The sequence below is a fragment of the Ranitomeya imitator genome, chromosome 4 (assembly GCF_032444005.1).
Source record: "Ranitomeya imitator isolate aRanImi1 chromosome 4, aRanImi1.pri, whole genome shotgun sequence".
NCBI classification, from domain to species: domain Eukaryota; kingdom Metazoa; phylum Chordata; class Amphibia; order Anura; family Dendrobatidae; genus Ranitomeya; species Ranitomeya imitator.
In genome coordinates this window covers 348,641,347-348,713,435 of record NC_091285.1, presented here as the reverse complement: position 1 = coordinate 348,713,435, position 72,089 = coordinate 348,641,347, and the positions used below count along the sequence as shown (strand labels likewise).

General features: G+C 42.9%; 2 protein-coding genes across 2 annotated transcripts; one reads left to right on the top strand and one right to left on the bottom strand.

Annotated features, from left to right (window-relative positions):
- Window positions 1-16,800: 16,800 nt before the first annotated feature.
- Window positions 16,801-43,689, bottom strand: ALG10 (ALG10 alpha-1,2-glucosyltransferase). The gene is made up of 4 exons (XM_069764993.1): window positions 43,557-43,689; window positions 28,554-28,740; window positions 21,304-21,495; window positions 16,801-19,383 (listed from the first exon to the last, which is right to left on the bottom strand). Exons 2-4 carry the CDS (start codon window positions 28,716-28,718, stop codon window positions 18,337-18,339), a joined length of 1,404 nt encoding a protein of 467 aa, XP_069621094.1. The 5' UTR covers window positions 28,719-28,740; window positions 43,557-43,689; the 3' UTR covers window positions 16,801-18,336.
- Window positions 43,588-63,970, top strand: TPRKB (TP53RK binding protein). Its single transcript, XM_069764994.1, has 5 exons — window positions 43,588-43,716; window positions 43,853-44,002; window positions 55,016-55,138; window positions 62,156-62,332; window positions 62,882-63,970. The coding sequence occupies exons 2-5, from the start codon at window positions 43,859-43,861 to the stop codon at window positions 62,966-62,968; spliced, it is 531 nt and encodes a 176-aa protein (XP_069621095.1). The 5' UTR covers window positions 43,588-43,716; window positions 43,853-43,858; the 3' UTR covers window positions 62,969-63,970.
- The last annotated feature ends 8,119 nt before the right edge of the window (window positions 63,971-72,089 follow it).

Genomic DNA, 72,089 nt, shown 5'->3' with positions numbered 1-72,089 from the left:
TCTGCACAAAGAATCGACATGCTGCGGAAAAAGCACCATTGCGTTTCCACATGTTTTTTTCCACAGCACGTGCACTGTGGATTTTGTTTTCCATATGTTTACATGGTACTGTACACTGCTTGGAAAACAGCTGCAGATCCACAGCAAAATCCGCAACGTGTGCACATAGCCTAAAACATTGAGAGAAGCAGTTAGTCGGAATACGTCACAAGTGTGCAAATCACATATGATCTATCATGTGATGACTGATCAATCCAAGAAACAGAATCCAAATCCTAACAGTTTGCATACTACACACCCTTTAATGAGAATGTAAAATAACACATTGGAGACAGCAGTACAGTGTTGCTTTGTAAATGTATTTATCCAGATACTGCCAAAGGCTATTACAACTGATCAGCAGGGGTGCTTGGTATTAGACCCCACCGATCTAATATCAATGACCTATATGAGGGTTAGATCATCAATGTAATTTGCCCAGAGAAGCCCCATACTGTTTTCACCAAGATATTCCTTTGATAGCTCCTTTTGTGTATGATGCCCTCCAAAATGCCACCCCTTAAATATATTATGATAACCTCACAGTGATTTCACCCCCATAAGCACAGTATGACCCCAGAATGACCACAGCAAAGTTTGATGCCCAGACACAGTATGATGTCCCCTCAGCCTTTCTATACACAATATAAAAAAATACCTAACCTCATCCCCTGGCATGCTTAGGCGGCTGTGGGCTGCTATTCTTTGGGCTGGAGAGGGCCCCTTCCCAGTCTGAGAATACCAGCCACCAGTTGTAGTCTGGCAGGTTGTTTAAAAAAAAACAGCTTGGGGGTTCCCCCATTTTTTTAAAGTGTTTTTTAATTTTTGATAACCAGCCAATATAAAGATGACAGCTGAAGGCTGCATTCAGCAGCTGTCCACTTTAATTGTGCTGGTTATCAAATAGAGGGGAAACCACGCCATTTTTTATTTATTGCACAGGCGCCTGCTGATACACTCAGCAGCCTCGCCTGCTCTCATTGCCATCAGCAAGAGCAGGTGTAGGCTGATGAGAGTAGTACTCTCATCAGCTGTCACCTGACCATCTGTATCCTTTTTAGGCCGGGGTCACACTTGCGTGTGCAATGCGAGTCTCTCGCATTAAGGCCGGCGTCACACACAGCGTAAAACAATACGGTCCGTATATTACGGCTGTAATACGCTGAAAAGTCCCGAAAAAAGTGGTCCGTAGCTCCTCCGTAGGCAGGGTGTGTCAGCGTTTTTTGCGCATGGCATCCTAACATAGTAACATAGTTAGTAAGGCCGAAAAAAGACATTTGTCCATCCAGTTCAGCCTATATTCCATCATAATAAATCCCCAGATCTACGTCCTTCTACAGAACCTAATAATTGTATGATACAATATTGTTCTGCTCCAGGAAGACATCCAGGCCTCTCTTGAACCCCTCGACTGAGTTCGCCATCACCACCTCCTCAGGCAAGCAATTCCAGATTCTCACTGCCCTAACAGTAAAGAATCCTCTTCTATGTTGGTGGAAAAACCTTCTCTCCTCCAGACGCAAAGAATGCCCCCTTGTGCCCGTCACCTTCCTTGGTATAAACAGATCCTCAGCGAGATATTTGTATTGTCCCCTTATATACTTATACATGGTTATTAGATCGCCCCTCAGTCGTCTTTTTTCTAGACTAAATAATCCTAATTTCGCTAATCTATCTGGGTATTGTAGTTCTCCCATCCCCTTTATTAATTTTGTTGCCCTCCTTTGTACTCTCTCTAGTTCCATTATATCCTTCCTGAGCACCGGTGCCCAAAACTGGACACAGTACTCCATGTGCGGTCTAACTAGGGATTTGTACAGAGGCAGTATAATGCTCTCATCATGTGTATCCAGACCTCTTTTAATGCACCCCATGATCCTGTTTGCCTTGGCAGCTGCTGCCTGGCACTGGCTGCTCCAGGTAAGTTTATCATTAACTAGGATCCCCAAGTCCTTCTCCCTGTCAGATTTACCCAGTGGTTTCCCGTTCAGTGTGTAATGGTGATATTGATTCCCTCTTCCCATGTGTATAACCTTACATTTATCATTGTTAAACCTCATCTGCCACCTTTCAGCCCAAGTTTCCAACTTATCCAGATCCATCTGTAGCAGAATACTATCTTCTCTTGTATTAACTGCTTTACATAGTTTTGTATCATCTGCAAATATCGATATTTTACTGTGTAAACCTTCTACCAGATCATTAATGAATATGTTGAAGAGAACAGGTCCCAATACTGACCCCTGCGGTACCCCACTGGTCACAGCGACCCAGTTAGAGACTATACCATTTATAACCACCCTCTGCTTTCTATCACTAAGCCAGTTACTAACCCATTTACACACATTTTCCCCCAGACCAAGCATTCTCATTTTGTGTACCAACCTCTTGTGCGGCACGGTATCAAACGCTTTGGAAAAATCGAGATATACCACGTCCAATGACTCACCGTGGTCCAGTCTATAGCTTACCTCTTCATAAAAACTGATTAGATTGGTTTGACAGGAGCGATTTCTCATAAACCCATGCTGATATGGAGTTAAACAGTTATTCTCATTGAGATAATCCAGAATAACATCCCTCAGAAACCCTTCAAATATTTTACCAACAATAGAGGTTAGACTTACTGGCCTATAATTTCCAGGTTCACTTTTAGAGCCCTTTTTGAATATTGGCACCACATTTGCTATGCGCCAGTCCTGCGGAACAGACCCTGTCGCTATAGAGTCATTAAAAATAAGAAATAATGGTTTATCTATTACATTACTTAGTTCTCTTAGTACTCGTGGGTGTATGCCATCCGGACCCGGAGATTTATCTATTTTAATCTTATTTAGCCGGTTTCGCACCTCTTCTTGGGTTAGATTGGTGACCCTTAATATAGGGTTTTCATTGTTTCTTGGGATTTCACCTAGCATTTCATTTTCCACCGTGAATACCGTGGAGAAGAAGGTGTTTAATATGTTAGCTTTTTCCTCGTCATCTACAACCATTCTTTCCTCACTATTTTTTAAGGGGCCTACATTTTCAGTTTTTATTCTTTTACTATTGATATAGTTGAAGAACAGTTTGGGATTAGTTTTACTCTCCTTAGCAATGTGCTTCTCTGTTTCCTTTTTGGCAGCTTTAATTAGTTTTTTAGATAAAGTATTTTTCTCCCTATAGTTTTTTAGAGCTTCAATGGTGCCATCCTGCTTTAGTAGTGCAAATGCTTTCTTTTTACTGTTAATTGCCTGTCTTACTTCTTTGTTTAGCCACATTGGGTTTTTCCTATTTCTAGTCCTTTTATTCCCACAAGGTATAAACCGCTTACACTGCCTATTTAGGATGTTCTTAAACATTTCCCATTTATTATCTGTATTCTCATTTCTGAGGATATTGTCCCAGTCTACCAGATTAAGGGCATCTCTAAGCTGTTCAAACTTTGCCTTCCTAAAGTTCAATGTTTTTGTGACTCCCTGACAAGTCCCCCTAGTGAAAGACAGGTGAAACTGCACAATATTGTGGTCGCTATTTCCTAAATGCCCAACCACCTGCAGATTTGTTATTCTGTCAGGTCTATTAGATAGTATTAGGTCTAAAAGTGCTGCTCCTCTGGTTGGATTCTGCACCAATTGTGAAAGATAATTTTTCTTGGTTATTAGCAGAAACCTGTTGCCTTTATGGGTTTCACAGGTTTCTGTTTCCCAGTTAATATCCGGGAAGTTAAAGTCCCCCATAACCAGGACCTCATTATGGGTTGCAGCTTCATCTATCTGCTTTAGAAGTAGACTTTCCATGCTTTCTGTTATATTTGGGGGTTTGTAACAGACCCCAATGAGAATTTTGTTACCATTTTTCCCTCCATGAATTTCAACCCATATGGACTCGACATCCTCATTCCCTTCGCTAATATCCTCCCTTAAAGTGGACTTTAGACAAGACTTTACATAGAGACAAACCCCTCCTCCTCTCCGATTTTTACGATCCTTTCTAAACAGACTGTAACCCTGTAAGTTAACTGCCCAGTCATAGCTTTCATCTAACCATGTCTCGGTTATTCCCACTATGTCAAAGTTACCTGTAGATATTTCTGCTTCTAGTTCTTCCATCTTGTTTGTCAGGCTTCTGGCGTTTGCGAGCATGCAGTTTAGAGGATTTTGTTTTGTTCCAATCTCCTCACTGTGGATTGTTTTAGAAATGTTCTTACCTCCCTTCTGAGTATGTTTTCCTGGGTCGTCTTTGTTCGAGTCTAATGTTTTTCTTCCCGTCCCCTCTTCTTCTAGTTTAACGCCCTCCTGATGAGTGTAGCGAGTCTTCTGGCGAATGTGTGTTTCCCAGGTTTGTTGAGGTGTAGTCCGTCTCTGGCGAGGAGTCCATCATACCAGTAATTCACACCGTGGTCCAGGAATCCAAATCCTTGTTGTCTGCACCATCGTCTTAGCCAGTTGTTTGCATCAAGGATCCTGTTCCATCTCCTGGTGCCATGCCCATCTACTGGAAGGATAGAAGAAAAAACTACCTGTGCATCCAGTTCCTTTACTTTCTTCCCCAACTCTTCAAAGTCCTTGCAGATTGTCGGTAGGTCCTTCCTTGCCGTGTCATTGGTGCCAACATGTATCAGAAGAAATGGGTGGACGTCCTTGGAGCTGAAGAGCTTTGGTATCCTATCGGTCACATCCTTGATCATCGCACCTGGAAGGCAGCATACTTCTCTTGCAGTTATGTCCGGTCTGCAGATGGCTGCTTCGGTGCCTCTCAGTAGTGAGTCTCCCACCACCACCACTCTTCGTTGCTTCTTGGCTGTACTTTTTGCTGTCACTTGTTGCTGTGTGCCCTTTTCTTTTTTGCTTGCTGGTATTGCTTCATTCTTAGGTGTGCCATCTTCATCCTCTACAAAGATTTGATATCGGTTCTTCAGTTGTGTGGTTGGTGATTTCTCCATGGTCTTCTTGCTTCTTTTGGTCACATGCTTCCACTCATCTGCTTTTGGAGGTTCTCTGACACTTTTTGCACCTTCTGTGACCAGTAGAGATGCTTCTGTTCTGTCTAGAAAGTCTTCATTCTCTTTGATGAGTTTCAAAGTTGCTATTCTTTCTTCCAGACCCCGCACCTTTTCTTCTAAAAGGGCCACTAGTCTACACTTCTGACAGGTGAAATTGGATTCTTCTTCTGGTCGATCTGTGAACATGTAGCACATGCTGCAGCTCACCATGTAGGTTGTCACATCTGCCATGTTGCTCCTAGATCCTGCTGACTTGCTGTGTGTTTGACTTCTTGTGTAATCTACTCAGCCAAGCTCTCTTGCAATAATGTCCTACAGGCAAAAATTCGCCTCCTGAAGCTTGAATCCCTGGTTTGGTGATGCTTTCGAAGCAGCTGGTCCCGGCTGTACCCAACGATCTTCTAGCTTAGGGAGACTTCGCTTCTCCCAGAAGGCACCTGGAATATGCAAATTAGCCTCCTGAAGCTTGAATCCCTGGTTTGGTGATGCTTTCGAAGCAGCTGGTCCCGGCTGTACCCAACGATCTTCTAGCTTAGGGAGACTTCGCTTCTCCCAGAAGGCACCTGGAATATGCAAATTAGCCTCCTGAAGCTTGAATCCCTGGTTTGGTGATGCTTTCGAAGCAGCTGGTCCCGGCTGTACCCAACGATCTTCTAGCTTAGGGAGACTTCGCTTCTCCCAGAAGGCACCTGGAATATGCAAATTAGCCTCCTGAAGCTTGAATCCCTGGTTTGGTGATGCTTTCGAAGCAGCTGGTCCTGGCTGTACCCAACGATCTTCTACCTTAGGGAGACTTCGGATTACATCCTCCGTATGTAATCCGTATGGCATCCGTACTGCGTGGTTTTCTCGCAGGCTAGCAAAACCAACATACCGCTATAGAAGTGATCCATGTGTCCCAAAAAGAAAAGAAAATATATATATACTGTCTATATATATATATATATATATATATATATATATATATATATGTCAGTAGACACATATATTAGAGAGAAAAGCCGGTAATTCAGTGCGGTGTACAGTAAAATCACACTGACAGCTTAAAGTAGAATAGGTAGAATAAATGTGTACACATAGAATAGGTATATATATATATATATATATATATATATATATATATATATATATATATATATATATATATATATCAGTGAGACACATATGTGTATATATATTAATATTTTTTCCAGCGCTATACAGCTTGAAAGCCGGTAATTCAATTACCGGCTTTTTCTTTCTCCTTCCTAAAACCCGACATGATTTGAGACATGGTTTACATACAGTAAACCATGTCTTCTCTCCATTTTTTTTGCAGATTCCACACTACTAATGTCAGTAGTGTGTATCTGCAAAATTTGGCCGTTCTAGCTCTTAAAATAAAGGGTTAAATGGCGGAAAAAATTGGCGTGGGCTCCCGCGCAATTTTCTCCGCCAGAGTAGTAAAGCCAGTGACTGAGGGCAGATATTAATAGCCTGGAGAGGGTCCACGGTTATTGGCCCCCCCCTGGCTAAAAATATCTGCCCGCAGCCACCCCAGAAAAGGCACATCTGGAAGATGCGCCTATCCTGGCACTTGGCCACTCTCTTCCCATTCCCGTGTAGCGGTGGGATATGGGGTAATGAAGGGTTAATGCCACCTTGCTATTGTAAGGTGACATTAAGCCTAATTAATAATGGAGAGGCGTCAATTATGACACCTATCCATTATTAATCCAATTGTAGTGAAGGGTTAAATAAAACACAAACACATTATTTAAAATTATTTTAATGAAATAAAAACAATGGTTGTTGCAGTATTTTATTCAACGCCCAATCCAGTCACTGAAGACCCTCGTTCTGTGAGTAAAAAAACATAATAAACCAACAATATACTTACCCTCCGCAGATCTGTAACGTCCAACGATGTAAATCCTTCTGAAGGGGTTAAAACATTTTGCAGCAAGGAGCTGTGCTAATGCAGGCTGCTCCTCGCTGCAAAACCCCAGGGAATGAGGCTAAAAATAGATCAATGATCTATATTTAGCTTCATTTGCGGTGAGGCGCCCTCTGCTGGCTGTTCATAGATCGTGGGAAATTACCTAGAAAGCCAGGGAGCTTTCTAGGTAATTTCCCACGATCTATGAAAGCCAGGGAGCTTTCTAGGTAATTTCCCACGATCTATGAACAGCCAGCAGAGGGCGCCTCACCGCAAATGAAGCTAAATATAGATCATTGATCTATTTTTAGCCTCATTCCCTGGGGTTTTGCAGCGAGGAGCAGCCTGCATTAGCACAGCTCCTTGCTGCAAAATGTTTTAACCCCTTCAGAAGGATTTACATCGTTGGACGTTACAGATCTGCGGAGGGTAAGTATATTGTTGGTTTATTATGTTTTTTTACTCACAGAACGAGGGTCTTCAGTGACTGGATTGGGCGTTGAATAAAATACTGCAACAACCATTGTTTTTATTTCATTAAAATAATTTTAAATAATGTGTTTGTGTTTTATTTAACCCTTCACTACAATTGGATTAATAATGGATAGGTGTCATAATTGACGCCTCTCCATTATTAATTAGGCTTAATGTCACCTTACAATAGCAAGGTGGCATTAACCCTTCATTACCCCATATCCCACAGCTACACGGGAATGGGAAGAGAGTGGCCAAGTGCCAGGATAGGCGCATCTTCCAGATGTGCCTTTTCTGGGGTGGCTGGGGGCAGATATTTTTAGCCAGGGGGGGGCCAATAACCGTGGACCCTCTCCAGGCTATTAATATCTGCCCTCAGTCACTGGCTTTACTACTCTGGCGGAGAAAATTGCGCGGGAGCCCACGCCAATTTTTTCCGCCATTTAACCCTTTATTTTAAGAGCTAGAACGGCCAAATTTTGCAGATACACACTACTGACATTAGTAGTGTGGAATCTGCAAAAAAAATGGAGAGAAGACATGGTTTACTGTATGTAAACCATGTCTCAAATCATGTCGGGTTTTAGGAAGGAGAAAGAAAAAGCCGGTAATTGAATTACCGGCTTTCAAGCTGTATAGCGCTGGAATAAATATTAATATATATACATATATGTGTCTCACTGACATATATATATATATATATATATATATATACCTATTCTATGTGTACACATTTATTCTACCTATTGGACTGTAAGCTGTCAGTGTGATTTTACTGTACACCGCACTGAATTGCCGGCTTTTCTCTCTAACAGCGCTGCGTATTTCTCGCAAGTCACACTGCTTGTCCGTGTGTAATCCGTATTTTTCACGCTTCCATAGACTTTCATTGGCGTATTTCTTGCGCAGTACGGTGACAAACGCAGCATGCTGCGATTTTGTACGGCCGTAGAAAGCCGTATAATACTGATCAGTAAAATACGGCAAATAGGAGCAGGGGCATAGAGAATAATTGTGCCGTATTTTTTGCGAGTTTTACGGACGTAGATTCTGCGCTCTTACGTCCGTAAAACTCGCAAGTGTGACGCCGGCCTAATACCCAGCACTGCCGCCAACACATGTATTTCTATGCAGCCGCACTCCGTTCCGAGTGACGGCGGCAGTTCCAGGTATTGAGTCGAGAGACTCGCATGATTTTCTCGCATTGCACACAGAAGTGTGACCCCGGCCTTACCGCCAGTCACAGATGCTGTCTCCACACACTCATCTGACAGAGTGGGAACCACAACGTTCTACTGGCGGTAAGTTTGGTAAGATCAGAGCCACCACTGTTTCTCGCGCTGGTGAATCCAGTGTATTGGAGTGACGTCATTGCAACCCTGGGATCATCATTCAAGTTAGGTGGGTGGCGCCAACCATGACTGAATAAAATGAAGTTCACCCCTATGACTAAATGAGTAGGTATGATCTAACTATATGAAGTGCTTTTTTTGCACATTATTAGAACGTCGTTTTTAATTACCAAAATGTGTTAGTGATGCACATTGTATCACTAACAATGTACTGGGGACAGCTGACATGCTAAAAAGAACAAGACAGGTTCCCTTTAACAAAACATTGATCTGTCACATAGGAGTCCGGTATATGCCGGATCCAGAATAATATAGACAAGTGTGTCACAAGCCATTAGGTAATCTGCTTGAAAAACGGAAAGTAGGCAAAATCTATTAATCTTACCAGTAGTGGATAGTGGTAGTGTGCAGGCATCCAACGCAGTATCCGCCGCTTGTTGGAGTGTCTCCATGTATAGAAGCACATATAAGGCCGGTGGGTGGGTCAAATGACCTCGCCAAAACCGGATGTGCTTCACAATAAGTGACGCGTGTATGCGTTCCACCTCATGAATGAAAGGAAACAGCATGTGTAAGGAAAGGGCGATTATATGGAAGATATAGGATGATTAATTCTAGTTATAACAGAAAGAACAGGGAAAACAGTATAACAGCCGAGCAGGGGGGAGGGGGTATGGGTGAGTCAAGCGGCCGGTCAGGCAGTGAATTGCATGAAGAAATCAGATAAATAGATTAATGGGATTGAAATACCAGAGATAATAGCTGAAAATAAGCGATGGGCTTGGTTCATGAACAAATCCAAATAAAGTAGGAACACATAGTAATAGTTATACAGTAAATGCTAAATATAGACATATATAGATATATAAAAAGAGGAGACATAGGAAATTACAGACAAAATGCGGGACATCTTGAGTGTCAATTAGGTAAAACAGTGGTTACAATATAATTAAACAAATGAAAGGAAGTCATAAACTCTGCAATTCATGAATCCAGGAAGCCTCTTTTAAGAATGCGTATGCAATCGCCCCCTCGTCTAGGGGCTGGGACATGCTCAATGACCTGAAATTTAAGCTGTGAAACATTGTGCCCCATGGAGATAAAGTGATATGGTAATGGCAACAGCATGTCTTTGCAGCCGATAGTCGATTTAGGTTTGGAAATACGGTCTTTTATGGGTTGTGTGGTTTTACCAATGTATAAGAGGCCGCAGGGGCACTTAAGGTATACCCACATATGATTTATCACAAGTAGAGTAGTCTCTAATAGTGTACTTTTTCCCAGAATGCGGATGATAGAAAGTTTTGCCTTTAAGGACATTATTGCACTGGTTGCAATGTAAACAAGGATAAGTTCCAGTTAGAGGGTTCTGAAGGAATCTTTGTACAGTAGTGCGCCCTTTAGTGCCAATGTCAGCTTTAACCAATGAATCATGAATATTTGGGGGGCGTTCATAGCAAGGTAAAAAATGTTGTCTAAATTCCGGAATGTCAGGATGCGCTGTTCTTAGGAGACCCCAATGTCTTCTGATGGTGTGATGTAGGATCTGTGCATGTACAAAAGGAATGCGCTTATCTACTGTCGGTTGAGCATGTCGTGAAGGTTTGATCACATCATATAGTAAGATCAATGTTCTTTCATCAACATTGATGTATTATTATATGATCTTGTCCCCGACATCCTTAGAAAGCTCTTTGGTCTTGCCCATGTTGGAAAGGTTAGAGTCTGACTAATTAAGTCTGTGAACAGGAGTCTTTTATAAAAGGTGACTATGTAAGGCTGGGTTCACATTAGCGTTTCTGTGCGCAGCATATGATCCGCATACATACATATCTTTAACATTGTGAACACAGGAACAGGTTTTTGCATGCATTCACATGCGTCGTTTCGCAGTGTCTGGCGAGGGCAGCATTTTGCATTTTTTGAGGCGTCAAATATTACACATTCGTCCGCATGCGGACGATTGCGTAAAAAAAATGCATGACTGTCTATGGGAACGCAAGGACATGCGTACGCATGCGTTCGATATATGTGTACTTTAGACTGCGCATGTCCAGAAAATGATGTCACCTCCTCCACCATATGCATAAAAAAGGCAAACGCATGGCAAAACGCATGCACAAGAAGTGTGTTTGCGTCATGTGCAAGATGATGCGCAGGCATAAACATGCTTTTGCATGCGTTTACACATGCTGATGATACGCTGTGCACAGAAAAGCTAATGTAAACCTAGCCCAAGACAGCTGCCTTTAACCCCTTTACCCCCAAGGGTGGTTTGCACGTTAATGACCGGGCCAATTTTTACAATTTTGACCACTGTCCCTTTATGAGGTTATAACTCAGAATCTTCAGGATCCGTTGAAGCGTTCCAATGTTTTCTTGTGACATATTGTACTTCAAGTTAGTGGTAAAATTTATTTGATATTACCTGTGTTTATTTGTGAAAAAATGGAAATTTGGCGAAACTTTTGAAAATTTCACAATTTTTAAACTTTTAATTTTTATGCCCTTAAATCACAGAGATATGTCACACAAAATACTTAAGTAACATATCCCACGTCTACTTTACATCAGCACAATTTTGTAACCAAAATTTTTTTTGTTAGGGAGTTATAAGGGTTAAAAGTTGACCAACAATTTCTCATTTTTACACCACCATTTTTTTAGGGACCACATCACATTTGAAGTCACTTTGAGGGGTCTGTATGATAGAAAATACCCAAGTGTGACACCATTCTAAATACTGCACCCTTCAAGGTGCCCAAAACCATATTCAAGAAGTTTATGAACCCTTTAGGTGTTTCACAGGAATTTTTGGAATGTTTAAATAAAAATGAACATTTAACTTTTTCTCACAAAAGACTTAATTTCGCTCCAATTAGTTTTAATTTTACCAAGAGTAACAGGAGAAATTGGACTGGGCGCACTGTTTGGGCACATGGCAGAGCTCAGAAGAGAAGGAGCGCCATTTGACTATTCAATGCAAAATTGACTGGAATTGAGATAGGACGCCATGTCGCGTTTGGAGAGGCCCTGATGTGCCTAAACACTGAACCCCCCCCACAAGTGAAACCATTTTGGAAAGTAGACCCCCTAACGAACTTATCTAGATCTGTGGTGAGCACTTTGACCTAACAAGTGCTTCACACTTTTGCCCCAATTTTTTATTTTCCCAAGGGTAACAGAAGAAATTGGACCCCAAAAGTTGTTGTGCAATTTGTCCTGAGTATGCTGATACCTCATTTGTTGGGGTAAACCCCCGTTTGGGCGCATGGCAGAGCTCGGAAGGGAAGGAGCGCCGTTTGAAATGCAGACTTGGATGGATTGGTCTGCAGGCATCACGTTGCATTTGCTGAACCCCTGATGTACCTAAACAGTAGAAACCCCCCACAAGCAACCCCATATTGGAAACTAGACCCCCCAAGGAGCTTATCTAGATGTGTGGTGAGAACTTTGAACCCCCAAGTGTTTCACTACAGTTTATAACAAAGAGCCGTGAAAATAAAAAAAAAAAAATTCCACACAAACTATTTTTTAGCCCCCGATTTTGTATTTTCCCAAGGGTAACAGGTGAAATGGGACCTCAGAAGTTGTTGTCCAATGTGTCCGGAGTACGCTGATACCCTATATGTTGGGGTAAACCCGTTTGGGCGCACGGGAGAGTTCGGAAGGGAAGGAGCGTTGTTTTACTTTTTCAACGCAGAACTGGCTGGAATTGAGATCAGACGCCATGTCGCGTTTGGAGAGCCCCTGATGTGCCTAAACAGTGGAAACCCCCAAATTATAACTGAAACCCTAATCCAAACACACCCCTAACCCTAATCCCAATGGTAACCCTAACCACACCTCTAACCCAGACACACCCCTAACCCTACTCCCAACCGTAAATGTAATCCAAACCCTAACTTTAGCCCCAACCCTAAACCTAATGGGAAAATGGAAATTAAAATTTTAAAAAATGAATTTTCATTTTTCTCTAACTAAGGGGGTGATGATGGGGGGTTTGATTTACTTTTATAGCGGGTTTTTTATCGGATTTTAATGATTAGCAGCCGTCACACACTAAAAGATGCTTTTTATTGCAAAAAATAGTTTTTGCGTCTCCACATTTTGAGAGCTATAATTTTCCCATATTTTGGCCCACAGTCATGTGAGGTCTTGTTTTTTGCGGGACGAGTTGATGTTTTTCTTGATACCATTTTCGGGCACATGACTTTTTTGATCACTTTTTATTCCGATTTTTATGAGGTAGAATGAACAAAAACCAGCTATTCATGAATTTTTTGGGAGGCGCTAATATCGTTCCGCGTTTGGTAAAATTGATAAAGCAGTTTTATTCTTCGGGTCCGATTACAGCGATACCTCATTTATATCTTTTTTTATGTTTTGGCGCTTTTATACGATAAAAACTATTTTACATAAATAATAATTTTTGCATCGCTTCATTCTGAGGACTATAACTTTTTTTTTTTTTTCATTGATGACGCTGTATGGCGGCTCGTTTTTTGCGGGACAAGACATTTTCAGGGGTACCATGGTTATTTATATCTGTCTTTGATCGCGTGTTATCCCACTTTTTGTTTGGCGGTATGATAATAAAGCGTTGTTTTTTGCCATTTTTACGGTGTTCACTGAAGGTGTTAACTAGTGGGACAGTTTTACAGGTCGGGTCGTTACGGTGATACTAAATATGTTTACTTTTATTGTTTTTTTTATTTAGATAAATGTATTTATTGGAACAAAATATTTTTTTTTCGTTATTTAGGAATTTTTTTTATTTCTTTTTTACACATGTGAATATATATATATATATATATATATATATATATATATATATATATATATATATATATATTTTACTTTTTTACATTGCCCCAGGGGGGGATATCACAGTGAAGTGACAGATCGCTGATCTGACACTTTGCAGTGCACTGTGTCAGATCAGCAACCACACAGGCACTGCAGGGAGGCTTCCCAGCGCCTGCTCTGAGCAGGCGTTTGAAAGCCAACTCCCTGCAGGACCCGGAAGGCCCCCCGCGGCCATTTTGGATCTGGGCCTGCAGGGAGGAGGAGGTAGGAGACCCTCGGAGCAACGCGAGCACCCTCCCTGCATGATGCTTCCCTGTGCCGCTGGAACGCTGCGATCATCTTTGATCGCGTTCCAGGGGTTAATATGCCAGGAGCGGTCCATGACCACTCCTGGCACGTAGTGCCGGATGTCAGCTGCGATAGTCAGCTGACACCCGGCCGCGCTCCCCCCGTGAGCACGGCTAACTATTCCGTCCATGGGAAGTAGGGCCCACCCCACATGGACGGAATAGTACGTCCAATGGTAGAAAGGGGTTAATGCAGGTAACAAGTTGATTAGGAGCCAGGACTCTTAATGGTTGGTAGGGGATCAAATACTTATTTCTCACTGCAAAATGCAAATACATTTATATAATGTATACAATGTGATTTTCTGGATTTTATTTTATCTCTCGATGTGAAAATTAACCTACCCTTAAGATTAAAATTATAGACTGTTCAGGTCTTTGTCAGTGGGCAAACTTACAAAATCAGCAAAGTATCAAATACTTATTTCCCCCACTGTATATCAGCTGTCATGTGCCTAGAAAGGTGCGAGCTCAGCGCCGGAGCCAGCAACAAACGGGAAGTCCGACATCAGCATACTATAAGGGTATGTGCACACGTTCAGGAATTTTGGCGTTTTTTCGCGATAAAAATGCTATAAAAAACACCTAAAAAACGCATACATATGCATCCTATCATTTAGAATGCATTCCGATTTTGTGCACATGATGCGTTTTTTCCCCCAAAAAAACACATTCCGGAAAAAGAAGCATCATGTTCATTATTTTTGAGGATTCCCCATTATATTTTGGCATTTGGAGTGGCTGGGAAAAAATGCAAAAAATCCACATAAAATCCGCGCAAAAAAAAGCGTCAAAAACGTGAAAAAAAACGCATGCGGATTTCTGGCAGAAATTCCTGACCTGTACACATACCATTAAAGGCGTTAATATCTTTATTTAGCTCAAAAAAGCCTCATTGCTGTACAAAAATGCATGCAAAATGCGTGTTTTGGCTGCTAAGAGATGCAGAAGCCTTGCAGAAATCTCTGCAAGCAAATTCTCAACGTGAGCCTAAAAAATAACAGGCAGGCATCCGAACTGAATAAATAATAAAATATAATAAATTCTGGCGCAAACACTTTTACATTTTTAAATAGGACTATTTGTGAAACTGCATGCAAATAACAGACCACTAGTCAGAAGAGTATACACATACAGGCTCACCCACAGAGAACATCTGTTCTTAGTAACAGTGCTGGCAGTCACATGTTATTTTTGAGCACATACCCCTGTATACAAGCTCCTCAAACTCGGCGCCCCCCCCCCAATTATAGGTCTGTAAGATACCGAGGAAAGACCTGGAGCCCTTTGGAAAGATTGGTACCACATTAGTAGTCTCGAGTCTCATGAGAGCAGATGGATCCAGATGGATCTGGATAAGTTGGAAACTTGGGCTGAAAGGTGGCAGATGAGGTTTAACAATGATAAATGTAAGGTTATACACATGGGAAGAGGGAATCAATATCACCATTACACACTGAACGGGAAACCACTGGGTAAATCTGACAGGGAGAAGGACTTGGGGATCCTAGTTAATGATAAACTTACCTGGAGCAGCCAGTGCCAGGCAGCAGCTGCCAAGGCAAACAGGATCATGGGGTGCATTAAAAGAGGTCTGGATACACATGATGAGAGCATTATACTGCCTCTGTACAAATCCCTAGTTAGACCGCACATGGAGTACTGTGTCCAGTTTTGGGCACCGGTGCTCAGGAAGGATATAATGGAACTAGAGAGAGTACAAAGGAGGGCAACAAAATTAATAAAGGGGATGGGAGAACTACAATACCCAGATAGATTAGCGAAATTAGGATTATTTAGTCTAGAAAAAAGACGACTGAGGGGCGATCTAATAACCATGTATAAGTATATAAGGGGACAATACAAATATCTCGCTGAGGATCTGTTTATACCAAGGAAGGTGACGGGCACAAGGGGGCATTCTTTGCGTCTGGAGGAGAGAAGGTTTTTCCACCAACATAGAAGAGGATTCTTTACTGTTAGGGCAGTGAGAATCTGGAATTGCTTGCCTGAGGAGGTGGTGATGGCGAACTCAGTCGAGGGGTTCAAGAGAGGCCTGGATGTCTTCCTGGAGCAGAACAATATTGTATCATACAATTATTAGGTTCTGTAGAAGGACGTAGATCTGGGTATTTATTATGATGGAATATAGGCTGAACTGGATGGACAAATGTCTTTTTTCGGCCTTACTTACTAACTAACTATGTTACTAAGCTTGTATTTTAACACAGGAGAAAACTAAATTTGCAAGGTATAGAAAGTTCAAACAGTCCTTTAGAAATACAGACTCTAAAGTGTGTTACATAGAGCAAAAGAAAGTGTAAACTCTGTAATTAGAGGCCGATTAGCAGGATTATACATGTTATGGCGGCTCGATTCCTATATTAAGAAAAGTGTTAAGTGACACAACAAATCTGACATTTCTCCCAGTACACTTGTCAGCGCATCTCCCGATCCTAGACAACATTTCACTCACTTTTACGTCTCGCTGCCCTTTAGAATAAGAGGATTCAATCTCGCAGCTTGACGAATACTTGCTCCAAACACAGCATCAGGGATGTCAGTGAAGGTTGTGAGCAGCCACATCCAGACTATTACAGATGCAATTACTTCCTTCCCGAGTCAAAGCTGTCACCGGGATGGCAACCTGACATCTGAGTCTCCTTCGCCTATGTGTTTTGCAAAATTAAACATTTCCATCAAATGTCATTTATATATTATTGCAGATCTGAAACATGCAAACAAGCAGCAAAATGGGCTTGCATGCCATTCTCCCACTACAGTCAACACAGCGGTATAAGAGAAGGTTAAAGAAAACCTAGATTTAAATAGTCAACTTGACTTCTAAAATGAAAAATAAAAAATAAAAAACATGACTCCGGTAGTAAACATTTTATTGATAGAAAAATATATATTTACATATTAATAGTTCAAACATTGTATTTCTTTACACCAGGCGCTGAGGAATGTTTACAGTCTAATAAAACTAAAGCCTATATATCCGCATGGAAAGTCTGCCACCTAGTGTTCCACCAAAAGCATGGACAAAAGAAAAAAAAAAAAAAAAGTCAAAAGGGTCTTTAATTTTTGCTAAATCATTTCCATGTACGGGCAAGCACACTATCTGAATTCTAAATGATGTACAAGTTCAATGTAAGATGTATGGTAAGCCATTGTATATCCTGGACATTTCCCATCAGTGTGATGAGAACACAGCCTCGGGGATTTGATTGATTCATCTAGTACGGTAAATTATTTTGAGTAGTCACAGGTGCTGGAGGGGCTGTGAACCTCATCATCGTGGTGACCGTGAAGAATACTAAATTAAGGTATAATAGACCAACACTGATCGTTCAAGCCGTCCAAGGAAATTGAATGATTGGCTTTCAATTAAATAAATACCATATGTATTAGAGAAGACCTGAATGAGGTGCATAGGTAATAATCACCAATAGTGGACCTCCACTTTTGAGAAGCCGCAGATTATGCAGCGAATAGTGCATATCATTGAGACAGGCCTCCTAACTGATCACTAGAATGAAAAAATAAAAAAGATGAAATTACTCCAGAATGACCCACATTATTTGTAATGGTCAGAAGTAGAGATGATCGAATCTGATAGGGTCAGGGCTTATTTGGCATCAAACAAGCTCTTCGTGCATGTATTGTGCCTGTCACACAGCCGCGACACATGCAGCTGCGGAGCCAACCATCTGATCAGCCGGAGCGCTCCATGCATCCGGGTTCACACTGTAGCTTATTCGGTAAGCGCTATAGCTGGCCGAATAAGCCCTGACTTGATCACATTCGCTCATCTCTAGTCAGAAGTACCTGCTATAGCTGGCAAATTGAACCTTCACTTTAAATTTGACATATAGTAGTAGTAAATTAATGACCAATCTAAAAAAAGTCATTTTACAATGGAAGGCTTTCAGCTCAAAATCGAGAACAGGGTAGCATGGGTTCTTGAAGTGGTTGTTGCACGTAGAGGAGCTCTACCTTTAGCATAAGTCTGCTGGATAGTCTGAGAACTTTTTTTACGTTCATATGTATATAGGATATCTGAGAGCATTGTGGGTGAAACTGAGAAAGTGTGCTAGGACACAGTAGCCCTGCCTATAGTGTTCCAATTGGCATATTTGCATAGAAAAGTAAAAACGTTCTCCCTCAAAACTATCCAGAGGATTTTCAATCTAAAGAGTAAGGACTCTTCTTCCCGGAAGTTCCCACACAAAGACCTGTGCTTGCTCTGATTCCAGACTCCGTTCTAAGGGTCATTCTGGCCAACATAGTCACTTATCCACTGAATAGGCGATAACAGCTGGGTTTAGGGCCCTTCTCTGGGACCGGCACCAATTGCCAGAATGGGGGGGTTTGTAGGAGGAAAGCCTACTAAATATTTCTGATTGATCTTCACCACATAAAGCGCTGCGTTTCTTCACTATCTGGCCAGTGAAAGGCTTTATTTAAGAACAAGTAAAACGTGACTATGTTGACAATGACATAAAGCGCCAGCTCCAGCAGAAGCTTCCTTGTGGATGGAATTGATGTATTTAGTCTGAAGAGGAGGTACGGCAGAATAAAGTATCGGAATTCCATTAATTTCTGAGGAACGGTGGCAAATAACACGCAAACAAAAAACATTAGGAGCCACAAAGCAGACTTGTTCTTCAGAGCATCCACAAAGCTCCAACCTGCAAAAAGATATCCAGGGACCAGTGCATATTTGACCAGCTCATGCCTCTGGAATATGTTCTTCCAGACATAGAAAGGGTAGTGGCGATTATCGGCAAGCAAATACTGGTGAACATATGTAAACCTCCAAATTAGGAACACTGATATACAAGCCAGGCTTCCATACAGGAGAGGATGTCTGCAAACGGATTTAACAAACGCTGTTATTTTGTGTATGGAGGTAAAAATTGGAAATGAGAAGACCAGAGTGAAAGAAAAGAAATAAAATAACTGGGGAAAATGGAGACACGCTTCATGATTACTTCTGTCTCCGACCACAATCCCTCCATTAACTACCATAAACCCAAGAAAACACAGCACTAGGAGAATGTAAGGCCATGTTAATAGGACCAAGGTCAAGACATTTTGGGGGCTCAGCAAATAGTGAAGGAGAAACTTAAAAGCTTCTACAGTCTCTAGTGAGGATTTCTTAGAGGAAGGCTTCTCGTCGTTCTTTTTCAGCTGCGTCCTCCATGCTTCCATCACCTTTTCAGCAATGATGTTTCCAGCACAAAAGGCTATCCATATAATGTTTGTCTGACGAAAGCACAAGGCGCAAAACCCAAGAAGAGCTGCACTTTTGTGATTTCCATACAAGCACATTATATAGGTAAAAAGGACAAAAAATGTTGACCCAGGGTCTGTGTAATAGAGAAATGTAAAAAAATATAGAGTGGGAAACAGATACAACGTGAGGGTGCACAAGATTCTTCGTGAGGCTGGAACCTGTAGGAGACAAAAACACACATTAGATTTCCTTACAATAAAGGGGTTGTCTGTTCTCAGAAGAGTCAGACGTCACTATGTGATTTCAACTGTCGAAACTACAATTCCCATGAATTTCTTGGGCAAGTGGGCAGTCACATGCCAACTAATCTGCACACTTCTGTTCTCTTTCAGAGAAGCTGGGTGAGGAGTCTAGTTGGCATGCGACAGTGAGTATGCAAATTTCAGACGTGTACTAACATGACTGTATAGCCACATGGGAAATACAGGGAAATCTTGATAGAGCGTACATCGAACACTCATGATTCGGCAGTCTACAGCAAGATGGAGCCACTACAGGCCTTTCTTCTGAGAACAGACAACCCCTTTAAAGTGCATTTTGCCAAAGCCAAATGTCATTTATAGGATATGGGGGAAAAAAAAGAAAATACTACCTTACAGTATATATATTTTTATTTAACTACTATGTACTAATAAGAATTTACGCATTTGATGTTTTTCAATTGTTTTTGACTTCTGATTGACAGCCTATTGCCCACTGCCCAATTGGGGAAACTGTGTCAATCAGAGTGACGTCGGCAGTCATGCCCTGCCGATAGATTTTCTGCCCTGCTCTTTTGACTTGATGTCGGCAAAGGCAGCAGTCTGACCATTCTATGTCGGCGAAGAGCCGCAACAGGCACAACAGGCAGGTAGGCAGCCACTCCCTTCCTGTTAGTGATTAGGTACTTTTTAGTGAAAAAAAACCCCAAACATATTGGACATCACTGAGTCTGTAAAAGTCTAGCCTATATAAAACACATAATATTAACCAGGTCTGTAAATGCTGTAACGAAAAAAACAAAACAACCAGTGTAATCAAAAAATAGTAGAACTACGGCTTTTTGGTAAACACTCATTCCCAATATCAAATGCTATAAAAACGACATATCTACCCCAAATTAGTAACAATAAAATCGTTAGTTCAAAACTCAAAATTCAAGCCCTAACACTGCTTCATTGACAAAAAAATAGATAAATTGTATAAAAACAGATGTGAGTTTGGCATCACTGACGTTACTGGCCTGTAAAATCTTAATTCAGTCATTTCTTTTGCACAAAATGAATGCCGAAAAAATAAATCCCAAAAAAGCCTATGGCATAATTGCATCCCCCCCCCCAATTTCACTTCACTTGGTATTTTGTTTCCAGCACATTGAAATGTTAAAATGAATGGAGTTGTTCAAAACTACAACTTGTCTAGCCAAAAAAAAAAAAAAAAAAAACACACATCAAGCGCATTTGATTCAATGGAAAAAATAAAACGGGGGAAAAAAATAAAAAAAGTTATGACTCTGGGAAAAAAGGGGAGGAAATAAAAAAAAAACAAAAAAAAAACAGAAGCACTAAGCCAAAGAAATTGCTTGGCCCTTAAAGAGTTAAAGAACCATCAAATGCTTTAGTGGGTAGGATTGCACCATCACGAAAGTGGGAGGGTGGGGGGCAAAGATCATGTTCTTTGTTCTCAATAACTGAAACCGGAAAAACGTTTCCCTCAAAGTTTGGCTGTCATTGACGGATATACTAAGGATTAACTTTAAAAGGGACTGTTCAAAGTACAGGCAATCAGTGCTTCTTAGCGCAGCCAATCATTTAAGCAATTTCCCTCCATCTCTGGCTCTATGAAACCAGAGCTGTCAATGAGGATGGGGTAGATGTAAAGTGAAAACAAGCAGGTGGGCAGGTGTATGTAAATGTTTGGCTGCGTCAAGATGCACCGAGCCGCCTGTTATTGGTTTCAACAAGTCATTCTGTGCAGAGTCCCTTTAAAGACAACTCATGATGAAGTATAAGAGGAATAAAGACCCTATATTGTTACTAAGTATAGTAGCTACATCTGCACGGAAACATGACAAATTAAAGAGGTCTGCTCATAGATACCTTTGTGTGGATCCTGCACAGGATTAAATAGAACATGTACAGATTGCCAAGACTAAAAAGGAGGTTAATAAACCGCAGCATTCCAGATGAGCAAACAACACTCCCGCTCCATCCGAAGAGCCAGGCAGCAGGCTTCACTATGCCGACAGATGTCAGATACAGGCCAGGCAGGGTCGTGATCATTGGATCCCACTCAGAGCAAAAAAAGAAAATTGAAAACAGCTTTAATTAGAAAACATAAGCGTGTTTTCTTCCTGTAAACAGAATATAAAAATGTCAAAAAGAACCATGTCAGACAGATTCTTCAGTGCATAAATTTACTGCCCAGAGACTTTTTGGGAACGCAAAATAACTAGAATGATATACTGGGTTACCAGGATGTCACTGTATAAGAGACTTTACACCAATAATTACAAAATAAAAAAAATGGAACCTGAAACTGCAGGGATGGAAAGACAATGACAACCAAAGTAAACTTGCGTCTCCAGCAGCCCAAATTATACTTAAAGTGCTCCTGTGTCACACCGCGTTCCTCTTATTTCCCCAGCATGGCCTTTACTTCCTGATCACATTATATTAGACAGATCTCTAGAGAGTAAAATGGCAAAAAGCTTTAAAATAATATTCTACCAGCTAAGATCTACACAGACCTGTCAGTAGCAGCAATGTAGGCAGGAAATAACCCCGGTGTGTGCCTCTATACAGTTATATGAAAAAGTTTGGGCTTATAAATATAAGCCTTATATATAAATATAAGATTTTATATGAAAATCTTAAGCTTAATGTTTTATAAAAATTGTTTTTTTTTTGCAACAGCTATTTCAGTTTCATATATCTAATAACTGTTGGACACAGTAATGGTTCTGCCTTGAAATGAGGATTATTAAACTAACAGAAAATGTGCAATCTGCATTCAAACAAAATTTGACAGGTGCATAAGTATGGGCACCTTATTTTCTTGTTTTAAATACTCCTACCTACTTTTTACTGACTCGCGTAAAGCACTTTTTTGGTTTTCTAACCTCATTGAGCTTTGACCTTCATAGCCAGGTGTATGCAATCATGAGAAAAGCTACTTAAAGTGGCCACTTGCAAGTTGTTCTCCTGTTTGAATCTCCTCTGAAGAGTGGCATCATGGGCTCCTCAAAACAACTGTGTAATGATCTCAAAACAAAGATTATTCAACATAGTTGTTCAAGGGAAGGATACAAAAAGCTGTCTCAGAGATTTAACCTGTCAATTTCCACTGTGAGGAACATAGTAAGGAAATGGAAGAACACAGGTACAGTTCTTGTTAAGGCCAGAAGTGGCAGGCCAAGAAAAACATCAGAAAGGCAGAGAAGAACAATGGTGAGATCAGTCAAGGACAATCCTCAGACCACCTCCAGAGAGCTGCAGCATCAACTTGCTGCAGATGGTGTCACTGTGCATCGGTCAACTATACAACACACTTTGCACAAGGAGAAGCTGTATGGGAGAGTGATGCGAAAGAAGCCGTTTCTGCAAGCACGCCACAAACAGAGCCGGCTGAGGTATGCAAAAGCACATTTGGAGAAGCCAATTTATTTTTGGAAGAAGGTCCTGTAGACTGATGAAACCAAGATTGAGTTGTTTGGTCATACAAAAAGGCGTTATGCATGGCGGCCAAAAAATACAGCATTCCAAGAAAAACACTTGCTACCCACAGTAAAATTTGGTGGAGGTTCCATCATGCTTTGGGGCTGTGTGGCCAATGACGGCACCGGGAATCTTGTTAAAGTTGAGGGATGCATGGATTCCTCTCAGTATCAGCAGATTCTTGACAATAATATTCATGAATCAGTGACAAAGTTGAAGTTACGCAGGGGATGGATCTTTCAGTAAGACAATGATCCAAAACACCGCTCCAAATCTACTCAGGCATTCATGCAGAGGAACAATTACACTGTTCTGGAATGGCCATCCCAGTCCCCAGACCTGAATATCATTGAACATCTGTGGGATCATTTGAAGAGGGCTGTCCATGCTCGGTGACCATCAAACTTAACTGAACTGGAATTGTTTTGTAAAGAGGAATGGTCAAAAATACCTTCATCCAGGATCTCATTAAAAGCTACAGAAAGCGACTAGAGGCTGTTATTTTTGCAAAAGGAGGATCTACTAAATATTAATGTCACTTTTCTGGTGGGGTGCCCATACTTATGCACCTGTCAAATTTTGTTTGAATGCAGATTGTACATTTTCTGTTAGTACAATAAACCTCATTTCAAGGCAGAAACATTACTGTGTCCAACAGTTATTAGATATATGAAACTGAAATAGCTGTTGCAAAAAAAACAATTTTTATAAAACATTAAGCTTAAGATTAATAGGGGGGCCCAAACTTTTTCATATAACTGTATTCATAAATATTCATTTCAAAGTGAAAGCTTTACACAAATCCACAAACAAATTGTCCGCATTAATGTGTCTGAAATGATTAAGTCACAGGCACGCGCTTACTAGTCTGTGTATAAAACAGTAACCATGTGGGCACGGGTGCTGGAGGCTGGAGAATAAGCCTTAATATATGGTTTTTGTCATAGCAGTGTAAGGCATCTTTATTCTACAGTCTGAGCCCGCAGTGTACTGGCCATGCTCTTGTCATAATGGTTCACTACCTATTAATTGACAGCTACTTCTGTTTTATAAATATTTATGATAAGGAAACACAATATGATAGCTGTCTTGATATATCAATATATACAGTAGTGTGCAATAGTTTTATGCAGGTCTGATAAACGCTGCAAAGTAAAAATGCTTTCAAAAGTAGGAGAGTCAATAATTTATCAACTAACAAAGTGCAAAGTAAATGAACAAAAGAAATCTAAAATCAAAATTTGGCATGACAAATACACAGTTCTCAGAGGCACTTTCTAGTATGGATCATAAGCACCACTATAAAGCTTGGTATCACTACAATCCTCTGGTGAAGCAGAGGAGGCGGCATGCCCCTAGCAAACATGAAGCTAGGAGGCAGAGTAGCAGTGCACTCTTTGAGTGGATGGGGCCTCTACTGTACCACTGCATACGGTCATTTCATACCAGTTTTCTATTGGACTATATACTAAGAATAAAAATGACTATTCTGTGTGTATGGAAGCATCTCTTCTTCAAACGCAATGTTTTTACTTCTCATACCTGAAGAAGCTTTTATGGCAGCAAGGTTTCATACTAGGGAGCTAGAAAGACTATGCACAGCCCTGCCGACTGCATATGCAAATTAACCCACCACTGGGTCACTTCTTTCATTTTTATACCCAGTTGCTATACAATATTACCCCAATCACTTTATTTCGCTACCCACAATAGTGCCCGTTTAAATCAATGAGCTGTCAATGTAATATAAGGATGCAGAGGAGACTAGCTTTGGGGACCAAAACGACAAGTCTCCCTTGTAATGCAAAATACCCCGAATATACTTTAAAGGGGTTGTCAAGTTTTTCAAACTCCATTTTAAGAGGAACTGTCACTTGCCATAAATACGATTTTCTTATTTACCTGCTGGAGCACGTGACAATTCTTCTAAATCTGATGGCATTTCTCTTTTATTCCTACATCTCTGTTCCTGAGATATGGCTCTCTCTTTCCTGTATATAAATCTTGTCTCCTTAGCAAAGGTACTGTGATCATCAAGAAGATTCACATGGAAAGAGAAAAAAAAAAAGTTGGGAACCACTCCCACTTGCATAACAAGACGATTTATATACAAGAAAAACAAAAAGGGGGCCATCTTTCAAGAAAATAGAGGTGCAATGACAAAAGAATATCAGATTCAGGAGAACAGCAACTTTTATATGAGGTATAAAAAAAAACTACTTTTTTTATGCAAGTGAGATTTTCTTTAAAGGGACACTCATCTTGGATAAAATGATTTGCCTTCAAGTAGAGTGTTAATCAGCAGGTTAAAAGCGTTACAAAGCTCCCTGGCCGCCTTACTGAAAGTGCGGCTACCAAGCGTAAATTAATTTTATTCCTCCTGGTGGCCACATGCATTCAATGATGGAGGCGGTGCAGAGAGTGGCTGCAGTCACCGCTCACAGCACTGCAAGTGGTGGCTGATTGCCTGCCCCGGGACACAAGTGACAGAACACATATTCCAAAGTTATTACAATTATAACAACTTACTTTATCTAATCAGAGACAACTGCTTCTTTCTCTGCCAGAATTGATTGTTCATTTTCAAAATTCTCACTTCGGAGGTAAAATCTGTATTCAGATTGTTACAAGACATGGCAGTTGGTGCTGATCAGATTCTCTGTAGAAAGGAAGGTAAGTGGCAGGGCGAGCTCCTCCCCCTCCAGTCTTCATAGAATCTTATCAGCACCAACTGCCATCTCTCTCAGTAATGGGGAATACAGAACAATCAGTCACGGCAGAGAAAGAAGCAGATTTCTCAGATAAGATACATTACAAAGTCCTACATTTTCACGTGCACTAATGATTTATGGAATAAAGATGTAAACACCAACGATCCTCTGTCTCTTGAGCTCGTTTCCCCACCCAGCACCAGCCTCTTTAGCTATATTGATAGCTCACTATTCTTGTGATAGCAGACGCTACGCAAGGAAATCAAACAGTGAGCCATCAAGCTAAAGAGGCTGGCGCTGTGGGGAGAGGCAGGGGCTTGTGAAGGTCCTGCAATTGGGGAGGGGGCAATTATCTTCCTGACAGATTGCCTATAACAGTGTGCAATTGGCTCATTCATATCGGATATAGAAAACCACTAAACAGCTGGGAACGGAGGATGGGCCTGCAGCTTCAGCTTGTGCTCCTTGGTGAATATTTCTGTATCACTGTGCGGCATTTATACTTGCAGCATTTATGCTAACCATTTTTATTTCCTTATTTTGGTCCCTTTTGCAGATATCTGTGGTGTAAGATACACTTTTGTATACATTAATATTGCTGAACTTGTACCTTATAGCTGGACTAATAAATACACTCTGTAGGGGACACCTGAGCAATCTTTTTGATATGTTGTTATTTATCCTGCAGGGTTCACCTACCTCATGTTTTGTCAGTTTAACATTTTTCTTTTTATCTATACATAATTTTATCTAACTACTTTTTTTTTTTTTTTATTTGCCCCTTTGTCGTGTGTGAATATTATGAAGGTAGTAAAGGTACCGTCACACAACGATATCGTTAACGATATCGTTGCTTTTTGTGACGTAGCAACGATATCGTTACCGAAATCGTTATGCGTGACAGCGACCAACGATCAGGCCCCTGCTGGGAGATCGTTGGTCGCTGGGGAATGATCAGAACTTTATTTTGGTCGCTGATCTCCCGCTGACATCGCTGAATCGGCGTGTGTGACGCCGATTCAGCAATGTCTTCACTGGTAACCAGGGTAAATATCGGGTTACTAAGCGCAGGGCCGCGCTTAGTAACCCGATGTTTACCCTGGTTACCATTGTAAAAGTAAAAAAAAAACAAACAGTACATACTCACATTCCGGTATCTGTCACGTCCCCCGGCGTCAGCTTCCCTGCACTGTCAGCGCCGGCCGGCCGTAAAGCAGATCACAGCGGTGCGCTTAGTAACCCGATGTTTACCCTGGTTACCCGGGGACTTCGGCATCGTTGGTCTGTGTGACAGCTCTCCAGCGACCACACAACGACCTAAACAGCGACGCTGCAGCGATCGGCTCGTTGTCTATATCGCTGCAGCGTCGCTTAATGTGACGGTACCTTAACAGATTAGTGTGTGATGTGGTGGCTACTCAACAAGTCTCAGTCCTGCACTGAGAAAATGGAAAGAGTGACCTCTGGTCCCAAGGATACATGCGAATGTCACTATGAGTGCCAGCATTCAACATCTTACAAAACAGCCAAGACATGCTACATGAGAAGAGTATTTGACATTATAGGAATTGCTTAGGAATGGCTATATAATGAAAATATAGGTAATAATTACAGTAAGAATAGAGATGGACTCATTCTCTACAAATCTGGATACTACAAAAAGCATTTGGTTCATGTCAGTGAAGAAGTTTCAATGAGACCTGTCAGCAGAATCATGCTGCCCTAACCACAATTAGCATGAAATTTTAATAGGCTCCCTCATTATAACTACCTATGTTCTAATCCAAAACTGTAATGTTTCAGAGAAAACATCTAATAAAAAGCGTCAGGCAGACAGACATATATCTTCCATGCGTTGGTATTAGAATTGCATTCAGAATCGCCCGATCTGTCAATAAAAAAAAATAATTAACCTGATCGCTAAACTGCGCAACGAGAGAAAGTCAAAATGCCAGTTTTCTTTTTCCTTTTTTGGGTCGCCGCAACAGTGCAATTATGGGCGATCAAAACATCGTGTCTGCACCAAAGTGGTATGTTTAAAAACGGCAGCTCAGCACGCAAAACATAAGCCCTCACCTGACTCGAGATCACGAAAAATGGAGATGCTATAGGTATTGGAATATGGTGCAATTTTGTTTTGTTTTTTATTAAACTTTGGAATTTTTTTTCCACCATGGAGATAAAAAAAAAAAAAAAAGAACCTATACAAATTTGGTGTCTATGATCTTGTAATGACCTGGAGAATCATAATGGCAGGTCAGTTTTAGCATTTAGTGAACATAGTACAAAAGCAAAACAAAAAACTATCGTGGAATTGCACTTTTTTTTGCAATTGCACCACACTTGGCTTTTTTTCCTTGTTTTCCAGTACACAAGATGCGAAAACCAATTGTGTTGTTCAAAAGTACAACTCATCCCACAAAAAACAAACCCTCATGTGGCCTTATTGACATAAAAATAAAAAGTTATGGCCCTGGGAAGAAAAAAACCCCGAAAATAACTCCGGTCATGAAGGGGTTAAATATAGTTTGGAAAATTGGTCCATGCTTTATGTTTATTTATCAAGCTGGAAATTGGAGAAAAAGAATTGATGAAAATGTTTGTTCCCAATCATGGGCACATATGAATATGCTGCTAATCAAACAAAAATCTAGTTTTGACAGGTTATTGGATCATTTATGCCAGAATAAAAATCAATGTTGTCGGCAGAATATCATCCTGTGTAAACACGAGAAGTGCTGCAGACAATATGGATGTTGTATGACAAAAAGATCCCATTTACGGCTGATCTGTCCCCATCCGTGCGTCGGCCAATGTGACCAATAAACGAGTCAGTTAGTGCTCATTGATGGGCCAAAAATTTGCCTCTGTAAATGGGCCTTTCAACCAATGCAGGGAATTGCATATATTTAGTATGTTTACCTGATGAAAACGTCCTTGACAATACTGCTGAGCCTGGGGAATGTGGAAGATTTCATCCATGTACGGATCCCGCTGCTCTCGGGTAACTTTAGAGAACAGTACACTGGACAACAAAAAACATCCACTGAACAGAGCAGAGAAATAGTAACCTTCCAACTTGTCCATGTTTCCCTCAGTGCCAAAAACGCTGTATAAAAGAAAAATAAAAAATAAAAATTAGAAGAACTAGATTAAAAGGTTTGCCCACTGACTCAAAATGCTGAAAAACAAAAAAGTAATCACACTCACCTGAACAATCCCAGAGATCCTCCATTGTGATGCCTGGGTCTCCATGCTTCCTCTTCCAAAAGGGATGTCCATGTGACTGCTGCAGCCAATTCCTGGAAGCAATGGTGACCAACACATCACTGTTCTAATATGTGACCTAAGCAAAATCAAGGGATCGGTCACCACTGCGGCCAGTCATCGGCTGCAGTAGTTAAATGGCCAATTCTGCCAGAAGAGGAAGCATAGAAACCAGCAGAGACCAGTAGGAACCCAGGAAGCAAAGCTTTATTCTTATCAATGCGGTTATATACAGGAAAGAAAAAAAAACCTGACAACTGCATTTACAAGTGTGTGCCGTTTTTGGACAAAATGTCTTGTCCATTTTCTTTTATTACCTCTTGTGTGAATTAAAACTTTGAGGCTAAAGTAAAACTTTAAAGTTCTTTATTTTCATATCCCTATCTTCTAAAAATCTGATGTTTGTGGTTTAACCCCTTCACCCAAAAGCCTGTTTTCACCTTCCTGACCAGGCCAATTTTTTCAGTCACTTTATGAGGTACCGTATTTTTCAGACTAAGACGCACCCCAAATTTTCAAAAGAAAAATAGGGGAAAAAATGTAATGCGTCAAATGAGGGTCCGTTTTATAGTCCAAATTCTGCTTACAGGGGGGTAGGGTGTGATAAGGAGCACTGATGGTGCGGGTCACAGGAGGTGTTCGGTGGTCTGGCGATGATCTGACTCATCCCAGGCTGGTGCAGCAGGTTCGGTGGTGCAGGGGCTCCGCTGACATTGTGTGAAAGCCTGGAGCCCCTGCACTTCCAGTACTGTAATACGGTGGTCTCCAGTAAACTAGCAGCGGGAGGCGGTGCATGATCAGAATGAGATCTCGGCATTGAGATCTCATCTCCCGAGATCTCAATCTGCACATGCCCGCTTCCAGCGGCCATTTTCCTGGAGGCCACCGCATTACAGCAATGGAAATGCGGGGACTCTGGACTTTCACAAAATGTCGGCGGAGCTTCCGCACCACCGAGCATCTCCAAAACGGTCGCGCACCAGCCTGGGATGAGACTCCTTGTAAATATATCCGGACTATAAGACGCACCCCCATTTTCCTCCAAAATGTTTTCGGGAAAAGTGCGTCTTATAGTTTGAAAAATACGTTAACTCTGGAATGCTTCAATGGATCCCACTGATTCGGAAAGTTTTTTCGTGTCACTTTGTACTTCATGATAGTGGTAAAAAAAAAAAATTGATATGACTTGCGCTTGTCAAATTGAAAATGCTGCGAAAATTTTGAATTTGCAATTTTAAAACTTCTAATATTTACACCCTTAAAATCAGAGGGACGTGTCAGACAAAATAAACAACATTTCCCACCTGTCTACTTTACATCAGCACAATTTTTTAAACTTTTTTCTTTTTGTTAGGAAGTTACAAGGGTTAAAAGTTGAACAGTGATTTCTCATTTTTACAACAAAAAAATAAAAATAAAATTTTGGTTTTGCAAATGTTTTTTTTTTCTTAAGAGAACACATCACATTTTGAAGTGACTTTGAGGGGCCTATATGACATACTCAAAAGTGACACCATTCTAAAAACTTCACCCCACCCCCTCAAGGTGCTCAAAGCCACACTCAAGAAGATTAACCCTTCAGATTCTTCACAGGAATTAATGGAATGTGGAAGAAAAAAAAAATCTGAACATTTACCGTACCTTTTTTTTTTTCCACAAAAAAAAAAAAATAATAAGTTGTTTCGCAAGGGTAGCAAGTGAAATTGGGGCCATACAATTTGTTTCACAAATTTCTCCTGAGCATGGTGATACCCCATGTGTGTGGCGGGGGGAACTGTTTGGGCGCACAGGGGGTCTCTGAAGGGAAGGAGCGCCATTTCACTTTTTGAATGTAAAATTTGCTGGCATAATTAGTGGACGCCATGTTCCGTTTGGAGAGCCCCTGATTTCCCTACACCGTGGAACCCCCCTCCCCCCCACAAGTGACCCCATTTTGGAAACTAGACCTCTCAGGGAACTTATGTACATGTGTGGTGAGCACCTTGAAACCCCAGGGGCTTCACTGAGCCATGAAAATTTAAAAAATAAACATTTTGCATTTTCAAAAGGGTAACAGGAGAAAATGGAACCCAAAATTTGTTATGCAATTTATCCTGAGTACACAAATCCCCCATATGTGGTCAAAAACTACAATTGAGGCACAGTGAAGACGCAAGAAAAAAAAAAAAAAAGGGCAAACTTTATCCCATAAAAAAAATGTATAAAGTTTATTACAAAAATAATACACTGAAAGTTAAATAACAAGATTAACATAAAGCGACAAAGTGGATAGATGATTTACACAAAGTTTTTGCCTAGAATGATTTATGCTTTACTATGTGTTCTGTTTCAAGGATTCTGATTATATTTGAGGCACAGTGCAAAGCTCAGAAGGGAAGGAGCTCCATATAACAGTGCAGATTTTGCTGCACTGGTTTGAGGGTACAATGTCACATTGGTAGATCCCCTGAGGTGCCAGAACAGCAGAACCCCCACAAGTGACCCCATTTTACGAACTACACCTCAATTAGGGGTATGCAGTGGTTATATTGACACCACAGGTGCATCACAGAATTTATACCGTTGGGTAGTGAAGAAAAAGTAATTCACATTCTTACCACCAAGATTGTTAGCCCCAAATTTTATATTTTCATAGTGAGAAATGGGTAAAACTGGCACCAAAATTTGTCCCACAATTTCTGCTGAATGTAGAAATACCCCATATGTGGCTGTACAGTGTGTTTACTTACACGGAGCGACTTGGGAGGGACAGAACTCTTTGCCTCCTGGAGCACAGATTTTCCTAGAATAGTTTGCGGATTCCATATACCTGTGTATAAAAAGTGCTAGAAAAGCAAAATCCCCCTCCCACGTGACCCCGTTTTGGAAACTATACCCTTTTGGGAATTTATCTACAGATGTAGTGACAATTTTGACTACATGGGTGTTTTCCAGAAACAAGCAGGAGTGAAAATTGCTGCCAGTGTAGTGAACAGTACATGTAAGTTTCATGGGCTCTCATCACTACAGAAATGCCAAACATGTGGGCGCTAAATGTGGTTTAGACACACTGGATCTCAGAAGGGAGGGGGCATTTGGAAGCAAAGAACTTGCGGAATTTCTTTTGAGGGATGAGGAGCCATTTCGCTTTTGCAGAGCCTTTGTACCACCAGTAATGAAGAAACCCCTGTATTTCCTTTAACAGATGACGGACCTGAGTGGGGACTTGCTTTTTTTGTGGATTGAGTTGAAGATTTTATTGGGAACATTTTACATAACATTTGGGATCATATTTATCCAGCGCTCTACCATGAGCACTTACTTTGGGGTTTCCATCTAAATCTCTGAGTGACGTGATTCAGATGAATCCCCCGAGGGATCCATTCACTATAATGAGGCAGAGTCACTCTGGACTCAGTCTAGTCTCTGTTCAGAGTTGATTTGTGCACTTCTGAAAAGGACTTGTCGTCTGTGCTTTTATGCTCACCTAAAAATATGGACACAGCCAGATCACAGGTGGCGTCCAAAGTGCCTCTAACTATCTCATAGGGAATCTTCTGCCAGGGGTTCAATCTGAATCATGCATTTCAGAGATTTACATGAAAACACTGTGTGCAGAATTATTAGGCAAGTTGTATTTTGAAGGATTATTTTTATTGAAATGTTCGTATCACACTGGCGCTAAGAGCAAGAGGGCTGGAGCTGCTGATACCAAACAGATGCTGTGCCATCTCTGTCGCAAATACAAAATAGTAAGCGAAAAATGGAGGTATCGCGCTAAGAATATTGGTCTAGCTGTAAACAATAAGCTTTACCATTCAAGAAGACTTGTGTTCCACTAGACCAATAGTATTATAAATATTACTGCTGCTAGCGGTCACATGTAAGGAATTACAAACACTTACTAGTTCCCTGAGTCGTGGGATGCGGTCCTGATTAGTGTGGTGAATTGTAGGTGCTGCAGTACAGGATGCCAAATACCCAGGCGGCAGGTACAGCTGAAAGACGTGCAGAGCCAGAAGCGCCCCGGCCGGTGGCGTCCCTGGATGCCATATATCTAGTGAGCAGCAGTGAAGGGACTCCGTCCCTCTTCGTCAGGGTTACTGCCCCTCGCTAGATATACAGGTCCTTCTCAAAAAATTAGCATATAGTGTTAAATTTCATTATTTACCATAATGTAATGATTACAATTAAACTTTCATATATTATAGATTCATTATCCACCAACTGAAATTTGTCAGGTCTTTTATTGTTTTAATACTGATGATTTTGGCATACAACTCCTGATAACCCAAAAAACCTGTCTCAATAAGTTAGCATATCAAGAAAAGGTTCTCTAAACGACCTATTACCCTAATCTTCTGAATCAACTAATTAACTCTAAACACATGCAAAAGATACCTGAGGCTTTTATAAACTCCCTGCCTGGTTCATTACTCAAAACCCCCATCATGGGTAAGACTAGCGACCTGACAGATGTCAAGAAGACCATCATTGACACCCTCAAGCAAGAGGGTAAGACCCAGAAAGAAATTTCTCAACAAATAGGCTGTTCCCAGAGTGCTGTATCAAGGCACCTCAATGGTAAGTCTGTTGGAAGGAAACAATGTGGCAGAAAACGCTGTACAACGAGAAGAGGAGACCGGACCCTGAGGAAGATTGTGGAGAAGGACCGATTCCAGACCTTGGGGAACCTGAGGAAGCAGTGGACTGAGTCTGGTGTGGAAACATCCAGAGCCACCGTGCACAGGCGTGTGCAGGAAATGGGCTACAGGTGCCGCATTCCCCAGGTAAAGCCACTTTTGAACCATAAACAGCGGCAGAGGCGCCTGACCTGGGCTACAGAGAAGCAGCACTGGACTGTTGCTAAGTGGTCCCAAGTACTTTTTTCTGATGAAAGCAAATTTTGCATGTCATTCGGAAATCAAGGTGCCAGAGTCTGGAGGAAGACTGGGGAGAAGGAAATGCCAAAATGCCTGAAGTCCAGTGTCAAGTACCCACAGTCAGTGATGGTGTGGGGTGCCATGTCAGCTGCTGGTGTTGGTCCACTGTGTTTCATCAAGGGCAGGGTCAATGCAGCTAGCTATCAGGAGATAGGTGGACGGTGGCGTCCCTGGATGCCATATATCTAGTGAGCAGCAGTGAAGGGACTCCGTCCCTCTTCGTCAGGGTTACTGCCCCTCGCTAGATATACAGGTCCTTCTCAAAAAATTAGCATATAGTGTTAAATTTCATTATTTACCATAATGTAATGATTACAATTAAACTTTCATATATTATAGATTCATTATCCACCAACTGAAATTTGTCAGGTCTTTTATTGTTTTAATACTGATGATTTTGGCATACAACTCCTGATAACCCAAAAAACCTGTCTCAATAAATTAGCATATTTCACCCATCCAATCAAATAAAAGTGTTTTTTAATAACAAACAAAAAAACCAACAAATAATAATGTTCAGTTATGCACTCAATACTTGGTCGGGAAGCCTTTGGCAGAAATGACTGCTTCAATGCGGCGTGGCATGGAGGCAATCAGCCTGTGACACTGCTGAGATGTTATGGAGGCCCAGGATGCTTCAATAGCGGCCTTAAGCTCATCCAGAGTGTTGGGTCTTGCGTCTCTCAACTTTCTCTTCACAATATCCCACAGATTCTCTATGGGGTTCAGGTCAGGAGAGTTGGCAGGCCAATTGAGCACAGTAATACCATGGTCAGTAAACCATTTACCAGTGGTTTTGGCACTGTGAGCAGGTGCCAGGTCGTGCTGAAAAATGAAATCTTCATCTCCATAAAGCATTTCAGCCGATGGAAGCATGAAGTGCTCCAAAATCTACTGATAGCTAGCTGTATTGACCCTGCCCTTGATGAAACACAGTGGACCAACACCAGCAGCTGACATGGCACCCCACACCATCACTGACTGTGGGTACTTGACACTGGACTTCAGGCATTTTGGCATTTCCTTCTCCCCAGTCTTCCTCCAGACTCTGGCACCTTGATTTCCGAATGACATGCAAAATTTGCTTTCATCAGAAAAAAGTACTTGGGACCACTTAGCAACAGTCCAGTGCTGCTTCTCTGTAGCCCAGGTCAGGCGCCTCTGCCGCTGTTTATGGTTCAAAAGTGGCTTTACCTGGGGAATGCGGCACCTGTAGCCCATTTCCTGCACACGCCTGTGCACGGTGGCTCTGGATGTTTCCACACCAGACTCAGTCCACTGCTTCCTCAGGTTCCCCAAGGTCTGGAATCGGTCCTTCTCCACAATCTTCCTCAGGGTCCGGTCTCCTCTTCTCGTTGTACAGCGTTTTCTGCCACATTGTTTCCTTCCAACAGACTTACCATTGAGGTGCCTTGATACAGCACTCTGGGAACAGCCTATTTGTTGAGAAATTTCTTTCTGGGTCTTACCCTCTTGCTTGAGGGTGTCAATGATGGCCTTCTTGACATCTGTCAGGTCGCTAGTCTTACCCATGATGGGGGTTTTGAGTAATGAACCAGGCAGGGAGTTTATAAAAGCCTCAGGTATCTTTTGCATGTGTTTAGAGTTAATTAGTTGATTCAGAAGATTAGGGTAATAGGTCGTTTAGAGAACCTTTTCTTGATATGCTAATTTATTGAGACAGGTTTTTTGGGTTATCAGGAGTTGTATGCCAAAATCATCAGTATTAAAACAATAAAAGACCTGACAAATTTCAGTTGGTGGATAATGAATCTATAATATATGAAAGTTTAATTGTAATCATTACATTATGGTAAATAATGAAATTTAACACTATATGCTAATTTTTTGAGAAGGACCTGTATGGCATCTGTGCAGAATTATTAGGCAACTTAATAAAAACCAAATATATTCCCATCTCACTTGTTTATTTTCACCATGTAAACCAATATCACTGCACAAAATTTAGAAAAACATTTCTGACATGCAAAAACAAAACCCCCAAAAAATGAGTGACCAATATAGCCACCTTTCTTTATTATGACACTCAACAGCCTTCCATCCATAGATTCTGTCAGTTGCTTGATCTGTTTACGATCAACATTTCGTGCAGCAGCCACCACAGCCTCCCAGACACTTTCCGAGAGGTGCACTGTTTTCTCTCCATGTAGATCTCACATTTTATGAGGGACCACAGGTTCTCTATGGGGTTTAGATCAGGTGAACAAGGGGGCCATGTCATTATTTTTTCTTCTTTGAGACCTTTACTGGCCAGCCACGCTATGGAGTCTTTGGAGGCATGTGATGGAGCATTGTCCTGCATGAAAATAATGTTTTTCTTGAACGATACCGACTTCTTCCTGTACCACTGCTTGAAGTTGTCTTCCAAAAACTGCCAGTATAGCTTCACTCCATCCTCAACCCGAAAAGGTCCCACAAGTTAATCTTTGATGATACCAGCCCATACCAGTACCCCATCTCCACCTTGCTGGCGTCTGAGTCGGAGTGGAGCTCTCTGCCCTTTACTGACCCAGCCTCTAACCCATCCATCTGGCCCATGAAGAGTCACTCATTTCATCAGTCCATAAAACCTTTGAAAAGTCAGTCTTAAGATATTTCTTGGCCCAGTCTTGACATTTTATCTTATGTTTCTTGTTCAAAGGTGGTAGTTTTTCAGCCTTCCTTACCTTGGCCATGTCCCTGAGTATCGCACACCTTGTGCTTTTTGATACTCCAGTAACGTTGCAGCTCTGAAATATGGCAAAACTGGTGGCAAATGGCATCTTGGCAGCTTCACGCTTGATTTTCCTCAATTCATGGGCAGTTAGTTTGCACCATTTTTGCCCAACACACTTCTTGTGACCCTGTTGGCCATTTGCTATGAATTGCTTGATTGTTCGGTGATCACGCTTCAAAAGTTTGGTAATTTCAACACTGCTGCATCCCTCTGCAAGACATCTCACAATTTTGGACTTTTCAGAGCCCGTCAAATCTCTCTTCTGACCCATTTTGCCAAAGGAAAGGAAGTTGCCTAATAATTAAGCACACCTTATATAGGGTTTTGATGTCATTAGACAACAACCCTCCTCATTACAGAGATGCACATCACCTGATTTACCTAATTGGTGGTTAGCTCTCAAGCCTGAACAGCTTGGAGTAGGACAACATGTATAAAAAGTATCATGTGATCTAAAAAAAAACTTGCCTAATAATTCTGCACGCAGTGTAGACTTACTGGTAATTTGGTTTCTAATAACCCACCACGACAGCACACCAGAGGATGTAACCCCATTCTTAATAGGGACAGGAAGCACAAAGGTCAAATAGCACCTCCAACATCCTCTCTTCGGTGTTATTATGAAGGACCACAAGAGTCTGAATGCTTCAAATTAGATTTTATTATCCTTCTTTGAATAATGCAAGAAATACTAAGCAAGGGGAGAGAATTTCCCGTGCTGTTGTGGTGGGTTATTAAAAACTGAATTACCGGTAAGTCTAATTCTATTTTCTCTAATAACCCCCCACGACAGCACACCGGAGGAATACCCAAGAGTAACGTTAGGGAGGAACAAAAGCCGGGAGGACCTTTATCCCAAAGGCTAAATCTTTAAAGGGAACCGGTCACCCCCAAAATCGAAGGTGCGCTAAGCCCACCAGCATCAGGGGCTTATCTACAGCATTCTGTAATGCTGTAGATAAGCGCCGATGTATCCTAAAAGATGAGAAAAAGGTTAGATTATACTCACCCAGGGGCGGTCCCGGTCCCGTCAGATGGGCGTCGCGGTCCGGTCAGGTGCCTCCTATCTTCACCAGATTACGTCCTCTTCTTGTTTTCACGCTGCAGCTCAGGCGCAGGCGTACTTTGTCTGCCCTGTTGAGGGCAGAGAAAAAGTGTTGCAGTGCGCAGGCACTGGGCCTCTCTGACCTTTCCTGGCGTCTGTGCACTGCAGTACTTTGCTCTTCCCTCAACAGGAGAGATAAAGTATGCCTGCGCCAGAGCCACAGCGTGAAGACAAGAAGAGAACGTCATCATAAGAAGATGGGAGGCCCCGGGCCGGACCGCAGCGGGACCGCCCCTGGGTGAGGATAATCTAACCTCTTTTTCTCATCTTTTAGGATACATCGGGGGCTTATCTACAGCATTCCAGAATGCTGTAGATAAGCCCCTGATGCCGGTGGGCTTAGCTCACCTTCGATTTTGGGGGTGACAGGTTCCCTTTAACAGACATTAAATCCAGTCTGTAATGTCAGGAGAACGCATGGACTGAAGACCAGGTAGCAGTTCTGCAAGTCTGCTTGATGGAAGTACTGGCTTTCTCAGCCCAGGAGTCAGATACTGCTCTAGTGGAGCGAGCCGTGAACTTCTCCATAGATAGAAGGCCCTGGATCTGGTATACCTTAGTATTTGCTCTCTTGATCCAGTTGGAGATCGTGGATTTGGAAATTTTCTTCCTTTTATTTACATTAAAAATGTATTGGATCAGTATCTTATTTTGTGCTTTATTTGGGGATTTTTTATTTCACTTTTTTACATTGTGCTAGGATGGGACATCACTGTATAGTGACAGATTGCTGATCTTATACTCTGCAATGCTTCTGCCAGCTTCCCGTCAAGACCCTGAAGGGCGCCGCGGCTATCTTCTGGCAAGGGATCACCATGGAGACCATCAGCACAATGCTTTCGCCATTGCGTTGTGCCTATGAGAGCAGACAGGGAGCTTCCTCCCTTTGCGATGCTCCTTGATGTCACTGTCACCATTGACAGCAGCATCAAAGGGGTTAAACACCAGCGATCTGTGCAGGCACCGATAGTGGGAGTTGCTGCAGGGCATCAGCTTTCACGGGCATCAGCTTTCACAGACATGAAATGCGTGCCAGATCGCGGCGGCGGCGTACATGTACTGCACATGTCGGGAAAGGGTTAAGATGCTCACTACACCAATTGATTAATTCATTATGGGATTTATTTTGTCAAATGGGGTCAGCCTTTCAGCTTTTTTGGCACCTCATGGGCTCTGTAAATGCAACACTTGAGTTCCAAAAGTGAAATAGCACTGTTTGCTTTCAATGCTTTTCCATTTGCCCATACAGCAGTTTGTGACCACATATTGAGCATCAGAGTTCAGCAGAAATGTAATAAATTATGGGGCCCCATTTTCTTCTATTACCTCTCATGGAAAATATAAATTTGGTGCTGAAACAGTATTTTAGTAGGAAAAAAAATGTATTTTTTTGTTTTCAAAGCCATGTGTTATAAAGTTGTGGGTCACTCTTGGTGGGGGGGGTCTGCTGCTTTCACATGTCATGGTCTCTGCAAATGTGACACAGCATTCACAATCTATCACAAATACACTAAAAAAAAATCAAAAAGTGATGTTTTTTTTCCTAGCCCTGTGCCCAGACAGCAGTTTTTGACCACATCGGGAAGTATCACGTTTGGGAGAAGTTAGGTTACAAATTGCGGGGTACATTTTCTCCTATTTTCCATTGTCAAAATTACAAGTTTTTGTTTTCAAATTTTAAAAATTTCTGTCAAGCACCTAAGGGTTCAACAAGCTCAACACACTCCCAGATGAATTCTTTGATAGGTCTCGTTTCCAAAACGAGGTTGGGCACTTTTAGACCTAATACTATCTAATAGACCTGACAGAATAACAAATCTGCAGGTGGTCGGGCATCTAGGAAATAGCGACCACAATATTGTACAGTTTCACCTGTCTTTCACTAGGGGGACTTGTCAGGGAGTCACAAAAACACTGAACTTTAGGAAGGCAAAGTTTGACCAGCTTAGAGATGCCCTTAATCTGGTAGACTGGGACAATATCCTCAGAAATAAGAATACAGATAATAAATGGGAAATGTTTAAGAACATCCTAAATAGGCAGTGTAAGCGGTTTATACCTTGTGGGAATAAAAGGACTAGAAATAGGAAAAACCCAATGTGGCTAAACAAAGAAGTAAGACAGGCAATTAACAGTAAAAAGAAAGCATTTGCACTACTAAAGCAGGATGGCACCATTGAAGCTCTAAAAAACTATAGGGAGAAAAATACTTTATCTAAAAAACTAATTAAAGCTGCCAAAAAGGAAACAGAGAAGCACATTGCTAAGGAGAGTAAAACTAATCCCAAACTGTTCTTCAACTATATCAATAGTAAAAGAATAAAAACTGAAAATGTAGGCCCCTTAAAAAATAGTGAGGAAAGAATGGTTGTAGATGACGAGGAAAAAGCTAACATATTAAACACCTTCTTCTCCACGGTATTCACGGTGGAAAATGAAATGCTAGGTGAAATCCCAAGAAACAATGAAAACCCTATATTAAGGGTCACCAATCTAACCCAAGAAGAGGTGCGAAATCGGCTAAATAAGATTAAAATAGATAAATCTCCGGGTCCGGATGGCATACACCCACGAGTACTAAGAGAACTAAGTAATGTAATAGATAAACCATTATTTCTTATTTTTAGGGACTCTATAGCGACGGGGTCTGTTCCGCAGGACTGGCGCATAGCAAATGTGGTGCCAATATTCAAAAAGGGCTCTAAAAGTGAACCTGGAAATTATAGGCCATTAAGTCTAACCTCTATTGTTGGTAAAATATTTGAAGGGTTTCTGAGGGATGTTATTCTGGATTATCTCAATGAGAATAACTGTTTAACTCCATATCAGCATGGGTTTATGAGAAATCGCTCCTGTCAAACCAATCTAATCAGTTTTTATGAAGAGGTAAGCTATAGGCTGGACCACGGTGAGTCATTGGACGTGGTATATCTCGATTTTTCCAAAGCGTTTGATACCGTGCCGCACAAGAGGTTGGTACACAAAATGAGAATGCTGGGTCTGGGTGAAAATGTGTGTAAATGGGTTAGTAACTGGCTTAGTGATAGAAAGCAGAGGGTGGTTATAAATGGTATAGTCTCTAACTGGGTTATAGTGACCAGTGGGGTACCGCAGGGGTCAGTATTGGGACCTGTTCTCTTCAACATATTCATTAATGATCTGGTAGAAGGTTTACACAGTAAAATATCGATATTTGCAGATGATACAAAACTATGTAAAGCAGTTAATACAAGAGAAGATAGTATTCTGCTACAGATGGATCTGGATAAGTTGGAAACTTGGGCTGAAAGGTGGCAGATGAGGTTTAACAATGATAAATGTAAGGTTATACACATGGGAAGAAGGAATCAATATCACCATTACACACTGAATGGGAAACCACTGGGTAAATCTGACAGGGAGAAGGACTTGGGGATCCTAGTTAATGATAAACTTACCTGGAGCAGCCAGTGCCAGGCAGCAGCTGCCAAGGCAAACAGGATCATGGGGTGCATTAAGAGAGGTCTGGATACACATGATGAGAGCATTATACTGCCTCTGTACAAATCCCTAGTTAGACCGCACATGGAGTACTGTGTCCAGTTTTGGTCACCGGTGCTCAGGAAGGATATAATGGAACTAGAGAGAGTACAAAGGAGGGCAACAAAATTAATAAAGGGGATGGGAGAACTACAATACCCAGATAGATTAGCGAAATTAGGATTATTTAGTCTAGAAAAAAGACGACTGAGGGGCGATCTAATAACCATGTATAAGTATATAAGGGGACAATGCAAATATCTCGCTGAGGATCTGTTTATACCAAGGAAGGTGACGGGCACAAGGGGGCATTCTTTGCGTCTGGAGGAGAGAAGGTTTTTCCACCAACATAGAAGAGGATTCTTTACTGTTAGGGCAGTGAGAATCTGGAATTGCTTGCCTGAGGAGGTGGTGATGGCGAACTCAGTCGAGGGGTTCAAGAGAGGCCTGGATGTCTTCCTGGAGCAGAACAATATTGTATCATACAATTAGGTTCTGTAGAAGGACGTAGATCTGGGGATTTATTATGATGGAATATAGGCTGAACTGGATGGACAAATGTCTTTTTTCGGCCTTACTAACTATGTTACTATGTTACTGTTTTGGGACCTTAGGGGCTCTGCAAATAAGACATGGGGTCTGCAGTCTCTTCAAAGCAAATTTGCACTACCAAATGTCACTTCTTCCCTTCTGAGCCCTGCTGTGTGTTAAAACAGAACTTTTTGACTACATGCTCAGAAGAAAGTGGGTGACAAAGTGTGGTCCACTTTTTCTGGTTACCCCTTTCAAAAGTAAAAAAAAAAGTGAGGCTAAAGCAATATTTGTGGAAAAAAATGAAAACTGACAATATGATAAACTAATACTCACTCTAGTTACCAAAATGGGGTCACTTGTGTGGAGTTTCTGCTGTTTTGGCATCTTAGGGTATGTTTCCACGTGCAGGAAACGCTGCGTGTCTGACGCTGCATAGAGCCGCAGCGTCAGACACGCAGCGTCCAGATGTTACAGCATAGTGGAGGGGATTTAATGAAATCCCGTCTCCACTATGCGTGGTAACACGCACGCGGCGGCCCTGCGACTCCGGACATGCTGCGCGTCTTTTCAGATCGCAGCATGTCCGTATATCTTGCGGCGACGCTGCGTTGCCGCAAGATATAGCACAGGGCCCTATGCGATGAGTGCGATGATGCCGGATGTGTGCTGTGAACACATCCGGCATCATCGCGTCCCAGAAGGGGGCGGGGCTTAGCGCAGAGCGGCAAAGCCGCTCCGACGATACCGCCGGCCATCCTGATCGTGGACACGCAGCCTAAGGGACTGTGCAAATGAGACAGGGTGCCCACAATCTATTTAAGCCAAATTTGTGTTCAAAATTCAAATGTTGCTTTTTCCCCTTCTGATCCCTGCCATTTGTCCAGAGGTTTCTCACCACATATGGGGTATCAGAGTCAGAGAGCTCAGAAGAAAATGGGTAACAAATTGCAGGGGTCAATTTTCTTCTGCCATTGCTCCTCTTTGAGTTCCAGTGTAGCACCTGAAGGGTTACAAAGAATTCCTGACAGCAGCTTTGAAGTATTGGAGTGGTGAGGTTTTTAAAATTATTATTTATTGTTATAGCGCCATTTATTCCATGGCGCTTTACATGTGTCCATTTAAATCTGACTAGGCCCCTAAAGAAACTAAACGCAGCCCTTCATACATCCTAAAAAAAATTGACATTTGAAAAAGGATGCAGATGTAAAGTAGACATGTGGGAAATGTTACTTATAAATTTTGTACATCATGACTAACTGGCTTAAAGGGACACTGTCACCTGAATTTGGAGGGAACAATCTTCAGCCATGGAGGCGGGGTTTTTGGGTGTTTGATTCACCCTTTCCTTACCCGCTGGCTGCAATATTGGATTGAAGTTCATTCCCTGTCCTCCATAGTACACGCCTGCACAAGGCAAGATTGCACCTTGTGCAGGCATGTACTACGGAGGACAGAGAATGAACTTCAATCCAATATTGCAGCCAGCATGCAGCCGGCGGGTAGGACTGCCCCTATACACAAGGAACACAGGAGAGTCGTTGTGAGGCGGCAGTGTGCACATGGCAGGTGGGCCTGGACAACCCCTTTAAGAAGAGATTCTGGGTTGGAGAGCAAAATACTGATCACACTCTATCCAGTGTGATGTGGGCCGGCACCTCAGGGGTTACCAGGCTGGGCCATGCTTAGCTCAGGCCAGTGCCTATTGCAAGGAATGGCAGCACAGACTGGGACGAGGACTGCGCCACACAGGCATTGCTGCGGGTCCTCACACGGGGACATGGCTCCTGGCACCAGGAAGGCACAGCCCACGCTACAGCGGAACTATGCAGAGCAGCACTCACCCGCACAGCGCCGTCAGCTGCCCGAGCGGAAGTGTGCAGCAGGCAGCCAGCACCGGGCGGAAACACAAGCCCTCTCTAGGACTGCCCGCAGAACCCAGGGGCTGCCGCTTCTCTCAGCACCTGTGTATCCCGGAGCCGAGTGTGCAGCGCTGGACGGGAGGTGGGGGCGGCTGTACAATACACCACGTGTGCGGACGGCTGCGGTCACGTGACCTCTCAGTGTATGCGGGCATGATGGGGCTGAGCGCCCTATAGTGATCGTGATGTAAACGCTCTGCTCCATCCCTTCTCTGCAGGGAGCCATGATGGATGCGCCCTTTCCCCTGGAGCTCTTCCCTCCGTATACAGCGACCATGCTTCTGTTTACTGATGTGAAGAATGCGTCTCAGCTGAGAAGGAAAGCCATGGATGGCTGCATAGAGGGGGCGCTACTGAGCCCCACCATGGTGAGCAGACGGCCCTCCGCCGGTGATCGGTGCTACCCATCTGCAGGGCTGCGCCACAACATGACTGAGAAAGAGACTTTTCCTATTTATTTCCACTGTAAAACCTCTGCTGGTGTAAAAGTGCAGTCACCTTCAATGCATGGCTAGAGTCAGTAACCCACAGCACTGCCCCCTACTGAGCAGGTACATAAACTGCAGCACAGATTAAAGGGAACCTGCATCAGGGGCTTATGTACAGCATTCTGGAATGCTGTAGATAAGCCCCCGATGTATCCTGAAAGATGAGAAAGAGAGGTTAGATTATACTCACTCAGGGGCGGTCCCGGTATGATGGGCTTCGCGCTCCGGGGCCTCCCAGCTTCTTACGATGATGTCCTCTTCTTGTCTTCTCGCTCCGGCGCAGGCGTACTTTGTCCTGTTGAGGGCAGAGCAAAGTACTGCAGTGCGCAGGCGCTGGGCCTCTCTGACCTTTCCCTGCGCACTGCAGTACTTTGCTCTTCCCTCAACAGGACAAACAAAGTACGCCTGCGCCGGAGCCGCAGCAAGAAGTCAAGAAGAGAATGTCATCCTATGAAGATGGGAGGCCCCGGACCGCAGTGGGATCGCCCCTGGGTGAGTATAATGACCTCTTTTTCTCATCTTTCAGGAAACATCAGGGGCTTATCTACAGCATTACAGAATGCTGCAGATAAGCCCCTGATGCTGATGGGCTTAGCTCATCTTCCATTTTGGGGGTGACAGGTTCCCTTTAATCCCCCACTACTAAGCATGTACATAAAGTGCAGCACACTGTTGGGTGCAAGCACAGTCCGGATGGATGGCGAGGCACCGTGATCCATCGTACAGGATAATGCAGTCTACTGTGCTTTCCTATACAGACAAACAATACGCAGGTCGTATCTGCCAGACAGAGGCCAAAGGAATACTCTTGACCTCCGTGTGGTTGGCTAGGTTGAGACTGCAACATACGATGGGAAAAGCACCCAAAGTGCCGTATGTTGTAGGCGAGGTGCACAGATGCAATGTTGACCTATCTTAAGGACAATTTCATGAAGGTGAATTTCTGGACTTGTGTTAGACCCGCAATGAGGGCTCAACCTTGTGTCTAATGATCTGCACTAACAACATCATTCTTTGGTAGAGTTGGTGGAAATCAATTCGTAGGACCTGGTTATTCGACCACCTCAGTAATCTGTGGGCACTGGACAGGAGCCCTGAGAACCGCTTCCCGACATCCGCGCCTCCTCTGTTGTCTTATTAGCCTGCCTGGTGTGACGTCATTGTTGTGACATGACGTACATGGGATGTTGCACCAGGACGGTTAAGATGAAGAGCCGCAGATCCCATCAGGTCAGAGTCTGTTCTCTGGGATCCCGTCCTGCAGCCACAGATTATTGACATGGTTGACGAGTTGTGTGAATGGATTTACACGGACTGGAATTCCTTGTGATGCTCTTTTGGACGAGAAGTACTGTATTTTCTGGCGTATAAGACTACTTTTTAACCCCTGAAAATCTTCTCAAAAGTCGGGTATCGTCTTATACGCCAGGTGTCGTCTTATAGGGCAGGTGCAGAGTAATCTGCGGTCGCCGCATATTGTGGGGGGAGCGGTCCCAATGACGAGGTGAGGGGGCACCTCACCGGGAAGGTGTAAGTGAAGCAGAGGCAGAGAAGGAGATAATAGGATACAAGGGCGAGCCAGATGAGTGAAAGAGGAGTGTTTTTCTAGGCACAGCACCGCTCTCTCTCTTATTTGCATACCCCTGGCATCCCAGACGCTGACAGTTTGCTTCACTTACACCTTCCTTCCTCGTCATCGGGACAACTCCCCCCCACTATATACGTCGACCGCAAATTGCTCCGCACCCACCCTATAAGACGACACCCGGCATATAAGACAACCCCCAACTTTTGAGAAGATTTTATATTTTAACTGGAAAAGTTGGGGGTCGTCTTATACGCCGGAAAATACGGTAGATGCAGAAAATAGTTATGATTTATGGAAGGGTAGGAAATAGTGATCAGAAGACGTGCTTGGATAAAGGGTTACCTGAGCATGGTCGGGTGCTAACAGAGTATCTCATGGCTGTACCACAACGCAACACATGCATGGATTTACCTAGTAAACCCTGTATGTGCTGCGTTGTGGAACAGCCATGAGACATGCAGCCACGGGGACTTGAACATATTATTCAAGCACTCCAAAGACACTCTGTTAGCACCCAACCATGCTCAGGTAACCCCTTATCCAAGCACGTTTTCTGATCACTATTTCCTACCCTTCCCTAAATCATAACTATTTTTGCATCTACATAACCATATGAAGGTATGTTTTTTGCAGACACAGTTGTAGTTTTGAATGACACCATTAATTTTATCTTCTCATGCTAAACATGGGGGGAGGGAATTCCAAGCGTGAATTTAAAAAAAAAAAAACACAATTCCATTTGGTTTTTGGGTTTTATTTTATGGTATTCATTGTTCAGCAGTAAAATTGGCCTGGCAACATGGTTCTTCAAGGCAGTAAGATTACAGCAATGCCAAATTTGTACTGTACGTTGGTTTTTCTATTTTATTTTAGTGGTTAAATTCAGTGTAGCCATTTTCTGAGACCCATTATTATTATTTATATAGCACCATTGATTCCATGGTGCTGTACATGAGAAGGGGTTACATACAAGTTACAGATATCACTTAAACAAACTAACAATGACGGACTGATACAGAGGTGTGAGAACCCTGCCCTTGCGGGCTTACATTCTACAGGATGGTGGGGATGGAGACAATAGGTTGAGGGTTGCAGGAGCTCCGGTGTTGGTGAGGGGGTAGCTCCGGTAGTGATGAGGAGGCAGCAGGATCAGTGCAGGCTGTAGGCTTTCCTGAAGAGGTGGGTTTTCAGGTTCCGTCTGAAGGATCCGAATGTGGTTGATAGTCGGACATGTTGGGGCAAAGAATTCCAGAGGATGGGGGATATTCGGGAGAAATCTTGGAGGCGGTTGGGTGAGGAGCGAATAAGTGTGGAGAAAAGGAAGACCGGAGATTACATGAGGGAAAATATTGGGAGATTAGTTCAGAGATATATGGAGGAGACAGGTTATGGATGGCTTTGTAGGTCAGTATTAGTAATTTGAACTGGGTACGCTGAGGGAATGGGGGCCAGTGAAGAGATTTGCTGAGGAAGAAGCGGAGGAGTAGCGAGGAGAGAGATGAATTAGTCGGGCAGCAGAGTTAAGAATGGACTGGAGAGGTGTAATGGTGTTAGCAGTCAGGCCACATAAAAGGATGTTGCAGTAGTCGAGGCAAGAGATGATGCATAGATTGACGGTTGAGGAAAGGACGGATTCTGGAGATATTTTTGAGCTGCAGGTGACAGGAGGTGGAAAGAGCTTGGATGTGTGGTTTGAAAGACAGGGCAGAGTCCAGGGTTACTCTGAGGCAGCGGACTTCCTGTGCGGGGGAAAGCTCAATGTCGTTAATTGCGATAGATAGATAGGTCAGGTAAGGAAGATCTATGAGATGGAGGAAAGATGATGAGTTCAGATTTGTCCACATTGAGTTTGAGGAAGCGAGAGGAGAGGAAGGAGGATATGGCTGATAGACACTCCGGGATTCTGGACAGTGGAGAGGTGACGTCTGGGCCAGAAAGGTAGATCTGAGTCATCAGCATAAAGGTGGTACTGGAATCCATGGGACTTTGAGTTGCCCCAGGCCAAGTGTATAGATTGAGAAGAGTCCTAGCACAGAGCCTTGGGGGACTCCAACAGAGAGAGGGTGGGATGAGGAGGTAGTGTGGGAATGGGAGACGCTGAATGTGCGGTTGGAAAGGTATGAGGAGATCCAGGATAGTGCGAGGTCTTTGATGCCAAAGGAGGAGAGGATCTGTAGTAGGAGGCAGTGGTCAACTGTGTCGAAAGCAGAGGACCGGTCTAGGAGGAGGAGTATAGAGTATTATCCGTTAGCTTTGGCTGTAAGTAGGTCGTTAGTTAGTTTGGTCAGGGCTGTCTCAGTTGAGTTATGGGTGCGGAAACCAGATTGTAGATTGTCAAAGAGCAATTTAGATTTGAGGCTGGAGGAAAGTTTGGAAGCAAATGGGAGCAGCGATATTGGGCGATTGCTGGACATAGCAGTTGGATCGAGGGTTGGCTTTTTAAGGATAGGCGTGATTGTGGCATGTTTGAAAGCAGAAGGGAAGGTACCAGAAGTTAGTGTTAGGTTGAAGAGGTGGGTTAGGGATGGGATAAGAGTGGTGATGAGGTTGGGGAGGAGGTGGGATGGGATGAGGTCGAACGCACAGGTGGTGAGGTGCGATTTGAAGAGGGGACAATTAAGTTCCCCTTCAGTGATGTTGGACAGGGAGGTTATGGTGTTTGGACATTTGTCTGGTATACAAAGGGTTTGTGGTGGTTGAATAATGAAGACTTGCCTTGTTTGGTTGATCTTATTTTTAAAGTGTGCGGTAAAGTCCTCAGCAGAGATGAGATGATTTTTATTTTTTTTATTTTTTTTTTATTTGTATCTATGGAACTGTATGAGGGCCTGGTTTTTATTATGATTCATGCTTTTCATTGATATCCTTTTGGGGTGAAGTTTTGATCACTTTTTATTGCATTTCTCACGGGAGGTGTACCAAACAAACAACAATTTTGCCATCTTGATTTTTAAAACAGTTTTATTATGGTTTAAACTTTGAACTTGCTCTCATCTGATCACTTTTACTATATACTGCTATAGTTCAGTGTTTTCAGCGTATCCTAAAGTTACCGAGCACAAAGATAGTGGCAATTAGTGACTTTAATAGGCCCCGGCTGCCATGGAAACCCATCGATACCCCACAATCTCATCAAGTGTTTGGAAGGCAGACAAAGGCTCTCTGGGATTGTATTTAGTAATTGCTGCTGTCAGAGATTAAGGGTATGTGCACACGATGCAGATTTAGTGCAGAATTGATGCAGAACTGCAGCAGATTTTTCTGCTGCAGAAACGCTGCAGAACTGCTCTGTGATTTACAGTACAATGTAACTCAATGTAAAAAGAAAAAAGCTGTGCACATGGTGCAGAAAAATCTGCACAGAAACGCTGCAGATTTCAAAGAAGTGCACGTCGCTTCTTTTGTGCAGTTCTGCAGCGTTTCTGCAGCAGATTTTTCTGCACCATGTGCACAGCTTTTTTCTTTTCACATTGATTTACATTGTACTGCACAGAAACTGCACAGAAACTGCATAGAATCTGCACAGAAACTGCATAGAATCTGCACAGAAACTGCACAGAAACTGCATAGAAACTGCACAGAAACTGCATCAAATCTGCAGATGCAGATTTAGTGCAGAAAATTCTGCACCACATTTCCTACGTGTGCACATAGCCTAAGAGCTGAATCTTAGTGATTAGAGTTAGCTTTGATTGCTAATGTAAAGGTACCGTCACACTAAGCGACGCTGCAGCGATACCGACAACGATCCGGATCGCTGCAGCGTCGCTGTTTGGTCGCTGGAGAGCTGTCACACAGACAGCTCTCCAGCGACCAACTATGCCGGTAACCAGGGTAAACATCGGGTTACTAAGCGCAGGGCCGCGCTTAGTAACCCGATGTTTACCCAGGTTACCAGCGTAAAAGTAAAAAAAAAACCAAACACTACATACTTACCTACCGCTGTCTGTCCCTTGGCGCTGTGCTTCTCTGCCCTGTGTAAGCACAGCGGCCGGAAAGCACAGCGGTGACGCACGCCGATTCAGCAAAGTCAGCATGAAGTCCAGCGACGAAATAAAGTGCTGGACTTTCTGCAACGACCAACGACATCACAGCAGGATTCTGATCGCTGCTGCGTGTCAAACTGAACGATATCGCTAGCCAGGACGCTGCAACGTCACAGATCGCTAGCGATATCGTTCAGTGTGACGGTACCCTTAGGGTACCGTCACACAGTGGCACTTTGATCGCTAGGACGGCACGATCCGTGACGTTCCAGCGATATCGTTACGATCTCGCTGTGTCTGACACGCTACTGCGATCAGGGACCCCGCTGAGAATCGTACGTCGTAGCAGATCGTTTGAAACTTTATTTCGTCGCTGGATCTCCCGCTGACATCGCTGAATCGGCGTGTGTGACGCCGATTCAGCGATGTCTTCACTGGTAACCAGGGTAAACATCGGGTTACTAAGCGCAGGGCCGCGCTTAGTAACCCGATATTTACCCTGGTTACCAGCGTAAATGTTAAAAAACAAACACTACATACTTACCTTCCGCTGTCTGTCCTCCGGCGCTGTGCTTCGCTGCACTGGCTGTGAGCGCCGGCCAGCCGGAAAGTACAGTGGTGACGTCACCGCTCTGCTTTACGGCTGACCGGCGCTGACAGTGCAGAGGAAAGCACAGCGCCGGAGGACAGACACGGAAGGAAAGTATGTAGTGTTTGTTTTTTTACGTTTACGCTGGTAACCAGGGTAAACATCGGGTTACTAAGCGCGGCCCTAGCAATTGTGAAAAAACAGCTCCCGTATTTATTCTGCCATCTGCAACGTTTCGGTCCGTGGACCTTTTTCAAGCATAGTTAAAAGACAATACAACCACCATTATATACCCTTAGGCCAAACCCATTAATTAACAAGCAACCAATGGTGTGGCTCCATACACCTGGAAAAAATACATCATAGTGCAACATACATATACACATATAAAAACAGTCCCACATTGCCAGCCCCCTATATATACTAGCCGCTAACATAGTCCAACTACCTCTGATCGCTCGCCGCTATTGTATCACACTCATAAATCCCCAATAAGTCCCCAAAGTCCACAATGTAAACAAATATCACTCGCACCAATCCGGGTACTGCATCCGCGATCGTCATGGCATTGTGGGCGTGTTCAGAACAAGAGCAGTCCAATCAGCTCCTAAATCTTAGATCATGTGATCGACATATGCCCAGCATGCAGCGCTCCTCACCGCGCTAGTTCATAGGCTGCTGGTCCACATGTCAGTAGTAAACAAACACCGCCCACTCTTGTCCAGTGGTGCACATTGTACTGAACATGTCCGTGACATTATCCCTGTCCGTAGCTCATATGCGCATGTCGCAGTCCCGGACTCCAGTACAATCAGCACACTGAGTCCATATAGTCAGCGACTGCGTATGACAGAGGAATTCTCCATAAATCTCTTCATGACAGATGGCTCCAGTGAGCGGTCCCATAGCGCTATAATGACGGAATCCAGCATAGTCAGCACACTGAGTCTATTTAATCGGCAACTGCACCTGACAAAGTAATGCTCCATAGACTTCTTCATGATAGATGGCTCCAGTGAGCGGTCACATAGCGCTACAATCAGCGCGCAAAAGTACATCCAGGCTCATAGCTAGGTATAGTATTTTTTCCACTCCAGGTCCATAGTATACAACGGTATACAATATGACATTTCTCCACTGGACACCTTATATATTTATCCCCAATATCGACTATTCATATATTATGTGATCCGTCATTTTAAATATTTACATCTTTTTATATGGGCCTGTAATGAGAGACGACATATACAGAAAAAAAACAACCATCATGATAACCTAAACTCAGTCCGTATCAAGCTCCTTGCAAGGACATACATACATTACAAACACCTTTGGTACCAGGGATTCCCAGCCCGTCTCCCATGTTGGTACTTGCCCAGCCTCAAGCTGCTTAGCATTTGCGATCTGACGAGAGCAGGCACATTAACTCCTGAGACATATATATATTTTTTATCCTGGAAAAAATACATCCAAGCATAAAAAGGGGGGAAAAAAGGGGAAAAAAAATCACAATTTATAAAAAACGGATTAAGGTAGATATCAGGCGAACAGCCACATTCTATTCAGATCAAATTGATCAAGAGGCTACATTTGTATATATAGGACAGATCTAAAAGGCAACTGTTAATGAGACCACCCCTAACAAAAATAAACAGTATATAATAGAATTAAAAACAATAATACACCGATAAGGTACCACAAAGGCCCAAAAGGACCTTACAGGAGACAACTTTGTTGATAATCAATATTTAAGCCTTTTGGAGAGAGAGTATCAAGCTCATAGATCCATTTCAATTCTTTTCTCTTCAGAAGGGAAACCCGATCGCCACCCCGTCTTGGCATAGGTACATCATCAATGACTCGGTATCTGAGCTGATTAACCGAGTGCCCGAACTCATGGAAGTGCCTAGGTACTGGAAGGTCAATCAAATTTGTTCTAATAGTACTTTTATGCTTTGAAATTCTCGCTTTGACCTCCATTGTGGTCTCCCCTACATAGTAGAGACCACACGGGCAGCTAAGGATGTAGACCACAAAACTACTTCTGCATGTATATCGTTTCCGTATCATATACTTTTTTCCAGTGTGGGGATGATAAAAACATGCCCCTTTGATTAAATTATTGCAGCTTGCACATCCGAGACAGGGAAAAGAGCCAAATTTTTGAAATCTGACCAGTGTCACTTTATGTGGTAATAACTCTGGAATGCTTCAACAAATCCCAGTGATTTTGAGATTGTTTTTTCGTGACACATTATACTTTATGATAATGGTAAATTTAGGTTGATATGCTTTATGTTTATTTATAAAAAATATCAGAAATTTGAAAAAAATGTTACAAAATTAGCAATTTGCAAACTTTGAATGATTATCCCTTTAATCCCGATAGTCATACCATAGCAAAACATTAATAAATAACATTTCCCACATGTCGGCTTTACAACAGCACCATTTGCAAAATGTTATTTTATTTTGTTAGCATTTTAGGAGGATTAAAAATGTAGCAACAATTTAAATTTTTTTCAAGGATATTTACAAAATTTATTTTTTTAGTGACCTATCCATGTTTGAAGTGAATTTGGGGGTCCTATTTATAGGGAAACCCCCACAAGTGATACCATTTTAAAAACAGCACCCCCTGACATATTGAAAACTGCAGTCAGGTCGTTTGTTAACCCTTCGGGTGATTTTCAGGAATTAATGCAAAGTGGCATGAGAAAAATGAAAATGTGTATTTTTATCACCTAAATGTCACTAACTTCTGAACCGATTACTACAGCCGGCAGACTCTGAGGCCGCTATTTGGTCATGAATTGCCATGGCAAACATCAGGACCACACAATTATGATCTGAGACCACCAATTGGGATAAAGAGGAAGCTCCCACAGTCTGTTAACCGTTTATAATGATGTAGTCACTATTGACAGCAGCATCTAAGGGGTTAAATAGATTTGGACGGTGCAAACACTGATCGTGGCTGATGCAGCAAGTTGTCAGCTATAGTGGACAGCCGACAGCTACTGGATTGTCACCTGTATGGGGATATAAGTCTCTTATATCTCAGGTCAGTTAAAAGGCGTATTGGCGGTCACTAAGGGGTTAAAGTAGTCTAAGTCTGCAGATCCTTCCTTGAGCTGCCCACATCAGACACCACCAGCTCGTCCTTCAGATTTCTATTTCTCCTATATGAGAATAGTGGGGGCGACTGAAACTCACTCACATTGTCATGTCCCCTCCCCAGAAGTGACCAGTGCCTTCGAATCACATCCGAGATCTGGCCACTCAAACCATTAAATGCTGTCACAAATGGTATCCTCTTATCAGACTCTATAGCAACCTTGGGAGTAAGGAGCTCATCTCTTCCTTTCGACAATGCTTTAGTTTTGAATGTATCCAGGTCCTACTTAGGATATCCTCTCGCCAGAAATTTTTGGCACATCTCATTAAGCCTCAAATCTATAAGAGAGTCACTAGAGACAATCCTCCTGACTCTTAGGAGTTGGCTCCATGGGAGGGACTCCACCATTTTCCGTGGATGTTCACAGGAAAAATGTAAAACATTATTCCTGTCTGTCTTTTTGACAAATAGGTCCAGCGACCACACAGCGACGCTGCAGCGATCGGCATCATTGTCGTATCGCTGCAGCGTCGTTTCAGTGTGACGGTACCCTTAGAGGCAGGTGCTGGCTGTATCACACAGCTGGCACCCGCTGTTTGTAATATGGAATCTGCTCTTGACGCAGCTCCATACACTTGCTCCTGATGTGCTCCGCGCATATACAATATGTTGTCACCCCCAGGGAGGTTTTACAAGTTTAAAATCTATGTAAAAACATAATAGGGTATCAGTTTTACTAAAGGCCCTCCATACATACTACACAAATGTAGGGGTGATGGTGTGCACTCGAGTCTGGGACACGGAGGTGCTGGTATAACGGACCGTGTGGTCCAAGTCAATCAAGTATAGAAATATACCGCACACTCAATTTTGGTATGATGCAAAAAAGGAAGGTTTTGTGCCAAATTTATTCAAATACAGAATACAAAAAGTTGCCACATTGAAAATGCATAGGGTCCACATTCCCACAGCAGGGCGCGGGAGCGCCACTGACAGCATACTAGGATACGAGCTCTAACAGTGAGACGGCCCTCCTTATCAGGCTCCATATTCCCGGGACACAGAGACTATATCTGACCCTATGCAAAGGACATACCTGGAAGGGATCGCTTATTTTCCTCTACCATTGCCACTGTTGTGTATAATTATAACAAGAACCAGAGCAACCCCATGAATAAGACCTGGGAGGGTCGAAACGTTGGGTTCTCTCTACCATTTTCAATGTGGCAACTTTTTGTATTCTGTATTTGAATAAATTTGGCACAAAACCTTCCTTTTTTGCATCATACCAAAATTGAGTGTGCTCCATACATACTAGACTTGGGCCAGCCATCCTGGGCTCAGCCGACAGTCTAATGTACATAGGGGCAACCCAACACTCCCCTGGCAGATGTCAGGGGGAAGAAGGACCCAGCCCTCTGAATTTCAGTGGCCAACCTTTTGTTCTTCGGGAGATAAATTGCTGCTAGAGGTGTTTGGTCGTGGGTTTCTTATGTATGGGGGAGTCGGGAGAGATGGGTGTCAGACAAAATATCTAATGTACATGTATAATCTATGCTTCATCATGTTTTGGGATGTATTCTGTATTGATGTGTTTTCTTTACCACTCCAGGTACTAGATCCTCTTCAGGTTCTTGTGGCAGTAAATAAAGCAGTCCATCTACAGAAATTAGGAAAAATGAAAACTAGAACTCTCAACTCCGAGATTATATTCAATTTGTCCCCAACCAACAATGTAAGTATATATATTTATAGAGATTTTCTGCTCTGTTATTAAAGTTAATATAGGGAAGCCTTAGTTACACACAAATCTGCTTTCCAATCCAGTGCTTCCACTCTGATGGTCTCATCTGGACCAGAAGCTATGATGTCCCATTCACCTGACTCTGCGGCCAATCAATGTCGTCAGTGGTCAAGTCAGTAGTGGAGTTTCCATTGTTAGTTTCAGTTCAGCGAAGACCATCACAGTGGCAACTGTGGAGGGCAGGTGGATTTGGGAGGGAAACAAGGACATTGCTAGGGTCCTAAAAAATTAGGGACCTAAGCCCCGAAGAGCATGTCTCCCCAAAGAGCCCCCCTCCATTTAAAAGAGGATCTTTACATATATAATTATAGTATACCACTTTTGCTAACCAAAAATACACTATACAAAGACCAATAGTACTACTGTAAAAGGCCAAAACAATACTGCTACACATTGTCCTCGACCATCACCACTACACAGCGAATACATAATATAATGACCTCTACATAACAAAACACTCTATACAAAGAACAATGATACCAACATTAACCTTCTACTACGTAACAACTGAAATACATTGAGCTGTTACTAAATAAAACACAGAAGAAAACTATTTAAAAAGCAAAATTGCCAAAATATAGTGACATATAGTGGTAGATATCAGTCCTGCAGGATATTAAAGTATAGTTACAGATAGTGACTTACAGCTTATGTTCTTTCTGATGGCATCGTTCAGACCTCCACGACTTCTCGCAGCCATAGCTCATCTGCAGACATTACAATAAAGACACATTTCATTTCTCACATTTCCAACACTGTCCCTAGCTGTTCCAACCTACAATTACTCCCCATTCTGCATGCACCTGCGGCGTGGAACAGTGACCCCAGTATTTAAAGAATTGTGTCATTACTATGATTACCCATTTCCCCCCAAAATAGTGTCCCATAGAAAGTTTTAAAACCCCTAGTGTGCTACCTTTAAGTTATAAAGCCCTGTATGCTCCTTTTGAAGGTTATAATATCCCAAGTGCCCCCTTTCAGCAACAAACACTTTAAATTGGCATTCAAGGGTTACAACGTGCCCCCTAAAAATATTTATGCCATCTGAGTGTCCCAATCAAAACTATTGTCTCCAGACCACATATTAGTACCACATAGTGTCTGAATGATACAACACATACAAGGGACAAATACTACCACACCATGACCAGACCACATATTACTACCACATAGTGACCGAACACTACAATACTGATCATTAATAAAAACCACAACACTAATAGCACAATAGCACTAATATTACCATCAGTGCCATTACATGCAGGAGCTCTGTCTATAAGGTACAGGTAATACAGTGATCACTGGTGACATTATACGCAGGAGGTCTGTATAAAGTGTCAGTGTACAGGCAATACTGGTGATATTATACACAGGAGTTCTGCATATAGTGTCAGTGTACAGGTAAAACAGTGCTCACCAGTTCCATTATACAAAGGAGCTCTGTATATAGTATGTAGTGTAAAGAGTGCTTGTATATGTAATACAGTGACTCCCCACTGACGTCTCTGGTTGAAGTAATTCATCTTTGATTTTCTTCTACATCCAGTACTGACCGCTATTGCATCTTCTTGCCAGGACTCGTCTCTACAGAAAATAACATACAGTCATCTATAGCTGATCGCTGCTACAATAATGCCTCCAGACCACATATCACCACCACATAGTGTCTGAATAATACCACAACATACAAGGAACAAATACCGTCACACCATGACCAGACCACATATTACCACCACATAGTGACCGAACACTACAATACTGATCATTAATAAAAACCACAACCCTAATAACATTAATATTACCATCAGTTCCATTAACCGCAGGAGCTCTCTATATAGTGTCCGTGTATGGATAATACAGTCATCACTGGTGACATTATACACAGGAGCTCTGTATATAGTGTCAGTGTACAGGTAATAGGTAATACAGTGATCACCAGTGACATTATATGCAGGAGTTCTGAATATAGTGTCAGTCTACAGGTAATATAGTGCTCACCAGTGCTATTATACATTGGAGCTCTGTATATAGTGTAAAGTGTGCTTGTAGATGTAATACAGTGACTCACCACTGATGTCTCTGGTTGAAGTCATTCATCTTTAATTTTCCTCTTCTAGCCAGGACTCATCTCTACAGAAAATAACACAAGGTTATCTATAGCTGGTCGCTTCTACAGCACATTCCCTACTTTTTCCCCGATTTCTACAATTCACCAATGAAGAAAGCACATTACATAGTGCTGCCCTGCACAGTAACAGGAAACACCCACCCCCCATTGAAAATGGTATCCTCAAAAGTAAAATATATTACAGCAGTAATAATGTCCCCTAATTGGCCCCTGCAGTAATTATGTTCCCAACTTGCTACCATAAACTAATGTATGTTTCTCATTCTTTGCCCTCATACAGTAAATATTTCCCTTCCCCCTTCCTGTAATAATGTCCCTATCCTTGGCCCCTTCCTGTAATGTCCCTTATTCTGGTCCTCATATGCCCCTTATCCTGGTCCTTATATGTGCTCCATCCTGGTCCTCATATGTCCCTATATTTTCTCCATCTTGGTCCCCATATGTGCATCATCATGGTCCCCATGTCTCCTATCCTCGCCCACTGATATTCTCCATCCCGGTCCCCATATGTCCCCCATATTGGTCTCCCATATATGTCCTATCCATGTCCTCATGTGTCCCCAATATTGCTGTACTTTTGTAATTAAAATAAAAAAGTTTCTCCTCACCTGTCTAGCAGAGTCCTTTTCCAGCTCTAAATGGGGTGTGGACCATCTGGCAGATGAGTGACGTCATGTGCCGGCGACGTGAATGCAGACTTCAACTGCTGGCCTCTGATTGGCAGGTGGTTGTTAAAGGTGATATCCGGGACGTTAAAAAAAAAAAAAATAAATTGCCTAAGCACTACCAGGCAGGTAGTCGCTACCTAGCCGCCTGCCTGTTGTACATGATGCCATTCTCCGCTGGCACAGAGCAGTCACAGACTTCCGATGATGTCATATGAACAGCGCACATTCAGTTGAAATAGGCGGCACACTGAACCCCAGATCAGGGCGACCCCCGAACTCTATAGAACCGTCCGAATCCCACCCCTGGTTACGTCCTTTTCTGACAGCCTATAGAAATATGCAAATTGCCTCTTCAGAGAAAAAGAAGACTTGAACTCTATAGCGCCACCTGTTGGAAATAGCGATCCTACAAGTCACAATCAACCACAATAATACATTCTATCTACTATATAATTGTCTACGGGTCACTTCCGTCTATCTTTCTGTCTGTCGCGGATATTCATTGGTCGCGGCCTCTGTCTGTCATGGAAAACCAAGTCGCTGATTGGTCGTGGCAAAACGCCCACGACCATTGCCATGACCAATCAGCGACGGGCACAGTCCAGCGGCAAAATGGCCTCTCCTTCCTTCCCGCAGTCAGTGCTCGCTCCATACTCCCCTCCAGTCAGCCCTCGCACAGGGTTTATGCCAGCGTTACCGGAGCGCGGTGTAATGCACTCCAGTAATGCAGCTATTAACCCTGTGTGACCAAATTTTTACTATTGATGCTGCGTAAGCAGGTCCTGCGCTCATACCAACCCTGGCATGCATTGCGATCTCGCGAGATGATGACGTAGTGGTCTCGTGAGACCGTGATGCACTCTTGAGACCGAAGCGCACGAGGAGCATTGGTGCAAAGCGGGGGCCAGGTGAGTATATAACTTTTTTTTTAATTCTTTTTTTTTTTAACAGGGATATGATGCCCACATTGCTATATACTACGTGGGCTGTGCAATATACTGCGTGGGCTGTGCAATATACTGCGTGGGCTGTGCAATATACTACGTGGGCTGTGTAATATACTACATGGGCTGTGTAATATACTACGTGTGCTGTGCAATATACTACGTGGGCTGTGCAATATACTGCGTGGGCCACGTAGTATATAGCTCAGCCCACGGAGTGTATAACAGCCACGTAGTATATAACAGCCCACGCACGCAGTATATAACTCAGGCCACGTAGTATATAACACAGGCCACGTAGTGTATAACACAGGCCACGTAGTATATTGCACAGCCCACGTAGTATATTGCACAGCTCACGTAGTATATTGCGCAGCCCACGTAGTATATTGCTCAGCCACGTAGTATATTGCTCAGCCACGTAGTATATTGCTCAGCCACGTAGTATATTGCTCAGCCACTTAGTATATTGCTCAGCCACGAAGTATATTGCTCAGCCATGTAGTATATTGCTCAGCCATGTAGTATATTGCCCAGCCATGTAGTATATAGCACAGAGACGTAGTATATAACACTGCCCGTGCAGTATATAACACAGGCCGCATAGTATATAGCACAGAGATGTAGTATATTGCACAGCCACGTAATATATTGCACAGCCACATAGTATATTGCACAGCCACGTAGTTTATAGCACAGAGACGTAGTATATAACACAACCCATGCAGTATATAACACAGGCCACGTAGTATATAGCACAGCGATGTAGTATATAGCACAGCCACGTAGTATATTGCACAGCCACGTAGTATATTGCACAGCCACGTAGTATATTGCACAGCCACGTAGTATATTGCACAGCCACGTAGTATATTGCACAGCCACGTAGTATATTGCACAGCCACGTAGTATATTGCACAGCCACGTAGTACATAACACTGCTTATGCAGTATAGAGCACAGTGATGTAGTATATTGCCCAGCCCCGTAATATATTGCCCAGCCACGCAGTATATAGCACAGCCCACGCAGTATCTATCACAGCCCACGTAGTATATAGCAATGTAGGCACCATATCCCTGTTAAAAAAAAGAATTAAAATAAAAAATAGTTATATACTCAGCCTCCGTCAGCCCCCCGGATCCAGCCGAGGCGTTTACCGATGCTTCTCGCGACGCTCCGGTCCCAAGAATGCATTGCGGTCTTGAGAGATGATGACGTAGCGGTCTCGCGAGACCGCTATGTCACCATCTCGCGAGACCGCAATGCATGGACCGGTCACCGGAGCGTCGCGAGGAGCGGGAAAGGAGCCGTAAGGTGAGTATATGATCATTTTTTTATTATTATTTTAACATTAGTTCTTTTTACTATTAATGCTGCATAGGCAACTAGTGTGACCCCGGCCTTACTGTATTTTGCTGACTATAAGATGCACCAGACCATAAGAGACCCTCCAAATCTTGGAGCGGAAAATAGGAAAAAATGTTTTTAAATAAAATGATGGTGCATCTTGTAGTCCCATTTTATTGTAGCTTACCGGGGGAGCAGCTGCTGTGGAATGGGATCACAGGAGTGGGGCGATGCTGCGGGCACTGTGCTGGGAGGAGGATTTGTTCCAGCGGTTCAAGGCTAAAGGCCCTGAACTTTCATAAAATTTCTCGGCGGTGAGAGGAGTCCCCTTCCTCACAGCTGTCCACGTAGTCTTTACTGGTTATTTAAAAGGGAGGACACAAAAAAATGAAACGGGGTTCCCCTTATTTTTAGTAATTCTAAACAGACAGCTGCAATAGGCTGGGAAGGAGCCATGGGTATTGGCCCCCTCCCAGATTAATAACTCTAGCCTTCAGCCACCCCAGAAATAGTGTACCTATTGGATGCGCCAATTCTGGCGCTTAGCTTTGGCTCTTCCCACATGCCCTGGTGTGATGGCAAGCAGGGTAATGGTTTAGGGGTTGATGGGTCAGCTATGTAATGTCCATTGACATCAAGCCCATGGTTGAGTATTGGAGAGGTGTCTGTCAGTCACTCACATTACTAGCAGCGTAATCAAAAGTAATAAACACACACAAAGAAAAGTCCTTTAATTGTAAAAATCAGTTCTCGACCGTCTTACACGCATCTATTACCAAAACAATAATAATAATCCAAAGTGATCCGCCGTAAATCCATCCCACATCCCACCATAATCAATAATGTGACTGCTCAGCACAGCCGCCGGAACACAATGAGAGCAACATGAGAACCCGGCTACAGTGACGAACGGTGATGTAATTAAAGTTACCACAGGTCACAGGCGGCGGTTCTCACGGTAACTTTTGTGTGAGCCAGCATGTGACCTGACGTCACTGCTCACAGGGTGAGAAAGTTCATCATAGGCAAACGGAAGAGCCGAGGCTAAGCGCCAAAATTGGCGCATCTGATGGATGCGCAATTTCTGTGGTGGCTGAGGTCTGGTGTTATTAGTGTGGCCATGGCCCTTTCCCAGCCTATTAAGATCAGCCCATAGCTGTCTATTTAGCCTTTGCTAGTTATTAAAAATTGGGGGAAACCACGTAATTTTTTAATTTTTAGGGGAGAAGGTGTCCCCTTTTTAATAGCCTGTAATGGCTATGCAGACAGCTGTGAGCTGTTATCAATAGGCTGGGAACCTTTATGGACATTGTCCCCTTCCCAGAATAATAACACCAGCTGTCTGTTTTCTTTCAGGTGGTTAATAAAAATAAGGGCCTCACGCCATTTTTTAAATTTGCTTATTCAATAAATACAAGTACAGAAAGCTACACACGCAAGCACTGATTGTATGTCACACTGACATTTCTGTCTGTTTCTCATCGCTACTCATCTCTATCTTTGGCGTCTTTAATAAATTTCTATGCTGCATTTCATTCCATACGTGTCACACTGACGGCACCCGGATATGGATGGCACATGGACCATGGATCTCGCCAGTTCTGTTATCCTCCAGCAGGACGCGTGAAGGCGGCCGTAACTAGTGTTTGGGATCCTCGCTGTAGGCGGAGGCCCTCTTCCTGTAAATGTTAGGATGATATGTGACAGAACATTACAGACGGACCACTGTAAAAACAGCGTGTTCTCAGGGCACCGCAGTACATGTCGTGTGCTTTTTTCTCTACTAGAGGAAATGAATCGAATAAACAAGATATGTCTAAAAAAAGAGCTGTAGCGAAGTAAATGTCTTTTCCGTTTAGATCTCGGAAGCTTTTAGAAAGTTTGGCCTGTCAGACAGTGACTCTGGAGTTCTTGTGGTTTTGACTGACGATGGGACTGGAGCTTTGAATTCTCAAGAACTAATCTCTCACGTTGATGGCCATCAAGTTCCTCTAACAGATCTGTCCAAATTGACAGACTTCACAAAAGTGAAAAAGGTACCTGAGCCATCAGACCAATCCAGCTAGGTCTCCTTACTGGACTCCGTATCTGTCCTAATCTTTACTGTTTCCTGTCCCTTATCGCAGATTGAAGCAGGTCCTCCTTGAGAAACCGCCAGTAATTATCAGAAAGCAGCCATAACTATATATAAATCTCTCTGCACACATATGGCTTTCTTTTATCATTATATTTATCCGTTCACATTTGGTATTGCTGCTAATTCAGAATATAAAAGTCGGTGTTACAATGAAGCCCCTTGATTTAAATGGCTTTTTATCATGTGTCCAGTTTATTTTACTCTTGTTGTAAAAAGCATCTAGATATATAAAACTGTCATCAATAATTAACGGACAAATAATTTCTTTTTTTTTTGTAATGAACCAATGAATTCTGATGACAACCTCCCCTTTTTTTAGTGTACATTGTAACTTTGCTAACCCATCCTAGGAGGGTCTGACCTCTGAGACCCCTTATGTTCATCACATATTTGTTAATTTTTCACTGATTTGCATTCTCTTTTTTTGTTTGTTTGTTTTCATTTCTAGGTGTATAAAATTACAACAGAAGAGGAGAAAATTGGTTCTCTATTGGATGCCATTATTTGCAGAATGTCAATCAAGGATGTTTTGTGAAGAGCGTTTTTTTTTCTTATTAGAGTGGTTGTCCACTGGGGGCCATATAGGAGGACATAACTACAATATGGGGGCGAGATTGAGGGACAATTTTAAAGGGGTAGTCCACTTCTCAGACAACCCCTACTGTATTCCTATATTTTTGCCCAGTAAAATAATGCCTATACGCCGATGCTGTTCCAGCGATATCGGCACTGACTCTCTCGGGGCTCACGTGACATTGTTACAAGAGCCCTGCAGCCAATAAATGCTGGCTTCACTGTCCTCTTTGGCAAATCAAGACATACGGAGGAAGTAAGAGCTGCTGCTCTGTCGCCTCCTCTAGATGTCAATAACATCCATAGGAGACGAGAGTGAAGCCACCGCTGATTGGCCGCAAGGATCTCGTGACATAGTAGTGTCACATGTTGCGGGAAAGCCAGTGCTGACACCACTGCAACAGTGCTGGCGGTGAGTATAGGCATTATTACTTTACTGTTGGGGGACATAGGGATTCAGAGTTGGTTGTCCAAGTAGTGATCAACCCCTTTAATACTCCTAGGGAAATATTGCTTGATATGTCTTCCTCCAAGCCCAGCCATTGCTCCCAACAGATTTCCATTGGCAGACTGGCAGAATAGAGAAGACTGCTGGGCTATTCTACCCGTCAGAAGACACTGGCATCCCACAAGATTCGGTCTTGCAAAAATGGTGTGCATGCTGCTGGTGTGAACAGAGACTAAATGCACCGTCATTTTTAATAAAACAGTATAACAGTCTGTAAATATATTCAGTTGCACCGACAGTCCTTTCTAGTGGAAATCTTGTGTATACCTTGGTTTTCAACATTACATGAATGCTCATTTATATCAGTTTGTGGCCATCTGAAGCTCTTCTTGGGTTCACCAGCGAGACCAGCAGTTCACTAGTCATCAGTAGGTTGTATTTAGAAGATGACCTTTCTTATAAAAGAACTATTCCTAGAATAAAAAGCATTAATAAAGCATTACCCATCTATCACCAGCTTCGTATCACAGCAAAATCCAATTGTATTTGTGAAAATTAGGGCCAGGCATTGTGGTAATTCGCCGTGCCTGAGTCGGTACGGTAGGTATTTCTCCAGGACTATTCCGAACTGTGGATTCACAGTGACTCACATCACGGGGAGAAAAACAGAATGTCATCCACTTGCGTATTCCCACTTGCCCTTTCCGCTACGTAATGTACCATCTTTGTAAACAACAGTCATTTTTTCCGTGCCGGGCTGAGAGCTTTGTGTATGCATTCATTATTAATATGTTGCTGAAGCTAAACAGGTGTCACAGTGATTCACATCTGGGCACTCAGAAGACGGCCAGCCTGAGCATTGTCCTCCGCTGCTGGACTGCGGCCAGCGTTTAGTGGATATATGACCTTCTTCATGTGTGCGCAACCTGATTGATTAGCATTCGACGACCTTAACCCAAGAAGGATTTTTTTTTAATTCTTTAGAATTTCTTTTTTTTTCCCTGTCGAATGGACCAACTTGTATGTCAAAACACATTATGATCATTCCACTGCATACATATATTCCAAATATCATAAATGTTTATCAGAAAACCCATTTTGGACCTAACCACCATACAGATAATACATGTATAATCTCTGGTTCTCTGGTGGTCTGACTCTTAGTTATTATTAGAACAGGGGTCCCAAATTCCCTGCATGGATAAAACAGTAGTGCGATTTCCACCCAGGACTCCCGCCTTGCATGGCTACAGTGGCAAGTCACCGCTTCCGACCACAAAAAGCATAAAGGCAGCAATAATATGCATTAGTGAGCAGTACAAATCTAAGTTGATGGCAATGTGGCATGAATAGTGGTTGGTTGAGGAAATCTAATAACAAGAACCCTGTAAGGAAATTCTGAATCCATAAGTGTGATCTATTATCCATAGTAGACAATGTCTATAGTGGCTCTTTGGAGGACTGCAACGGGTGAACTTTTCATTACTTGTACAGTCCATCCCACCGAATTGTATAATGCATCATTTCTATTAGTGGGGCACTGCACACTTGATTGTTATCGTTTCATCAACTTTATATATCACCCATCAATATATATAGCCACATAACACTTAGGTTTTAAATATTTTCCTCAATAAAAAATGAGTGACCGAAGTCAAATATTTATGTGGCCAGATCCTGTTATCTGCATTGTAGTTGCAATATATTGACCTCCTGCAGCTCTTCCAGCCCAAACTGCAATCTCTGTACAACTCTATTGTGAGCTAGGTCCTGTTCTGCAGCCCTATGGAAGGTCTGGGTATTGTCACTGTAAGGTATGTGTCCACGTTCAGGATTGCATCAGGATTTGGTCAGGATTTTTCATCACTATTTGTAAGCCAAAACCAGGAGTGGGTGATAAATGCAAAAATGGTGCATATGTTTCTATTATACTTTTCCTCTAATTTTTCCACTCCTGGTTTTGGCTTACAAATACTGATGAAAAATCCTGACCAAATCCTGATGCAATCCTGAACGTGGACATATACCCTAAGAGCACGTAAGCTCCTAAAAGATTGCTGAATTGGCCCATCATTTCACATGTTGTCCGCACATCAAGCACTGATCAGCCAGCAGATCTTGTCTGTTCTGGGGCCATAGAAAGCTTTCTGCACAATATGTGTGAGGCTAACCATTCCTGCTTGTAGTGTTGGTCCATCATCATGGAAAATGGAAAGTGTGTTTAGGTTTCCTGACAAAACAACAGAGCATGGAACATTTCATGAATCTATTGGCACGGTCCTTGACACTGTTTTGATAGGCTGCAGTAACGTGCTTCAGCAGGTATGTTTTATACACATCCTTTTTTGAACATACTCACAAATGTTCTCTTACTTTTCTATAAACAAGAATTCTTAGTAAGGACAGTGTAATTTGTAACATTGTATGACTGCGTTCCCATTAGCGTACTCTTCAGAACGTCAGTGCATTGTCTAATGTTTCATTGATTGGGTCCAGAATCAGCATTGTAATACAGAAGCTCATACACATGCTGCAGAACACATCAGAATAAGATGACCAGGGCTGCAGGTGTTAAATCCACACAAAGTCCATTTATGCTGCAGATCTCACCCTTTGTAATAAGCTGTGGCAAATCTGCTGCAAAATCCATAACAAAATCTGCACGATTTGGAGTAGAATTGGCTGCTATGAATTTTCTTTTTTTTTGTCACTGTAGTAAACTTGCAGCAAAATGGTCATTCAATACTAGACAACCAATTCTTAATCGCGCCAATGTCCATCATAAATTAAAACGATGCTCTGATGGAATAGGGCAGGCAGCTGTTTTTTAGCAGCTGCTGACTGATTGCAGAGGCCACGTGGCTGCTGGGAATCGCCCACCCGACATCCCTGTAAGGCAGTGTTTCTCAACTCCAGTCCTCAAGACCTACCAACAGGCCACGTTTTCAGGATTTCCATAGGTGATGGAGTTAATGCTGATGCAGGTGATGAAATTATTACCTGTGAAATACTAAAGGTACTGTCACACTCAGCGACGCTGCAGCGATATAGACAACGAGCCGATCGCTGCAGCGTCGCTGTTTAGGTTGCTGTAGAGACGTCAAACACAGCAGCTCCAGAATGATGCAGGAGCGATCCAGTGACGTAACGGCAACTCACTTATCGTTCTCGCTGGTTGTTAGCTCCATGTAAAACATTGCTGGCATCATTGCTTTTGCTGTCAAACACGACGATACACGCCGACCTGACGACCAAATAAAGTTCTGGACTTCTAGCTCCGACCAGCGATGGCACAGCGGGATCCAGATCGCTGCTGCGTGTCAAACACAACGAGATCGCTATCCAGGACGCTGCAACGTCACGGATCGTTCTCGTAAAGTTGCTTAGTGTGAAGGTACCTTAAGAGATCCTGAAAACTTGACCTGTTGGTGGGTCTTGAGGACCAGAGTTGAGAAACACTGCTGTAAGGGTTTGTTCACATCTACGTATATAAGTTGCTGAGATGCCCGGCCGGAACTACGCCCCCACCTCCCCGCAACTCACAATGGGGCAGCGGATGCGCTGGAAAAATGCATCCGCTGCCCCCGTTTTGCGGCGCTTGCACAGTATGCGTCGGGCCGACGCAGCGCGACGGCCCCGCACCGACGCTAGTGTGAAAGTAGCCTTAGCAACAAATTGCAGCCAGATGTTGGCTGAGTTTATATGAAATTTTGCTTGCCATTTTTGGATCCTTTATTTCCCCAAACTGGCATCTTCAAGGTACAGTGCTTTTTTCAAGCCTTTTCTCATTGACTTTCATGAGGAAAAAAAAATGTGTGCATGAAAAAAAGTTGCAAAAATGTGAAAAATATATGGAAATGATTATATTTTTAACAAGTTGGAATAAAAGATAGCAAAAATAAGTGTGTGAAGGAAGCTTAAATTGAAGGGAAAAATACAAGTTTAGAAGAAAAGTAACAGGATGCTAAGTGATCTGTTTCTATAGAATTCATCCCATTGCTTCAGCTGAGTCAGGCGATTAGCAGTGAGTCTCGCAGTATAGTTTCTTTGCTCCCTGAGGCCGGTTTCACACGTCAGTGGCTCCGGTACATGAGGTGACAATTTCCTCACGTACCGGAGACACTGACTCACGTAGACACATTAAAATCAATGTGTCTCTGCACATGTCAGCGTGTTTTCACGGATCGTGTGTCTGTTTGGAAAACACGGAGACATGTCAGTGTTCGTGGGAGTGCACGGATCACACGGACCCATTATAGTCAATGGGTCCGTGTAAAACACGTACCGCACACGGATGTTGTCCATGTGCAGTCCGTGTGCCGTGCAGGAGACAGCGCTACTGTAAGCGCTGTCGCCCTTGCGTGTGGTGCTGAAGCCCCATTCATTTCTTCTCCAGCAGCGTTCGCTGGAAAGAAGGAATGAATAATCTTTTTTTTTTTTTTTAAATAAAGTTGCCGGTAATCTGACCCCTCCAACCCCCTGTGGCCCCCCCCCCGCTGGCATTAAAATACCCAACTCCCTCGGCGCTTACATCCTCTCAGCGTCGGAATGAATACCGGCTTCAGCACCGCACGCAGGGGACAGCGCTTAACTCTAGCGCTGTCTCCTGCACGGTCCGTGTGGTCCTCAGTCGGCACACGGCTGCCGCACGTGTGCCACACTGATGTTCAACCTAAGCACACGGACACGGATAATTCCGGTACCAATTATTCCGGTACCGGAATTATCTGGATGTGTGAGACTGGCCTTATACTTCCTTCGACCGAATGGATCCAAGAGAACGCTGATTATTACATCATTGTGCAAATGCCTGAACAAAGCAGTTAGTGTAAGAACAGTGGGAGCGTGGGCCTCAATGTAATATATTTTAGGCACCAATGAAAAAGAAAGAAGATTCTGGTCAGTGGATATTTGCTCAGCAAGCAGAACTAATTACCCCAGAGGACAGCCAATCTGTTCGGAAATCCATCTTGTTATCATGGCTAGTGCAATTGTTTTAGAATAGCGTAAATCATGACTGGATAAGCTCAACCTGATTTCAGGTGGAACTACTAGTGCTCCAATGCTAGCTTTATGGCAGTATGTACCACTTCACTACATGTATAAAGAGTATGTTAAAGCTATTTCTAAACCAATTACCCAACCATTAATTATGTGTGACTTGAAAAGATCTATAATGAGTGATGTAACTAAAGTTTGATTCGCTTCGGTGCAAAATTCGGACCTGGCCCCCCACTAACATGTTGGTCAGATGTATTGACCCATGTAGCATGTTAGAACCTATAAAGATGTATGTGTTCGCTCTCCCCCTATTAAAAAAAAAAACTACAGGTAATATGGACAAATCTCATAGAAAACATGTCAATAAGATCATTTTCCAAGTGATACTTCTAAATAATAGTCTTACAGTTTCCAATTAATAAATATATTGTTACTGAACTAGTAATGTTTAAGGTAAATCCAGTCAGTGACCGGTAACACCTCCAATTGAAGTCATTCATTTTCACGTTTCTTCTCCTCATTCTGGCCTCCATACAGTAGTGATGTCACCTATCTTGTAATATCTCCCAATCTGGCGCCTATCCTGTAATAATGCACACCACCTTGCAACCAACCTGTAATAATATCACCCCTCATTGCCTCTATGCTGCAAGAATATCCCCCATCCTTTAATAATGTCTCCCATCCTGACTCATTCCTGTAATAATACAGTACAATGACCCATACAGTTTAATTGAGCCATACACACATCGGTAATAGAAAACGGATCAGTGTGTCTGGTCCATCACACTACGAGCATGTCCTATTCTCATCAGATTTTGCATGTCACCCCTGGTTATTGAGGCCTATGGGGATCCGCGTGACATGGATGAAACTGGGAAGACTGACTTTGTACGTCAGAGATCTATCCAAGTTTCATTCATTTTCAACTGATCCATTGCTAAGAGTCAATGGAGAAAAACCCTCAAATAGTCTACCTGCTTCAGCGAGCAAGAAAGGGATGAGAAAAAAAATGATCAAACTTGGAAGCCAAGTTATAAAAAAAATCTTAATTTCTCTCGGATTAAAACACTCTTAGGCCAGTTTCACACGTCAGTGTCTCCGGTACGTGATTTGACAGTTTCCTCACGTACCGGAGACACTGACACACGTAGACACATAAAAATCAATACATCTGTGCAGATGTCATTGATTTTTTGCGGACCGTGTCTCCGTGTGCCAAACACGGAGACATGTCAGTGTTCGTGGGAGCGCACGTATTACACGGACCCATTAAAGTCCGTGTGCAGTCCGTGTGCCGTGCAGGAGACAGTGCTACATTAAGCGCTGTCCCCCCCACTGGTGCTGAAGCCTCGATTCATATCTTCCCTGCAGCAGCGTTTGCTGCAGAGAAGATATGAATAATAGTGTTTAAAATAAAGATCTATGTGCCCCCAACTCTCCCACCCCCTGTGCGCCCAACCCCCCCCCCCCCCCCCCCCCCGCTGTTCTGAAAATACTCACCAAACTCCCTCGTTGGCTGTCGCTGCTTCCTGTTCTGGCCGCATCTTCTCCTGTATGTGGTCACGTGGGGCCGCTCATTTACAGTAATGAATATGCGGCTCCACCTCCCATAGGGGTGGAGCCGCATATTCATTACTGTAATCGGCGGCCCCACATGACCGCATACCGCACCAGATGCTGGCTTCAGCACCAGATGCTGGTATGTGTGGTACCCAGCACGGTGCGTGTGGTACCCAGTGGGCACACGTGTGCCGCACATGTGCCACACTGATGTGCCACAGAAACGTAGGGGCACACGGACACGGATAATTCCGGTACCGATTTTTTCCGGTACCGGAATTATCTGGACGTGTGAAACCGGCCTTAGTCTAAAAAATCATCTGACACACGGAAGAAACCAGTGCATGCTGAGATTTTTTCCACATGCTTTATCGATGAAATAAATACACTTTTGTAAGCCTACCCTTACACTGTGTGAGCGTAGCCTTAAAGGGAACCTGTCACCCCCAAAATGGAAGGTGAGCTAAGCCCACCGGCATCAGGGGCTTATCTACAGCATTCTGGAATGCTGTAGATAAGCCCCGATGTATCCTGAAAGATGAGAAAAAGAGGTTAGATTATGCTCACCCGGGGGGGGGGGGGGGTCCCGCTGCGGTGGATGTTGCGGTCCGATCCGGGACTTCCCATCTTCTTAAGATGACTTCCTCTTCTTGTCTTCACGCTGCGGCTCCTGCGCAGGTGTAATTCTCTGCTCTGTTGAGGGCAGAGCAAAGTACTGCAGTGCGCAGATGCCGGGAAAGGTCAGAGAGGCCCAGCGCCTGCGCACTGCAGTACTTTGCTCTGCCCTCAACAGGGCAGACAAAGTACGCATATGCCGGAGCCGCAGCGTGAAGACAAGAAGAGAATGTCATCCTATGAAGATAGGAGGCCCTGGACCACGACGCCCATCGGACCGCAGCGGAACCGTCCCTGGGTGAGTATAATCTAACCTCTTATCATCTTTCAGGATACATCGGGGGCTTATCTACAGCATTACAGAATGCTGTAGATAAGCCCCTGATGCCGGTGGGCTTAGCTCACCTTCCATGTTGGGGGTGACAGGTTCCTTTTAAACTGATGCCATTATAGTGTTAATGTGACAGTTTAAGAATTTGTGACCCATAGACTATGATGACACACATTTAGTAGATCCTGTGCTGCAGTGCAGACAAACACATGGAGCCAGGGCCGATTTTAATATCAAGTTTCTAAACTTGTCCCAAGGAAAAGACAACCAGGCTCTGTATGTACATAGTTTGTTTACAGTGAGCTGCTTATCTGAGGAGAGGGCATGGTCGGATCAGTGATCTGTGGTCCCGGCAATGATAAAACCTTTATTGTAAGTAAACAACAACACACAGTCTAATAAGTGATACAGTGCTGAATTCTCCCCCACCTCATGCTCATTGCCATGCCCCATCCGGCCTTTCTCTGCCCATTTTGACAAAGCTGGCATAAAATCACCAAATGTCGCAAATTTTTTTGTGCAGCTTCATGTTTTCACCAGAGTTCTAATAAAAACACCACCAGAAATCGGGCCCAGTATTTATAAGCCAAAATTAGTAGGATCCTACAGAGAGAAACTACTAAAACTAAACAACTCTACCTGTTCTGTGTTTTACCTTACTAGAGGGTGTGAAACTGTTGCGAGACGTGTGACACAAGAATGTGATTTGCATACATCTTTTTGTGCCGACTGGATGGGCTTGGACTCGCTCAATGCAAGTGTATTGAACAAGGCTGGACACAGTCTAGTCAGAATGTGGCGGGAAGTATGCAAATCACATACTTACGGTCACATGACCACCCGGTGCTGGTACCCGGCGAGTTCTCACATAGAGTAACGGCAGACTGGTAGCCTAAGGCCGGACAAGCTCTTTAAAGTGGACCTGTCACAAGGTTAAAAGTGGTAAGCTTTTACTTTTATTTTATTCCCATTAATTCTGTGAATACTGTTTTTTCTTTATTTTTTTTAATCAGCCGTATGTTTCGAGAGATTTGGGAATTTAATTTAGTGCTACTTTATATTTTCTTTGCCAAGGGGTGTTGCTAAATGAATTTAGGTTGGACTGCCCTATTTTCCTTTGAGTGA

Coding starts and splice junctions, on each gene's coding strand:
- ALG10 (XM_069764993.1), bottom strand. CDS start 28,718: ATGGACAAGTTGGAAGGTTACTATTTCTCTGCTCTGTTCAGTGGATGT. Junction 21,496..28,553: donor GTCAAGGACGTTTTCATCAG/GTAAACATACTA, acceptor TTTTGCTCTGAG/TGGGATCCAATGATCACGAC. Junction 19,384..21,303: donor TGTGCAGGATCCACACAAAG/GTATCTATGAGC, acceptor TGTCTCCTACAG/GTTCCAGCCTCACGAAGAAT.
- TPRKB (XM_069764994.1), top strand. CDS start 43,859: ATGATGGATGCGCCCTTTCCCCTGGAGCTCTTCCCTCCGTATACAGCG. Junction 44,003..55,015: donor CGCTACTGAGCCCCACCATG/GTGAGCAGACGG, acceptor TTACCACTCCAG/GTACTAGATCCTCTTCAGGT. Junction 55,139..62,155: donor ATTTGTCCCCAACCAACAAT/GTAAGTATATAT, acceptor TTTTCCGTTTAG/ATCTCGGAAGCTTTTAGAAA.